The sequence below is a fragment of the Argiope bruennichi genome, chromosome 6 (assembly GCF_947563725.1).
Source record: "Argiope bruennichi chromosome 6, qqArgBrue1.1, whole genome shotgun sequence".
Classification (NCBI taxonomy): Eukaryota; Metazoa; Arthropoda; class Arachnida; order Araneae; family Araneidae; genus Argiope; species Argiope bruennichi.
The window spans coordinates 132,031,312-132,103,400 of NC_079156.1; the positions used below are offsets into that span (position 1 = coordinate 132,031,312).

General features: G+C 30.1%; 2 protein-coding genes across 2 annotated transcripts in view; one reads left to right on the forward strand and one right to left on the reverse strand.

The window, feature by feature from the left end:
* The first annotated feature begins 21,175 nt into the window (after positions 1-21,175).
* LOC129972324 (medium-chain specific acyl-CoA dehydrogenase, mitochondrial-like) lies at positions 21,176-43,224 on the forward strand. Its single transcript, XM_056086420.1, has 12 exons — positions 21,176-21,333; positions 21,463-21,562; positions 22,411-22,508; positions 24,477-24,546; positions 25,815-25,915; positions 28,274-28,354; positions 35,609-35,739; positions 36,898-37,147; positions 40,136-40,231; positions 42,113-42,289; positions 42,664-42,735; positions 42,982-43,224. The coding sequence occupies exons 1-12, from the start codon at positions 21,319-21,321 to the stop codon at positions 43,060-43,062; spliced, it is 1,272 nt and encodes a 423-aa protein (XP_055942395.1). The 5' UTR covers positions 21,176-21,318; the 3' UTR covers positions 43,063-43,224.
* An 8,927-nt stretch (positions 43,225-52,151) lies between these two features.
* Positions 52,152-72,089, reverse strand: part of LOC129972683 (protein obstructor-E-like) — a 24,089-nt gene continuing 4,151 nt past the window's right edge. Inside the window, exons 2-4 of the mRNA XM_056086905.1 lie at positions 56,513-56,743; positions 54,658-55,009; positions 52,152-53,407 (exon numbers count right to left, since the gene is read on the reverse strand). Of these exons, the coding sequence (XP_055942880.1) occupies positions 53,302-53,407; positions 54,658-55,009; positions 56,513-56,743 (689 nt within the window). The 3' untranslated portion in view covers positions 52,152-53,301. The remainder of the gene's footprint in view (positions 53,408-54,657; positions 55,010-56,512; positions 56,744-72,089) is intronic.

The window sequence follows — 72,089 nt, forward strand, 5'->3', positions numbered from 1 at the left end:
CTTTATAAATGGAAAATATTCAACTAATTCATGTACAGAAGATTTTCAAAAACAAAGATTCAACAGAAGATATAGATTTCGAAGATTCAACAATTGTGAAGGTGGATATAAAAAAAAATTGGCGGCAAACTTCAGAACACTTTTACGATCCTGAAAACAATACAATTTAGACTCCTTTCAGTGAATCAATAAAACATGAAAAAGAAAAGAAGTCGAACACATTTCCAGCAGAAAAGCCTAATAAGGAAAATAAAGACGCATTCTCAGTATTTAATAGTATTCGAAAACATTTTAAAAGATCTTATACTTCTCAGAACAATTCTCAAAAACGTAATAACAACACTGTCAGAAAAAGAAGAAATATTTACAATGATCAAAATAACAGCATCGAATTACAAACCTTCAGTTCTAGCGACAGAGATAAATTCTTAACTTATTTTATATCGCCTACTGAAAATTCAGTGAAATTTTCTGATACCAAATATGTAATACGAAAAAAAGAATTCGGTAGATGAAGACTCTACAACTTCGCTAAAATATTACATTGATAACATTACACAAGTACAGCAATCAGCATTATCGCAAAAAGATTATTCGCTGCAAAACTTTCGTCCTGTATCTGCAAAAACAATCAATCAATCCATAGAGCATATAAGTAAGAGAAATAGCCTAGAAGATATGAATTTTTTTCAAGATGAAAACATCAATCATTTAGTGGAAAATAATTCTTTCATAAACCAGTTACTTCAATTCATTCAAACTCACTTTATTATTATAGTATCAATTCTTTCAGTAAGTATCACAACGGTTATTATTTTGGGACTAGTTGCATTTTACTCTGGTAAAATGCATGCTAGAAGAAAAAAGAATGCACCTTCTCCAGAAAATATTCAAAGTTTCGATCTTCTCATTGGAAATGGACATAACGACGTGGGGGTCGAACTTGTCGCCCTGAGCGAGTTGTTTACCTTGCTGGAACGACGATGGATGTCTCAGCTGGAAGTGTTTTGGTACACTTAATAGTGGAACTTGCTTCTTGCTTGGCCGGTGGTATACTGGAACACTCAGGAGGAATAATAAAAGCAGGTTTCAGACGGTCTATAGAAATAGTATGGGAAGTTCCCTTGATCTCGAGATCGAAAGTTTTCTGTCGTCTGACAAGAACTTTGTAGGGTCCATCATATGGTGCTTGTAGGGGTTTGCGTACACCGTGATGTCTCACAAATACATGTGAACACTCGTTGAGGTGAGGATGTACAAAGATAGTTCTTTGTCCATGACAGGAAGTTGTAACTGGTCTCATCATTGCAAAATGACGTTTTAAGTCCTCCACGAGCTGCTTGGGTGATGTGTCTCCAGGTGTTGGATCGAAAAATTCTCCTGGTAGTCGCAGAGACTTGCCATATACCAGCTCAGCTGTCGTCGCTTGTAGATCCTCTTTGAAGACGGACTGGAATCCGAGTAACAATGTGGGCAGTGCTGCAGACCACTGATCTGTGTTGTAGGCTTTCAAAGCTGCCTTTAATGGGCGGTGGAACTCTTCGATCAAGCCATTGGCCTGAGGATAAGGAGAAGATCTTATCCTTTTAATTCCTAGCAGTTGAGAGAGAGCACAGAATAAGTCACTCTCAAACTGTCTGCCTTGGTCAGTAGTAATTCTTACAGGACAACCAAATCTGGCTATCCAGTGCTTAAAAAAATTTTGTGCTACTGTCTGTGCTGTCATGTCTGGAATTGGTACGGCTTCTGGCCATCTCGTGAACCTATCTATCATTGTTAAACAGTAATAGTTTCCTTGAGAAGGAGGTAGAGGGCCTACAAGGTCCAGGTGCACATGTTCGAACCTCTGTGATTGGTCTACAAATTTTCCTACTGAGGTTTTAGTATGGCGAATTACCTTCGATTTTTGACACGGGATGCAATACTTAGCCCAATTGTTGCAATCTTTTCGAATGGAAGGCCAAATAAAACGCGATCGGATTAATTTTGAAGTGCTTCGAATGCTAGGATCAGATAAATTATGCAGTGATGCAAAAATTTGTTGACGAAATGATTCAGGAATATAAGGTCGAGCTGTACCTATTGATACATCACAATAAATGGGAGTTTTGCAATTTGGAAAAGCAATTCTTTTAAATTGTAATGTTTCAGAATTACTGAGTAAATTTTTTAATTCCGAATCAATTTGTTGCGCTTGTGCAATTTCGTTATAATCTATGGGATTTGGCATGTTTATAGCGTTTATCTTAGAAAGTGCATCTGCTAATATATTCGCAGAGCCTTTTATGTGGTGAATATCGGTGGTAAACTGAGATATAAAATCTAATTGTCTAGCCTGTCTCCGAGAGCATTTGTCCAAGCGTTGTTGGAAAGCGTAAGTTAAAGGCTTATGATCTGTACATAAAGAAAAATTTCTAGCTTCAAGCATATGCCTAAAGTGTTTGATGGCAGCATAAGCTGCTAATAACTCTCTGTCGTAAGCACTATAGTTTCTTTCTGCTGGGGAGAGTTTCCGAGAAAAGAATGCGAGTGGTTGCAATTCTTCATCTACTAATTGAGACAATGTCCCTCCAATTGCAAAGTCTGAAGCTTCGACTCGTAAAATTAATGTGGCATCTGGTTTCGGATGTGCCAATAAAACAGCATTTGCAATTAATTGTTTACAATTTTGTAATTCTTCTTCCGCTTTATCTGACCAGTCCAATTTCGTTTTATCATTCTTTTTCGCTCCTTTTAAATATGACGTTAAAAATACCTGATGTTTTGCTATATTCGGTAAAAATCTACAGAAAAAATTTAAAAAAACCTAAAACTCTTTGAAGATCTTTTACTGTTTTTGGTTGTGGATACTTAAGAATCGGTTCAACTTTATGGGGTAAAGGTTTAGTCCCCGAACTAGTAATTAAATGACCAAAGAAAGGAATTTCTGAGACTCCAAATATGCATTTTGAAACATTTATGGTTAGTCCATATGTGTTTAATCGCTCCAGTACGATTCGTAAATGAGCTTTATGCTCTTCTTGGCTGGAACTAAATATTAAAATATCATCCAAATAAACATAGCAAAATTTAATATCTCCCAGGATTTCATTCATGAATCGCTGAAAAGTTTGTGCTGCCCCACATAGTCCAAAATTTAAGAATGGGAATTCAAACAGTCCAAATGGTGTACAAACTGCGGTTTTCTGTATATGGTCCGGATGGACTGGTATTTGAAAATAAGCACGGACTATATCAAGTTTTGAAAAAGTATTTTTCCCGTGGAGTACATTGGTTAAATCCTGGATATGGGGTATGGGATAACGGTCTGGTACAGTACAGGCATTCAATCTCCTAGAGTCACCCACAGGACGGATGCTGCCTGAGCTTTTGGAAACAACATGAAGAGGAGATGACCAAGGTGATTTTGATGGCCGGCATATGCCTTGATCCATCATGAACTGAAACTCTTTTTTGACGGCGTCATACACTTCTGGATTTAGCCTTCTAGGTTTACTATGGAAAGGCGGACCGGTTGTTTCAATAAAATGCACCGTATTATGTTTAACAGCTTTTAACCCAAATGTTAATTTTGTTAATTCTGGGAATTCTTCCAAAATTTTATGGTATATTGATTCACCAGAAATAAGTTTTAGAGATTCATAATCTGTTAATTTTGAAATTATTCCGGGTTGGGTAAATTTAGTTACATTATCATTAAGTTTGAGCCCTTTATTAATAGGTCTCAAAAAGTTTGTAAAAAATCGGCCCCTATTATTGGAACAGGCACATTAGCAATTAAAAATTTCCATGGGAAATTTCGCCTGAGACCTAAGTCCACATTTAATAACTTAGATCCATAAGTATAAATTTTGGAGTTGTTAGCTGCAAAAAGTTGCAGAGAATCAGGCTTTAGATTTTTTTTATTTTTGTTGAGCGGTATGCACGAAACATCAGAGCCAGAATCGATCAAAAATTTGAAATGTGATCTCTTATCAAAAACATGCAAACGATACGATTGCGCGGCTGCCGCCGATGTAGGTTGATCAACAGCCGCTATTGCGAGTTTTCCGGATCTGCGTTAGTTGAGTACGAACACGGCGATACGCACTTCAGTGCCTTTTCTCCGAAACGCGCATGATAGTAACAGAATTTTCTCCCACGATCACCGGAACGCCCACGCGAATAACTGCGCTGTTTGTTTTTCCGATGGAAAGTGCCTCTGCTTCTGTCGCGGGAAAGCCGTTGCACCTGCTTACTTAAAGCGGCGATTTCGCTTCGGAGTGCAGTAAACTCATCCAGAGTGGAAGCTTTCCGCATGGCATTACTTTCCGCGTCTCGGCTGACGGCAAAGACGCTGTTATCTGCTGAGGAAATACGGACCTCGGCAACTTTGTCGGCCATGTTGGCCAAATTGTCCATGGGTTCAGAGCTTATTGATAAAATTGCCTGCATTTCCGACGGCAGTCTTTGGAGACATAAAGTTTTCAGAAAATCGTCTTTTATGCCTGTGCCACCACCGTGTTCGCGCATCCTTCGGAGTAACTGCGATGGTTTATCGGCGCCTAAATGTAGTTCAGAAAGCAGTCGACGGATCTGTTCATTTTCAGAAGCGGAAAATTCAGCTATAAGTCGAGTCTTTAACGCATCATATTTGTTGGTGCCGGGGGGGTGCGAGTAAAATATCAGCAACCGCTGATAAAGTTTCCGGATCAATAGTTGCAATCAAATGATTGTATTTTGTAAGGTCATTCGTTATTTTTGCTAGAGCGAAATTGCTTTCCACTTGGATGAACCACAATTTTATATTGTTCCTCCACAGCGGTGGTATTTTCACCGAAAGATGGGACACCTGCGACTCTATCGGAGCTTCAGCATTGATACTTTCGTTTTCAGTATTAAGCATCTTTTGTTTCTCGTTGTCTAAAACTAATAATTTTTACAATATTTACGAGTATCAGAAAAAGTTATGATTATTTATATACACGTATTTTTAAAAAAAATTTGGGAGTTAAGAATCATAATAATAAACATGTTAGCCAAAACGAAAGTAATAAGAAATTAATACTTCGAATACAAAAAATAACACGAAAAATAATACTGAATATAAATAATACGATTTCTTCGCCAAAATAATGGGGAAATGAAATATTGACCAATCACAGAGAAATGAACAGAAAATTCGAGCACATACCTGGTCCTTGGCGCATTACTTCTTGGCACAATAATCCAAAATAATCCATTACGAAAAGTAATTGAAGAGCTCAATCACCAAAATCTGATTTGAGCATATTTTAGAAATTTTGAGGCTGGACTTCGCAAATTTTAGAATAATAAAAACGAAAGTACCAGGTCACCAGTTTGGTGCGTGGTTTAACACACATTGCCAAATTTACTTTAAATTAAAGTATTAAAACATTTCTAATTAATGAAAACTGCCAGCCATGTAAATAACAAAAATAAATTTTAATTACAAATTAAATTAACAAATATAGAACATGATACATTGGCCGTAATTCCATCGACCAGCACGAGGCAAAAGTTCGGAGCAAGCCGGCGAAGGCAGGGAGTGAGTCACTCGTATTCGTTGGAGAGCAAAGTTCATCTCCGTAGGTATGATTGATGCTTATCGCCAACTGGCGAAACAAACAGTCATTTATCGCCTGTTTGGCCGCTGCAAATCAAACCAACCAACCTCTGTATTAGTTACACCTGTTAGGAATTTGACGGATCCAAGAAACAGAAATGGAACGTGAAATGAACTTGACAGCAATTCTGAAAGTCTGTTAAAGTAACTTCTGTTTTGCAGTCGTTTGATTGTCTGCTATCTATAAAATCAACGCCAATTGAACGATGCGAGGACTTACAGAAATATTCAAGAAATCGAACTAAATCACTTTCTAAGAATGATAATCTTAGAAATTCGAAAGAAAAAGGCAATAAATTAATTCCTTCAAAAATGTCCATTTGAAGAAAACGAAGAAACGGAAATAACTACAGATCTCCAAAACATCATTGGGAATGTTAAATTTTCATTCGATATGCCTCCACCTGTTGAGAATAAGTTTATGTGCTTGAATAGGCTGTTGGAGTACAGGCCATCAGGTTTTCATATTTCTCCAGAGGATAAGCCGACATCAATAATATCAAACTACAAAATGAGGCTTTTAAAATTCAGAAAATGAATTAGATAAGATTTTTGTAATTCCTTACATTAACTTTGCAATAAGGAGCAATACTTTTTCAAATGTTTGCGGGTGACTTATTATTTAGCATGTCTAACGCAACAAGACAATTAATTTTAGCAAATAATTCATATGAGATTCCGAAAAACATTAAATATAATATTTTATTCTGACTATCATTATGTTTTACAACTAGAAATTGTCTAAATACACATAACTTTCGACAATTTAAAATCTACCTTTTGATTTGCAATCTGCACCGGAAAATAGGCAGTTATTAAATCATTTCGTCACGAAATAAAAATCAGGTTTTCGACTTAATGATTTAAGAACCGCTCGATTTTTAACTCTGCATTTAAAAATCATCATGTTTATCAATTAAAGAATGATAATAAAAATCGGCCATCCACTTTAATTAAATTACAAGAATTATGAATCAGCATACTGTCAATACTAATTTTAAAGTGCAATAAAGGAGAAATAAAGATTAAATATCTGAATAACACTATTCTGCCATTAAATTAGGGAAAATATCCCTTTACATTTTTAATTTCAATGCTTTTATTTTTTAAATTGGTTTTTTTTTTAAGATTTCTGCACACAAATACTTAGGTAAGAATTTCATTCTTTTTCGTATCCATTAACATTTAACACTGCTGAAATTTTTTATGCAGTACATAATTTTTCCCCAGTTATCTGTACTAATAACAATAGGTATGTGGCTGGGTACGTATGGTGTTGGGGTTTTACAATACTGGCCATTTAATTTAGTTATCAAATTCTACACAGTTTAGGAGGGTAAAAGTATGCACCCCAGAAAGTTCGGTTTTTTTAAAAATTTTAATTAGAAATTAAACAATATTTTGATGTTTTTGCATGATAATGTCCTAAAACATATTAGCAAAAGAAGTATACTATTTTAAAATTTAATATTTTAAATTAAACTAATTTAATTGCCGTGTACTTCTATATACAGAACAGGTGTCAAACTATCTCTATAACGCGACTTGAATGTCTCGCACTGTTGTATGCTTAAACCTTTGCAGTCGGAAAGATATTCGATGCATAATTATTCAATTAATACATGGACTTGTTTTATTACACCAAAAAATAAATACATGCAACTGCTTTAAATTGAGTTTCCCTGAAAAATGAATCTACATTATTTAACCATTCTGTAATTAGTTTTAACAATTAAAATTCTTAAAAAAATATATATAAAATGTCAAAATGAGGCATCGTCTTGAATCGTGGCTGAGAGAAATCATTCAACTGCAAAGGGTTAACCACCTAATTGTTTTATTTTCTTTACTATCTAAAAAGATGACACCTATTTTCTTATTTTTATTCAAATGGAGACCCATTGAATACTTGACTTATCTATGCACTAGAAGTAATTTAATATTGAATTATAATCGTTATGAGTGGTTTATTTTTTGCTTACAACTGTCAAAATTCGATAAATCGATGCACGTATTGCAATGAGACAAAACAGTTAAGCGCTTAAAAATACTTTGTTGGAGAAATTATGAAAATCAAGTTACGTTTAAAAATTTTTTTTAAAAACTAAACACAACTACTATTCCGGGAGAAAAGACTTAATAGAGAATATGAAAAAAATAATTATTAACAAGAAACGTAATATACGCTACACCAGAGTATATTTTTATTAGAGCATTTACAATGCCTGAACACTATATGAAACAGAATGACAAAGAATCACACTTTTCACATACGAAGATTAGTATAAAAAAATTCTTTACCAGAAAATAAATATATATTTCTCACAAAAAATAGTGAGCGCTATAAACGGCTTAATGAAATTAAAATTTTCACGAGCATTAATCAATTAACATCTGTTTTCATGCTAGAACTTTACTTAAAAACACTGGATTTTTCATGGAAATCCAATTTCCCATAAAATGTAAAGTTATAATAAAATCTTTTATTAGTTCTGAGTTAAAATAACACTAGCATTCTTTATTTACAAGAATTTTTTACATATATCTCACACCTATTAATATAAAAAATTACATTAATACAATTACTAAATCCATAGATTCAAATTATATAAATTTCTAAAATACATTGAATATAATCGAGAATTGTCGATTACATTCCTATTCTCGCTTATATTGATAATTTAAGTTGAAAATTCCATCTCAAAATAATCCCAAATTATAAAAAAAGGGATCTTTTTAACAATTTTTTTAAATCAAAATTAACAAAGATTTAAAAATTTTTGAACCAAGATTGTAGAAGATGTTTTGTATTAAAATTCATAATTCACATCGATTCTGGAATTATAAATACTCGGGAAGTTTAATTTGAATTTTAAAACTTTTAAAATGAAAACGCCTTAACCTTTTCGAAACTATTATTAAAAAATATATAGATTTGAGTATACTTAGATGTTCCGTAGTTCTTGAAAGGATTAAGTTACAGTTGTAATAAAAATTGGATAATAATTCAAGTACTTTGCAAACGGTTGTTGCATTTTGTTCTAAAGATTGCGAGTTCAACGTTCAGAAGGTTGATCTTCATGCTTTCGACCGTGTTTGTCAAAATAATCTTTCCTAAGGTATTTTTTGCCACATACGGCACATACAAAAATAATTTTTTCGTCGTATTGTTTTTTGTGCGAAGTTAGAGAAATTTTCTGTATAAAAGCCTTTTCACATGTTTTGCCCACATGTGGTCTTTCTCCAGTATGTGTACGGAAATGTACCACAAGTGTTTGTATCGTAGGAAATCCTCTACCACATCTTCCACAGATATGCGACTTCTTCCCCGAATGTACTACGGCATGGTTTGTAAACGAAATTTTGCATTGAAATGCTTTACTGCATTGCAGACAAACGAAAGTTCTTTCCTTTGTATGAGTATTTAAATGCTCGACAAGAATTTTGTATCGGGAATTGTACTTGCATTGATAGAATTTTTCTCTTGCATGAATTTTTAGATGGCCACGGAGAGTAGTTTCCAGCCGAAATCTGACACCACAAGTCACACAAACATAGGGTTTCTCTGAAGACTGGGTGTGAACACGCTTTGGGTCAATTCGGTTTTCACATTCCGTACTCATTTCTTCACGGAGACCAAAAATGTTGCTTGCATTTTCCAAGAAACTTGTGAAATGTTTCGCAGCATAGTTATGATCACTGTCACATGGACCAGGTTTGTTGTATGTTTTATCTAAGACATTTTGTAAATATTTGCCATCATAATCCGGATCTTTCTGGCAAACAAGATTTTCGGAATTATTCTGAAATACATTTTGGTTATCTATACTATCCATGACTTCTGGAGAAGCGTTAAAATTTAAATTGGATGGTACGATTTCCCGCGAAATCTCCAAAGCAGCGGGATAGCTTGGAATTTCTGGGACATTCGTTGAGGATGAAGAAACTTCGTTATCAGTAGCTGGTAAAGCATGATTTAATGACGAATCTTCGAAAACATATTTAGTGTCCAATAGTAATATATTAAGATCATTAAAACCAAGAGATGCATTTACATTTCCTAAGATGCCCTCCATATCGAGAGGATACTTTAGTTCAGAATCATCTTCGAATAAGTCTCCACTTGAGTCCATAAAAATAATTTCATCCTCCGATGAGGATTCGTTGATACTTCCGGCATTCATAAAAGGATCGCCCTTGATCGTTTCATTTTCATCATCTAATTGTTGCATCAAATATTCCGAGTGCCGAAATTGTTCTTCTCCATCAGTTTCTTCAATTGCCCTGTCAGAATTTGCAAAATTTTTGTGTTCAGGATTTGCAGATTCCATTCTAAAACAGTAAATACTATGATGGTTAATGTAGTTTAACTTACAAAATGTCAATAATCTAAAAGTGTTAAAAATTCTTTAAAAAGTTACTGAATTGATACAAAGCGTTAAGAAGAATTAAATCTATTGCTGGTATCCCTGACAAAAAAAAATTTGACTCATTTCAAGTCAAATCCATATGTCTAAAATCAAACGCTATGTATCGATATTGAAGTATTCGTTGACTCTTTAAATCAATAAATCCCACTTTGCGGCAAGATAATGGAACATTTCGAAGTCATCATGGCTACTATCAAGGAAATCCTGAAACGTTATGTAATAAATATATTCTCTTTTTAATTTAATATTTCTCATAAACATGGATAACATCTGGTGGTGATTGTAAAAATAAAATCAAAAACTGTTTTTAATTTTTTAATGAATTTGTAATTGTTTGCATTTTATGTATAAGTACTAATTTAAGGAGACATGATAAAAAGTAAATGAATCAGATTTATATTCCAAATAAAATTTCATTGTTTACTTCTTGCACTCGGGTGGTGACTCTCACTCACCATTCAAGAAGGTGCATCATTTTGACGCTTTATCTATTTATTTAATTTTGATTGTTAAATATACCTGCAGAGTAGTAAGCAGATGCAAATTAGCTAAACTCCCGTTTAACTAATTTATATTTATATATACAATATAGTATATTTATTTAATATATATATTTAATATATATATTTATTATATATATAATATTATATAAAATATATATTTATTTATATATTTGTTTTATATATTATATATATTATTTATAATTATTATATTATATTATATTTATATATAATATATATTTATTATTATATTATATATATTAAATATATATATTTATATATTATATATATTTATTTTTCGGATCAATAAACAAGTCTTTGTATTAAGTGAATAGTTATGCATCGAATTACTTTTCCGAGTGCAAAGGGCTAATATTCGTGATTGTCTTGAGAACATATTTTTCAGCATCAAATTATGGTAGGCATAAAATCCGTATTTTTGTACACCAAATTTGTCCACTGCGTATGTGAACTGTTCCTAATAGAGTCGATTCCCCTGACATCATGTTGATCTTAAAATACAATACTCTCTGGATAATCCACATTCTTTCCACTGTACTGTAACTTCATTTTCATTTTCCTCGTGTAAGTTACACAAATATTGAGTTAATAGAGGTTTAATAGACCAAAACGTTTAATTGAAAAGATTATAATTTCTAAATAGATTAGTAAACTCAATTCAGGTTATATCATATAGTTTCATTCAGAAATTTCTGAATCGAATAATATGGAAAATGGTTCTAATATATTCTGCCCTAATTCTATTAATATTACAAGAGAATGTATTAATACAAAAAAATATTTGCACATCAACCCTTTATAGGGACTGCCATTGAATAATGCATTTATAACTACTAAATTTTGTACAGATATATTTTCTAATTAAAAAAATGACCTTGGTGTAGTTTCTTCGAAAATTTTCGTTAAAAATTAAACCAAATTTTGATACTACCGTTCGGTAACTTGTTGAAATATTATCACAAAACTGAACAATAGAAATATCATTATATAAGTGACTTTTGCCTCAATCTAGAAATGGGAAAATTATTTTTTCGCACATCTAAAAGTTTATCTGTTTTTCATTTTTCTTTAATTTGAGGATTTTTAAAATTATTTTTATACATAATTTGCAAAAATATTTCTCAATGTTAAAAGGAAATTTAAACAGCTTTTATTTATTCTGCAAATATTTAATTGCAGGGGGGGGGGGGGGTTTCCATTGTTCACTGCTAAAAAATGTTCTACTTATTTTCTTTTAGATTCTTTAGTACTTGTAACGAGTTCTGACATTCTCATTTTATTTCATCACACTTTTTAGGGTCTCAATAAATAGAATCCTTTACAATATTAAGTAATACATTCGGTATACTGAATGATTGTGCAGATGCTCTGTAATTCTTATATCATCAGTTTTAAAACCATCTAACATTCTATTAGACATGGTTATAAGATATAAGCAAAATATGCCACACAGTTGTTTTTGAAAACTCTGAACTATATTTTTGGTTAATTTTCTAAAATAATACGGTTTAAAGTCTATCATAGTTTCAAGTTTAAAAATATTGTGTTGAGGGAGTCTGTCAATTTTTGGACTTATAAAATCAAGGAAATTGAGTTGAATTGATATTTCGAGCGAACCGACTGTTTGCTGCTGTTGTTTATAATGGCACTTACCATGGAAAAGCTCGCTGACGACGTCAGCGATTTTAAGCCAAAGGAGCGTCTCTTGTTTTAGTAGCACCAACTAGGGCCAAGAGTACGTTCTTAGCTACTCACGCATCACATTCGCTTGCACAGCCCCTTTTTACAGGGGGGGGCACATTTACACATCTCACAGATAGAACAGATAAAGAACAACCATGCCTGAACCGGAACTCGAACCCAGGACACCCAGATCACGGGGAAGACGCCTATGCCAGGACGCCGGCGACTGTTTGCTAAAGGCAATTAACAAGTACAGTCCCACAAGATATGCAGAGTCTAATATTTACAAATTCGAATAGAACACGTCAATACGAGTGTTTTGATGTATAACAAGTGAGGTCCTCTAATATAGCGTCATAGTCTAATTACAAGAAGAAAGTTAATTACGAATCCGACAATTTGTATTCCAAATGAGATGCATACGACAATTGCATAACTTGGAAGCTTTCCTAGGTGACTATGCAAATTTGTGGCAACCAATGATAGGAAATGCGCATCTGCAAGTGAATTTGCAAATTCCCACAACTTGGCTAGAAAACAGGTTTGATGAGAATGAATTGAAAGCAATCAACCATTGACCAATTTGAATGGTTTAAGGAAATTTGATTTTGCAGGCACTATGATTAGTAAGGTTAAATGTACAGAAATTGATTTTAATCGGATCTGGTTCTGTGATGAGATGCACTTCCACCTCCAAGGATATGTTAACAAACAGAACTGGAGGTTCTGGACCACCGAAGATCCTCATCATCCAATACTTCGACAACTGCACCTTCTTAAGTTATCAATTTGGAGTGCGTTATCGGTGAAAATCATCATTTCGCCATTTTTTTTTGTCGAAAATGTCCAGAGAAACTTATTTTGAAGTGTTGAATAACATTATCGTTCCATTCTTGCATGGCATAGATAAAATAAACGATTATTGGTTTATGCAAGACGGTGCTAGACCTCACCTCATTCAGCGAATCCATCTCCTAGCGGAACATTTTCGCGATAGATTGATCGAGTTGTATAACATTAATAAAGCAAGTAATAGTTTAGAATTGCCACCTTGCTCCCCGGATCTTAACCCTTGCTTATTTTTATGGGGATATTTGAAAGACCCAGTGTATTTGGACGACTCAACATTGGACGACTTGAGAGCAACAATTGAAACTGAAGTCAAGGAAATTGGAACAGATGTTTTGCAGAAAACAATTACGAATTTCTTCGATTCCAGACTTCGCCATGTTATTTGTTCGAACGGCCAATATTTCGAAAATCTATTTTATTGAAATTTCTCAATAAACATTGATTTTCACTTTGTTTCTTTCTCATTTCTTGAATTTTTCATAATACAAGCATCAAACCTTAATTAGACTATGAAGTTATATTTTGGGAATCCACATGTTATACATCAAAATACTCATCTTGGCGTGTTCTATCCGAATATGTAATAAGTTAAAAATGCATACCTTGTGGGACACCCTGTATATGTACACACAGTGTTTCAGAAACAGTCAAAAACTTGCGGATTTATTACCCCCCTCCTTTTTTTTTGAAAAAATTTCTCCACAAAGGCTGCACTGATTTCCATTTGACCATGTAAAAAATATGCCTGTACTCCCATTTTATGATGAAGATTTGGTTATTTAATAAACTAACCTGAAAGTGATGAAGAGAAGGATTTAGGCTTGCCAAAGAAAATTAATAATTATTTTAACTTCCGTTAATGGCTTTATTTGTTATCTGTATATCGCGATGAATATCCATATTTTAAATCTCAATGGTTTTAACCCTTTGCAATCGGAAGTCTCCTCTTATTCAACATTAAAGACGGTGTACCGTTTCGATGTTTTCTTTATTTTAATTTTGAATGTTAAAAACACTTATAGAATGATAAGAGAATGTAAATTAATTTTTCGTAGCAAGAAACTAGTCCTTATATTAGTTGAATAATTATGCATCGAATTATGTAGTTTTCCGAGCGCAAAGTGCAAAACCTTTCACAGAGTTATGCAAGTTTTTCGGTCTTTACGTACTTACAATAACTCATGCAACTTGGGATATTACTTCATGGCGGAAACTCTAGATCATCCAAATCCTTGAACGGCTAATTTGTCTATTGATTCATGTGTATGTAAATCGATATTATTAAAAAATTATATAAAAAATATGAATTAATTTTTATATAGAATCTAAGTTCAAAAATTTATATCTAAATTTATGAATAAACCCGACCAAGGTTATACAGCTTATCCGTTTTTCAGTTCATGTGTATGAAATTTCGAAGATTATAAAAAGAAATCAGAGGAATAAATTAGAGGTTTTGATTGTGTTCTTAATACCAAAATCGAACTTTTCTTAAAATTTTTATCTTTAGTGGTTAATAAAATAGCTCTAGTGTTGCTTCAAACGGGACGTTAATATAACCAAACCAAACCAAACCTCTAGTGGTTAATGAAAGACGTATTTTTGTTTTTAATCAAACAGTGGACACTATGTTTAACGATTCATGCCTAAACAATGTTCACACCAGACTAACTATTGCGGCGCAATAGAAAGTCACGTCTACTATATTAGAAAGATCACGTGTCTCCAATGTGATAACGGGGAAATCATTGTCTCATCGAGACACCATTTGCCATTATCCATATCATGTTATTTAAACTATTCACAGTAAGATAATACCGAGATATCAGCAGAAAGACAACTATTGTGTGTAATAATTGGCTTCCTGGGAACGAACCTTAAGTGATCACTAGCGATGATCACTTTCATTTGGATACTGAATCAAGTAACATTTTCGATGCTATCATCCGTATGACAGTATCCAAAATGCTTAAAAAATTATACAATTCTATAAGCATGCAAGGACAGCAAAAAATAGTTTATACAACGTTATTAGTATTACCTATTCATTTAAATCAGAAACAGAAATATCGATACAACATACAAAATTGAAAAACATTTATATATAATTGTTGTGGGAATGATGGGTTTTAATGCATCAGTCCACTTGGATTTGCTTATAGTTTTATTTCTTGATTAACAAAAGTGATTATGATAATTTTTACAAGTGGGAATTCAATGATAAAGAAGGAATTTATATTATTTGAAGATGGATAGTTGAGGTTGTTCAAATCATCTTTCACTGCTACTCGTGGTACATTCCAGTTTCGGCCTTTTCAGAGGATCATACTTTTCGAGCTCCGGTCCAACCCTACTCGGCTGACTGCCAGATATTATCTGATGAATGTCTGGAATTGGTTGGTTGGTTAGTTGGTTTTACTGGCTTAAGAGCCATATTTAGCTATGCTGCGCCAAACAAATGGTAGATAAACAGGATCATGATATCAGCCTGGAGATAATTTACCACATTATTTATACTTCATTAAAAGGTTATCGAGACTACTGGTATATCAAGCAGTCGTTGGATAAACTTTTCATATGAATAATGTTTATCAAAGGATATAACGAGGTGTGAGACTGATCTTCTAAAGGGTCAATAAGAGTTTCATGTGCTAATGGTGGTTTCTCTTTTGACACCTTTTTATCGTTATTGTGCGAATGCTTTAGTGTTCCTTCTGTAGTTTGTTTTAATTATCTTCCAATTTGCATAAACGTTGAACTTGACTCATATTCTTCTTTGGAAAGTTCTGTTTATTTTTCAATGAATGCAGATCGTCCTCTTGATTGGTCCTAATAAAATCTCTTTGCCGAACCACTGGGAAATTGGTCGTTAAAATCGGAGGATTTTCTATATATTTAGATGTGGAAGCCTCGCTATTTGATTAGTACAGTCGGTTGATCGTTACATCTGTGATCACTAAAAGCGGCAAATATTATAAATATGGTTATCTTAACTTAAAAGTGAAATTTAGAAAGCGCCATATAGTGCCAGTCAGCAAGCGAGGAAGCTCTGTAGGAAACCATTCCAGCTGATTTCTACTTTCTAGTACATGAAGTGTACGAAGAGAAAGTATTGTCATTGTCAAACTTTTCGAACTCAAGATTTTAACGAATCTTCCCATTTCAGACCTCCCTAAGTTCCAGAATCATATTTTTGTAATTAAATATAAATTGGGTATAAATTTATTTATTTTAATGTCTAATTTCGAATTAACACGTGACCGTGAATTGACCCCCATTGATCTCTTTATGATAAATATCTGAAACTGAATAATCTATAAAGCGGACTAAAAGGGATGGTATTAAAAGAGAAATAACTTGCCCACTCTCTGTCGCTGTATACAATGATATCGTTGTTGGATTGATAGTTTCGTTCAAAGAAACCAAATAGGAAGAAGATCTGAAGAATAGGGACACTTATTTTCTCATTTATCTTTGCATCTTAAATAGTTTCATATTGTAGTAAAAGAAACAGAAGTTTAGCTACCATTCTGTACAGCATTAGATCGTCTGCTAATAGATAGATATTCCGTAAATAAAAGGCCATTCTGATAGCTACCGAACAAAAAAGTGTATGACTCTGGATAATGTGTGCTAATCCATTGTAGTGATGCATAATCCACGATTTTTTAAATAACAAATAACTTTGCTATTGTTATTTTTAAATATTTGGTCCAAAAATCTGTTATTTCAATCATATTATTAATTTGAAATTATTATTTAATATTAAATATAAAATTTATTAATTGTAATTAATACTTAATTTACTAATTTAAGGAACGTGTGATTGAATTAATTTATCTATTTCAGCTCACTTCTTAAATTTGATTTTTTTCAAAACTATTTATTTAATTTCTGTATTGGAGTAAACCATTTTCTGAAAAATTTGAATTAAATATAAATGTTATTTCTTTAAATTGTTTACTTTAGTTCTATATTCTACCAATAGATGGCGCCAGCAGTAAATGGAATATATGCAAAGTCAAATCACAAGCAATTAAGAACGATTTGTATGGAACAGTGCATCAACACATACGAATACCAGTAAGACCGGTTACTCTCATGAAATGGGACGGCGACTTCAAATTTTCCAGTGAAGTAACCGCTCCGATAAATTTCAGTGATATGCACTTCAGTGATACGATGATTCCAATAACAGGACCGTTCACTTTTCAATCCGTTCACAGATTTCTCCTTTTCTGTTATGTTCGAGAGCTTCCATTGGACAGATCGTATCGATTGTTACTTTCCAATGAAGCAGAGGCGGCGGTGGCAGGGGGGGCAAGGGGGGGCAATTGCTCCCCTGTCGGCAGCCTCTTGCCCCTCCGTCGGCGAGAAATTCAGAGTTTCGTCGGCAAAAGTGTTCACCATTTCACAATGGTTGTAGCGAGTTGAGCATTATCGAATATGATTATTTAAAATTCACCTTAAAGTTAATATATTGTAAACAATCGAAATATTAAAGTGGTTTGGCTATATTTGGCAAAATCAAGTGGGGGTAGGTCAATAATCGATAAGGAGGTTGGCCAATAATATGCCATATTTTGAGAACAATTTTTGATAGACCAAACTAAGAACTGAATGCAATGGATGTCGAAGACGTTGAGTTCGCAGATTTTCAGACATCTCATTCAAATGTCTGTCATTAAGCTTATAATTTGCACTACTTTTGGCAATATAACCAACAAGATGACATGTGTATAAAACATAAGACATGTCGCATTTTGTCAAAAAATTTTGATCGGTTGACTAAGAATTCAATGCGAAGGGATGTTGACGAGTCCAAATTCACAGTCATTTCATTTAAATGTCGTAATGTTCATTCAGCATATAATTTATACTATGTTTAGCAGCATAGTCAATAATCTGGCAAATGAACACGACGTCACATTTTTTCCGACTAATCTTTATCATAGGGCTAAAATTTTATCATAGATTATGAAAAAAAAAAAAAAAATGTTTTCATCGGGCACTTCGATTACCTGCCAGTGAAATTATTAGAGAAATTGAAGCTTTTATATTATTCATGAATAGGACGATAGTTGTTTTCCATAATTCATAATTCAAATTCAAGTTCTAAAATTAATCATCGTCTTATTCATATAATTGTTACTTCCTCGGCAACGAATTGATAAATTTATTTTATTCATTTCACTAGGAGAATTTCCTGACTAAAATCTAGTTAATGGTTAAACTAAATTTAAAAGAAAAAAAAGTGTTTTCTTTTAACACTCTTGTGAGTTTGCATGCTAAGAAGAGCTGTTTTGCTGTATCCAAATTATGTGAATTCATTATAAATCACTGGAATAAGTAAATTGTATAGTTGTAAATTAAATCCATTTAACAATAAAATATTTGTTTTCTTTTGCAATCTAATTTATCATGTTACAATTATTACGCTAAAGAAATATTACCGACTGCAGTTGACGACAAAAAGAATATTTTTGGTATGGCAGCTTTTTCGCTACACTAAAAAATGTATCCAAGTATGCACTAATTTTTCAAAAATAAATTATTACCTACATGCTTAACACTCTGCATTCAATATTATGACTATGTAATCGGAGAACGTATCATTTATATATACTTTTCTTTCACTTACTATTATCGGCAAAAAGTATATAATTGCAGATGCTCCTAAATTTTTAATAGACTTTGAATAAAGATATCTTGATAAAAAGATGATTAAAATAGTTATTCTTAGAATATTCGTAAATAATACATTAACCCCTTGATATATGAATTTACTTAATTTCCTGATTAGATGGCAGATCTTATTTGGGACAATTATCGTTATCTTAATCCCCAGAAAAATATAAGGGCATATGAGGTAATGATGCGTTTTCAAGTGTTTTAAATATCTTAATACTTTCACTTAATTGTAGATTTAAAATTAAAAATTAAATAATTCCATACGCGAGTTAGACTCGCCATTGTATATATAGGGGTTAAAAAAAGCCTATGCATGCAATTGGGGGCATAAAACTCGCCTTTTGGTAGGAATATTAGCTTGTAATAACTTCGAATTAAGAAAGTACTTAATAGTACATAGAATAGTCAGTAAGTGCATAAATAAAAATGAAGATAGGTGAATTCATGCTCAAGATCTAATTTTTTTTTTCAAATAAAATGCATTGGTATGCTAGGCTTTAAATGCATTTAAAGCCTAAATATATATAGAAAAATAAATACAAGGGGGATCTAACGTTTAAGCAGTCCATTTTTCATAAGAATATTTTTCATATCTTACATAAAATAGTAAGTTTGTACATATATTTACAAAATATTTTCTCCGGTCTTCTTAAAAAACAACATGTTGTATTTTTTCTGCATTCTATATTGTTCGTGTCCGAACTATAGTAAATTTTTGTTAAGTACGCGCAGTTATTTTCCTCGGATTCGAAACACATCTTAATTCTTGCTGGTTGTTGCAATCCTCACTTAACAAATATTTTAGGTAGGGGACTAAGTAGAAAAATCGGTTTTTGGAGAAAACATCGAATAATCTTTATTTATTATTCTGGATTTCTAAAACAGTTACTTTTATAAAACTTCTTGTTTCAACATTCATTTTATATAGCTTCTGATATAAAATAGTAAGAGTATGCATTTGCTCACTTAGCATGACACGTCATTCTAGTACAATCTGTGTTTCTATCTATATACTACAATCTAGAATGGAATATGACTATATTTTTTCTAAAATTAGATCGCAGAGAAATTAAATCTCAAGAGTCTGGGAAGAAACTGAGTCCTGTTTTTTTACAAATACTTTTATAAAGTTTTGAAATGAAAAAAAGGATCAGCATTTGAATAAAAAAAAAATTAAATAATACTTGATTTTCTTTAATTAAATGTAAAATTAATTATTATGAGTTATTTTGAAGCCAAATTAGAGATATTGTGCTTGCCCCCCTGTTGGATTTGTCTTGCCCCCCCGTCGGCAAATCTCTACCGCCACCTCTGCAGTGAAGTCACCGCTCCGGTAAATTTCAGTGATATCGTATCGATTGTTACTTTCTATCGTGATCCAAAACCTGTAAGATGACATGTCTGCAGAAGGTGAAGTGCCCTTGTGATTTGCAACATACTTCTCATCTTTCCATGGTAAATAATCAGCATTAACTGAAATTCGTTTCATTTTCTAAATGGTTCCGGGAGAAGCATGCTTTCCTTGTGCCTTAGGGCGGGTCGGAGAGTTAGATGGTTGACTTTCCTTCCCTAGAATTTAAATGTAAACATAAAATTTGGATAAATAAAATATATTTCCTTATGTGCTATTGTTTAATTGATAAGACATACACACACACAAAGAGAGGATTTCAAAGGAAAAATAAATAGCACACGAAAGGGTTTAAGCTCTGATATAATTCTGGAAATATCAGAACCGACCCCATCACTTTTATAAAAGCAGTTTCGTTGTCTAAAATTCCTACAAGTCTCTTTTGGCCTTCAATTATATTTCTACTTTTATTTTTCTGGTGGTATTAGTCATCACATGTGTTAGAAAAGATATATTTGATTCTACTACCTTTAAATTTACCTTCTGTAAAGTCTAAGTATGTATCAGGATGGTTGTATGGTACTTTTTCAAGAACTGTAACAAGCACGCAGACTATCACTGCGAGTAACGTGTAGCATCCAAAGTACAAACTGACAGTCAAAGGATAATGCTTGTTTTAAAAGGTAATTACAGCATCACAGGTAATATACTTCATGAATATATCTACCTCTTTAAGTTGGAAGAGATCGAGCATAATTCAACTATACCTGGACCGATAATACCTGACTAATGTCTCTTTTTTTAACGTAAGTGTTAAAGACTACAGTATGTAAACCTACCATCGTGATTATATTTTGGACTCATTATGTGTATTTGGAAAACAATGTTAAGTCTGTCTCGTTATGGATTGAATTGGCTCTCTGTGATGATCCCTGGGATCAGTTCCTTATTAACACGACCAAATTTTAGAAAACGAAACAAAAAGGGAAGTTAGTTAAATTGCATTCAGATGAATGGCAACACTGTTTGTAAATAACAATTTCAGCTCAGCTGACAACACAGTTCATCAGTTCTGCTCCGGGCTGTCTGCTTTATCTATCAATCTGAGGACAAGCAAAATCCAAACTATTAATTTTAAAGTTTGAAAAGCTGTTATTTTTAACCATGAACATATCTAAAGTGAGTATACATATCCAGTTAATAATTCCGATCATTTGAAAGGAAATGCGTGTTATGTGCATTTTGATTAGGTAATCGCTTCCACTTAATAGGAGTTTTCCTTATCTAATTTTGTGATATTTTTCTTAGGTTTTGAGACCAAATGGTTTACTGAAAGTTCCTTTAAGATTGCTATCTTCTGCTGCGGAACCTCAGGCTGCTACCAAAAATAATGGAGGATTTTGCTTTGGTAGGATATTTGAAAATTTTACCTTAACGAAGATAATTTTCAAAATTCCTGAACATTTCTATTTTTTATTCCAAGATCTTCAAAATTTTATATATTCACTTTCTGTGTATTTTGAGTCAGTTTTATAAACTATATTTAGATTGGATTATATAACACTGAATACTTTGTTCATTAATTTATTTCTTAAATATTTATTTAAAGGGGATAAATTTCGTGTCATTAACGGTACTAAACAAGATAAGAGATTTATTTTCATGTTTTAAGATTGTATGCATATGGATGAAATATGAATTTTTATAAAAATGTTTGAATTATTATCAATTTTTTTTTTTTTTTTGATGCTACAAAGTTGATTTTAAAACTTTACAAAGAGATATATATGAGGCAGAGTTGATGCATGATATGTGATATTAATTTAATCAAACTTTGAAATCCAAATCATTTTAATCAGTATTAATTTTAATTCCATACTTCATATGTTTATGTAATGTTGTAATAAAATTTGTGCTAGAGCTAACAAAAATCAAGTTTGCTAACTTTTCAAAAAAGGCTGAAAACTGAAAAATATTTACTCATTGTCAATGAATATTTATAATTCTAGTGATAAACAAAGAATTGTAATAAGTGCATTGTTCTGACTTGTTGCAAAAATCAGATTCTGCATGCTAAGCTATAACAATCTGAAAATCCCCATTTTTAAACAAGCATTCATCTGTTTTCCAGGTAGAGAAATGTTAGCGAGTTATAGAGAAATCTATTTCTAATATTAATAACTTGTATAGAAGTGTATATCATTTTTTATTTAATCTTTATATATATTTATTTCATTTCATGATATTTTCATGCAGAACTCAGTCCTGAACAAAAGGAAATCCAGCAGATGGCTCGAAAATTTGCAAGAGAAGAAATCTTGCCAAAGGCTGCTGAGTTAGATAAAAAGGGTGAGGTATGGAATATTCAATTTATTCTTCATTTTTATATTGTATCTAAAGGACCTAAAGTTTTTCATTCTATAAATCATGACTTTTTTCAATTGTGGGCTGACCATAATTGGGAGTGGATAAATTGGAAATTTGAATTTTTGAAAACAGAAAAACTCGCATACCATTTTGTATTTTAAGATACTCTAGCATTTGCTTGTATTATACACATTGTAAAAGATTTTATTAAAATTCTCTTATTAACTGTTTTTAATTCAATATCTATTTAGTTAGCATTAATTAATATTTCATTTATTTATATTCTAATTTTTGAGTAGGAGCAAAACTGTTCACTGTTGCAACTTGATATTTTATAATCTTATATAATGTTTAGAATGGGCCCTTTATAAAAATTTCTTATCAGAATCACTGATTATAAAAGTTTTTAATGCATTCTTTATAATGTTGTTGACTAATTTTAAACTATATTCTAATTTAGAAGGAGTGGGGAAATACTTTCCTGAGTTATGCATTAGCAATGTCTATGTGTAGAGAACTTTATTCCACAGTGTTATGTGTGTTTATTTTTAGCTGTGATAACAAGTAAACAAAGTTCTTAATGAGGTCTTTGACCTCTCATACATGTTAGATGTCATTAAAATTAAAAAGAGTTGCATTTATTTCCAATATTTAATAATTTTGGATGTAATACATAATATATATTCTGTCAGGACCCACTGTCAGTGTACAGTGTTATATTATAGTAGTAAACGGTTTATTATTAAGAATAGGGTTTTATCAAAATTCATTTGAATTGAAATGTACTGATATCTAATGAGTCTTTAAGAACACTTAAAATAAAATACATTTGGTAAGTTTACATATAATTGAATAGTTTTAGATGTTGGAATAAATACAATGAATACAAAAGCCTCCATATGTTTTCTCGGTATAAAACCTTTTATTTTTTTTAAATCTATTTTTGATATTTAAATAGTTGAAATAAAATATGAGCAAATTTTATAAAAGAAAAATGTTAATAATGTAAAGAATTATTGTAAACATCTTATAAAAAAAAATGCGAACTTACATGGAATTTTTTAAAAATTAAATGTAAAATTATTAAGAGTAATAAAATTTACTTTGTTAAACATTTACTGATCTGGATAAATTATATGGGTAACATTGTATCTCATTTAATTCTGTAACACTATACATCATCTAAAATAACTTATTACAAAAAAAAAAAAAAAAAATGACTTCTCAATGTGAATTTAAGTTATCCATTTCAGCTTGATAAAAATTAAACTAAATAAGCTTTATTATTAAAGTATTATTCATTATAAAGTAAACACCACTCAGGAATAAAAATAATTTAACTATGAATACAATATTTCAAGTTGAAGAGTTTTTTTATTGGATATTAGATAAGATAAAACAGGCTTTGCTAGTGATCCATTGCAAACAAATGGATCACTAGGAAAATGGAACAAATTTTACTTTTAACATGTAAAAATAGAGGTTTGCTGATAGAAATCTAACTAATGGTGCAAATTATTTAAAACTCGTAGATTCCTGGAAAATGATTGATAAGATTTTAAATAAATTGAAGCTAATACTGCCATCACTTTAAAATGAAATTCACTGTAACACTATTCTGCCTCTTTTCCTGTAGGTAAATGTAAAATCACTCTATAATTATAGTTTCCTGACATTTTAATAATTTTTCTTCTCAGTAATAGTGCTATGAAATTTTTTTTCTTCTAAGAAAAATGATCGCTAAAAGCTTAAGAATCCTTAAAATAAATTTTTACATTTTTAAAGAGTGCTTTCTGATCTTAAAAATTATTGCATAACTGTAGTAATTTTTTTCTCTAAATATATTTTATTTACACTTATCTATAAAATAAAGATTTGAAAAATAAGAAAAGAATTGATGCATTAGATATAAAATATTTGTTATCAGTCATTTACTAATAGTCAGTTTATTATAGTATCCTAAAGAAATCATTAGAAAAGCCTGGGAGCTTGGTTTGGTGAACAGCTCAGTCCCAACAAAGTATGGTAAGTATCTTGAATTTTTCTAATGTTTGTAATATAATTAATCCCTTTATTAGAAAATTATGACTATTTTTATTTTCATTGTTAACATGGTAAATTTAACAAAAAAGTATTTATACATTGTGGAAAAGGGAAAACATTAACCCTTAGTACTCCACTAGCACTATTATAGTGACATTGAGTTGCATACATATTTTCAGCTTAAAATACATATTATTCATTTTTTTATATATATATATGATCATGATGCAGTTACTTTGATTAGTAATCAAAATTACTAATTGTGATTTTAGAATGGCAATTAAATTGGAGTAATTAAGAAAGATAATTTTTAAAGTAGTAGTACAAATTAGATTTGTGAAACAATATTTCCTGGATTTCAGAAAATTTCCACTACCTTGCTGGATTTTTAATTGTAAAATTTCAAAAAAAAAAAAAAAAAAAAAAACCCTTAGTTGCATATTTTTTTCTTCTTGATGTGTATGTGTAGGAAATTTAGTAACTTTAGTTAAGATTATCTGGCCTGTAGAACAGCAACACATTCACATTCTCCTTTATTAGTAATAAAGACATTAAAATTAAATTTTAAAGTTTTCATATGAAATTTGTAATTTTGTTAGAATACATTCTCTTAAGTGATAATGAATATTCTACTCACTAGTTTATAATAAATAAATTTTTTAATTTTACAAAAGAAAAGGAACAAATCTATTTTCAAGGTAATAATAACAGATACATCAGATTAACTATGCCAAAGGAATGGAATTAGTGATGTGATAATAGAATTAAATTCTATAAACCTGTAAATGAAATAAATAAATAAAAAAAGAACTCTGCATCATATGAATTGATTTCCATGGGCCATCTAAAGTAGTGCTTTTTATACTTGTCAATCCTTTGCAGACAAATATTTTTACAGCTGCATTGCATATACATTTCTTAAGCATTTTTAAATATAGCAATAAATAATAAATAAATTCATCTGAAAAATATATTTATATGGCTACATTTTAATCAAATTGATTTTTTTAATATTTCCTTTTATGTACCTATGTTGCAGAATCTGAAAAGAAAGAAAGAAAAAAAAAAGATTCCTTAAAAATCATTTATAGCTCCAATGTCAGTTTCTAGATCTTATTAAATTTTATGCCTCATAGTTTAAGAAAATCTGGTCAAAATCATTGAGCTTCATTGTGTCTTTGAAAACTTGACTAATAAATCAATGCTTCAATAAAGTACCAAAAGTGTGAATTTGCTATTATTCTCATTAGGTGGGACTGGTCTAAATGTGTTTGATGGCTGCCTTGTAGCTGAAGAACTTGCCTATGCATGCACAGGTGTAGCAACAGCTATTGAAGCCAATGGATTAGCTGTAAGTAAATATACTGTATTTACATGTTCTGAAGATGCCATATTATTAATTTTACTTATTTTCAATGTCCTTTTCATGTGATAACTTCTAACTTACTTCAAATATAATACAGACTAAGCAAATAAAATATTAAACTTAAAGGTAGTTATCATGCATTTAAAAAATTTTTAATGAAATTTATAGTATGATTCTAATGTGTAATATTAATTGGTTTTTAAAAAAAATTATACATTATGAAAATATGAAGAACAGAAATGTTTCGAATGTAATAGTTAGAATGTATATAAGATTTGTTATAAATTATTGAATGTACAGAATGAATTTTTAATAATAATGTTATATAAGGCAATAGCAGTTTAGTATTTAATTTCAAATTTGCCAATTCTTATATGTAGATTTTTGTTTTTGAACCAGAAATTTAGACTGGATTATGCTTACATAAACATTTTGTAACATAAAATAATTTCTAAATTAGTTAAATCATCTTCAAAAGATTTATAACAAAAATTAAGGCATTAGTTTTAAGAGTCATGACAATAATACAAATCACAACAAAAAAATAAATACAATAAACTCTGTCTAAACCGATATATATAGGATTGGACACTGGTCAGATTATAGAAACAGTTTAGACTAGATAAAACCTAATAGATACTCTGATCTATATAGTGATACATTTTTCTGGGTGAGGAGAAGAAACTAAGGTGTTGAGAAGGAGTATGTTAGACAGAAAAATCATGCTCTAAAAATGGGAAGGTTTCAAGTGTGATTTGTCATCAAACATGTTCCGAAAAGTGCATCAGACTAGTGGCAGTGGCAGATTAGAAAGAGTTTCTTGTACAATGTGAAAAATCTACTTCTTTTCTTTATACAGGGTGGTTTTAAAATAACTTCTTAAAGTTATTGTCATGCCTGAGTTATGCCTAACCTCCTGTTAAGGAGGTCAGGCATATGAGAAATAATTCATTTTACAATGGAACATGGAGTTATAATTGTAACTAGGGGCTCTTTATGAATTGAGTACAAGAAATCAATACACTTGATAATGTAAAATGGCGTGCTTTTGGATGGATATAATTTCATAACAGATGAACAGTACAGTTGTAAATAATGCCATAAGTTTATACATATACACTGAAAAGTGTTATGCTATAAAAAAAAAAAAAAAAAAAAAAAACTTTGGAATGCTTAATTAAGTTTTCAAATGATTTATTATACATGATGTGTATATTATTGATGCAACTGTGCTGTGCTATTTAAAAATTTGTTGTTCATTAATTCTGTTTTGTTCACTGTATGTGGTGCATTTGTTTCTGTTGCTTGATTCACTGACATAAAATTGTAACCTTCATGTTCTGTTATGAAAATTGTTTCTCCATTCCTAACCTACCATAAAATTATGTTCCATGATTTTAAAATCATATTTTATACTCATTGTGAAATCATTCTGTAGTATAGGATGTTCTGAGGAAAGAAAAATTCGGTTTAGGCATTTGAATTGAGAATTTTATTCTTGGGAAAACTATTCTGAACTGATTCATTACTTTAATTTCTTCTGTGTATTTCTTCGAAAGTGAATGTTTTCTGTAGGTTTTTAAAGGTCTTTTCATTTTTACTTTTCTTCTGAATTTGAGTTGCTTTTGAACATTAAATATATATAAAACAAATTATTATTTAATGTATATGTTACCATTAAAGTGTATAATTCAGTTATTTCATAGAATAACTAGGTATTTCACAAGTCAATTAATGTATATAAAAGAAAAATTTTATATTTTACCTAGTTATTTTATGTAATAACTAGTTATTCTATGAAATAACTAATGATAAACCATTCAAGTGAAAAATAAAGAATTTTAAAGTTATTTTATAAATTAATTGATCATAAATAGCTAAAATCTCTCAAAAATATATTTTATCCCTATTGCGATGTTTTATTGATAAATAATAAGGAAAGCAGATGTTATAATTTATTATTGCACATATTTCTAACATTAGTTAAAAATACACTGTCTAAATTTTACATCTAAAAGCAATGGAATGAAGAATACACACATGTCATTGCAAAGCAGCTATAAGCAGTTCAGAACTGACTAAAAGCAACTAGAACTGCTTAAAAAAACTTTCAAGTGCCTTATTTCATACTTTAATGATCAAGCAATCATTATTTTGTAAAATACCTAGATAAATTGCAGAATTCAATAATTATATACTTTGTCTGACTTGTCTAGTTATTTCATGAAATTCCTAGTTATTCTATGAAATAACGAATTTCACACTTCAATGGTAACATACCTATAATAAATTGACATTTATTTTAAGATTTGTGTCATCAAGTATACATTTTTTTTTCTGCAGCAAGCTCCACTTCTTTTGGCTGGAAATGAAGAACAGAAGAAAGAGTATTTGGGGCGAGTAGTAAAAGAAAATTTGATGTGTGTAAGTAATCTTTTATCTATTTCTATCAAATGCGACTATTTCAATAATTCATTTTTTTCGATATTCTAAATTTATGACCTTCTACAAACTTGTCTTCTTAGCCCCTTCTATATCAGAATCATGAAAATGTTTTCTTTCATACTTGTAAATAATTTCTCCTATTTTTTTTTGGGGGGGGGGGATTAAATGTGTTTGAAATTTAGAGATTGACTTTTTTTTTTTTTTTTTTTTTTTTCAAATTTGAAATCAGTTGTGGAAGAGAGCTCAATCTATAATTTATAACATTTTATAAATTATAAATGGATTATTCTAAAAGCTATCAATTCTTTTGGTCTTATGTTATTTTTTAAAAGGATTGCTTGAAACACTTACCAAAATAAGCACTTTAAATCAGTCTGAAATTTCTCTATCATCACTGTTAAATCAAGATGTTATATGTCAAAAACCAAACTGCAAAAATGCAAAATTCTGATGTAACAGCTGGAATCTCAATTGATAATAAGTAAAGTTAATTTTAAATTGAAGTACATAAGCAGACTCAATACTTAACACAGCTCTTTATTAAATATAAAATTTTTCTTTCATAATAGAAAATTCAAGTAATTAACATTTCAAAAATATGTTGGTTACTACATGTTTTATTGGACTAATAAAGTTGAATCATTGTTTCTCTGTAAAATTTTTAATTGCTTTAAAATATTTAAGTAAATGAAGAGCTTGTTAATTTAAATATAATTTTTAAACTGAATATAAAATGGAAAATATTTGCATAAGTTTATTTATTATCTTATCCAATCTGAATGGCTTCTATATCATATTTGCAATGTATGTGGCATCTTCTGTGATTTATAAACTGTTATTATCTGTTGAAAGTACTTCATGATCAATAAAGGGACTCTGAATAAAGAAATAAAAATCCATAGCAAACAGTCCTCTTAAAGCAATACTGACAAGAAAAGTTGCTCTTTTTAAATTAGGCCTAATATTTTTCAAAAGGTGCTGTTTAAAAATTGTGTAGAACCCATACTGTTTATGTCACTAATACTAATAAAAATATAAATTAAATTAATTTACATTTTAATCATTAAAAATTTTAATCAATATAAATGCATTTTAGCATTCTAGCCATCCTTAACCTCTGCCTTAGTTTTTGTAAATTTATTTGAATTTATGAAGTTTTAAATAACAGTACTGTTGATAAAATAATATATGAATGGTAAGCACATAAAACTTTTTGGGATTTTAGTATTTTTGTTTTATTTTTAATCTTGCTTTTTTAAATCTTATCATTGATCTTTTTAAAAATGCATTTCATATAATATTTAATTTTAAAAATCATATTAAAAAGTTAATAAATATTAAGTAGTAATAAGTGAAAAATAAATATTTTTTAATACATTTATATTATTTTTAACTTATAAAGAAGAGGAAAAAAAACTTTTTAAATCTGTATTTATTTCCTATCATTCAAGTAGATGATTCTGCAAATAACTTACATTATCTAATATTCTAATATAAAGTTTATGGAGATTAGATAATAGATTTAAAGATTTTTTTCCACTCCATTTTATTTTAATTCTATTGATTATTTCTCAATATGTGGTTATCTTATTCCTTATCTAAAGAACATAGTTCAATACAGGCTCATGATTTATCATTTTATATTTGTTTTATCTATAAAAAAATATATTATTTTTTGATGAACAATTGAATTGGAATTCTGTCATATAATTCAATATCTGAATGGAATGAAAAGAAATGACTAGCAATATAAATAATGTTAGTTATTTCTACTTTTAATTCAAAAATTAAAAAATATATATATTCTTTAAAATACTTTTTATTTTATTATTCTTATTTTTATATATTCGCATTTTACTCTACATTTATAAAAAAAAAAAAAAATTCTGTATAAAATAAGCTATACTTTTTTAATGGCACTGAATCTTTTTTTAACCCTTTAATTATAATTTAACTGAATATCACTTAACTTCACAATGTTAATTATCATATTCTATAATAATGTTTCTGTAACTTTTATGATACAAAATCATTCTAAACATACTACAGGAAAGGTTTTTGCATAGATTAATTATTTCTTATGTAGTAGGTATTCACTTTGAAAGAATTTTTCGTAACCTGTAAAATTTTTAATTAAAAATCAGACAAAATTTCAATATTGTTACTTATTACACAAAACCATTTCTGTGCTACTTTAAAATTCAAAAAAGTTTTTGCAATAATATTAATTTTATTTCCATGGAATTTCTTTTTGTGTTCTTTAATTTTAATTTAATCCCAATATTCTTTCATTTTGATTTTTCTTAATTGATTACAGTGTTTTCCTTTTTATGTAGTTTTACTGAAAATAGGAGAATTGTGAACAATCAATCTAAATATTGCATTAGATCTGGTATTACTAAGAAAATTTTACATTTTTTTTTAGTTTATTATTAACAAATAATTTCTAAATTGGGTCTTGCATTAATTACAAAATACTACAACTTATGCAATCAAGTCTAAAACATTTTATATTCTTGATGTTTCTTTCATATTAGGAATTTTGATTTGAAATTAAGTCTTTCATGGACATTATAATGCAACACAAAAGTTATTTGGAATCTATCAATATCTGGAATCTCTTCCATGGACTCTAGTTTAATCTGTATTCCAGAAATTCCCAAAACATAAAGTGCCATCTAATTAATGAGCATAGAATGCAACTCAGTTAATTATTAATATTTTTGTAAACTCAAAAATCACTATATTTTGTTTAAAATATGCAAAATGTTTAATCTATGTTATTAATGTCATAATTACTTTTAATTATTTGTTTTACATTCCTTTTTTATTTGTTAGTCTAAATTCATAAACAAACAAACAAACAACAACAAAAAAAGAATAGGGGAATTTGAACCTCTAATCCAAAATCTTACAGTATGATAATATGTTAGAAAGCATTATCTATTAATCTGGTTCATTTTAAATTATCATGGACGTTTAACAATAGGTATGGTGGTTCAGAACCTCTGTTATCTTATCACAGTTCAATATTACGAGATTTATACCAAAATTGCACTTCTGTACCTTTGAAACAGAAAATTAAATGGAACTGCAAAAGTAGATTATAAAGATGTAAAATTTGAGAACTTAGTAGATGGTTACACAGTGTATGTACTTAATTATTCTACTCAAAATCAATCAATTGGATATTATTTTCTACTCCAAGATTTAGGGTCTTTGTAGAATAATATAAAAATTTCAGCTTGTAAATCTGACAATCACTTGATTAGTGCCTAATTCCAGTTAAAAAAGAGGTGTGTATTTGTCAAATGCATGTTATATTCAATATTGTTAACAAAGAGTCTGCATGTTGATATAGTATGTAGATTTGGAGAATGGAATTTGATTCAGGTTCCTATTTTTAATTTTGAGTCATTTAATCATGTCTCAAAATTACCTATTCCATTTCTCGAAGCAGCATTAAGCCTCATACCATTTCAACACAGAATGGATATTAACTGTCGAAAGGCAGATGATATTTTTTACTTCTTTTGTACAAATTTGCTGAATATTTTTTATCTCTATTTTTATGCAATAAATGTATGGGTCCAAATATTTTTTTTTCTCAAAACGAGTTCTTTTTAAAAGTCAGTAAAGACTTTGTTACTGAATATAATAATCAAACTGCGATTTCTGTGTTGTCTGAGCAACAAAATGAATGATCAAATTATGCATAAAATAAACTAAATGAAAAGATCATCCGATTATATTTTCTGTTACTTTTTATTTGAACTTTTTTTGGCAACAGTTTTAGAATTCAAATTTTGAATGAATAATGTTGTATTGAATGAATGCCATGGCAAGAGGAGCAAAAGAAAGCACCATGCTTTGCAATTATCATTACCATCAATTTGAGTTTCAAAATAGATGGGAATTTATTTAATAACTTCAATTCAGATTGAATTGTATGTATGTCTATGTTTCAATAGAAACGATTCAACATAGCAGTTGTAAATTCATTAGAAACTGTATTCAATTACTATGTCGATATTTAAAATGATTTAATACTTATAATTTAAGTGGGAAATGAAACAGCTGGGGATAAAATGCAATGATTGGCGTAATGTTCATCTAACTAAAATTTTCTTGAAGTGATCATTAAATTTTTTGCAGTTATATTTAATTTAAAACTTTACAAAATCTGTGGACATAGAGAATTTCAAGCAATTAATCTATGCTAATAAAAAGATGTTTATGTTGGAGCTCTATGGTCAAACCATTTGGCCTACAACTACCATACTTCGGACATGCATACCTTGGAGAATGAAAATGTGCACTTCGGAGCGATTTTCTTGAAATCTTTATTAGAATTTCATCTAATTAAAAATTATTTGAATTTGTCGTTTCTTTGCCATCATTTCCAAGATATTATCTCACAAAAATTAATTTTACACCATTTCAAAATTTTAAAAATTGTCTTTTTTGGGACGTTTGTTTAATAATCGATAATTTTTACTGAATTTCGACAATTTCTTACGATATTTTTTTTTTTGCCTAATTTTTACCAGTAGATTTTATAGTTGCCCTGAAATTAAAACTGTTCCCATTGTTTCATCAAATATTTAATTGCTTAATTTAAATTCATTTTTGAAATCTATAGAAGGATTCTGTTTAATATGAGGGAAGTTTACAAGACGAATAAAAAGTGAAGTATACAATATCGCAAAATTTAGAGGATATATGAGCCCGATATTTAGGGTTCTTTTTACACAATAAACTGATCATTCGTAAGGCAATTAAAATAACAAGTTTTTAATATCTAACAATTGGGTGGAAAAGGTGTTATTCCTAAATTTTTTATTTGAAATTAAATATAACCAACCAATATTCCCAGCGAGCCAGTTGATCGACGACTAGTATAACTATAAATGGAACTATTGAAAGATCATCTGTGCTGCTGTGAGAGTGGAATATGATGAATAAACTTTAGAAAATTATGAAACTTGAAGAAAAAAAAGTTGTCATTTTCAAGAATGGCAAAAATTATAAAATGTCTCTATAAGCGTAATGAAAATATAGTGTTTTTTAGTAACTGAAATTTCTTACCTTGCGATATGCGTGAGATTGTTGATCCCCAGAACATTACAATATTATAGGGTTGTCGATGGTTGTCATTTATTTTGACTCTATTAGTACTTAAAAATTGTGATTATAAGCTACACGAAGGAAGAGTAAAATTAATATGATTGAATTGACTATTAAATGTTTGAATGTGTCTGATTCAAGATTTAAACTACTTAAAAAAAACTTTTTTATGAAATTAGTGGACTTTTTTAATTGATATTAAAATGCCACCTTTGCATATAAATTAAAATTCATTTACTACAAAGCTGAAACGTGATTAGATGTAGCAATATAAGTAATGTAATTGAATTAACCAACTTGCTTATTTTATGAAATATACAGAAAATATAGAAACTCGCAGCCCACATAAATCGCGTGTTGGATGAAAGCTCATATTGAACAAGTTTTAATCAACGAGGTCAAAAAAATGCTTTTTATTATATTATTTTCATGTTAACTAACTATTTATGCAAAAATGATTCAAAACTCACTACAGTGTAGGAATCTAAAAGAATGTATCGCTTAGCTATATTTTTTACTGTAATTATTCAAAATAAGGACTTTTTCATAATTTTAATTAATTTTTAGTTTATTAAAAATTAATTATTATTTAAAAATAATTAAGTTAATAAATTATTAAGTTAATTATTTAAAAATTAATTTCAAAGCTTCTCACAATAACTTTGGAACATATTATGCATTTGAACTATTTTTAAATTATTTAAAATTATGAAAAAATTATTCAATCAATGGATTTTTATCAATTATTTGTTATTTAAATATTAGTGATATGTTTTATTGTGGAGTTGGCTTTACAATAATATGACCTTAATTTTAATTTTAAAAAATGTTTAATTAATATTTCAAAAATATTCTCTTGTTTCAGATTTAAAAGAAGTATATCTCACTTTGTATTATTTTGATAAAAATTTTATGAATTTGTTAAATTCATGCATAAATGACAACAAAATGGCATTAAGAAAACACAGACGATAAAATAATGATTTTTGTTATAACTTTAGCACATTTGAACTTATTTTTTGTTCTAAGTTGTTGTGTCCATTGTTTAATTGCAAACAAGACATTATTTTCGGCAAGACTGAAAAATTTTTGCAGCAATCACTTGTCACTATCTATTGTTTGTAAAACCATCTTCTATTTCCCTCCAGTTCATCTGTGACGCTTGAATAAACATAATCTGACACAGTTCAATACTCATTGTTTACGATGTATCTGAACAAAGCCGCCTTTATTGCTCTCTCGTTTGGTGGGTCACGCTACTATCGATTATTTAAGCTTCTTTTATCGTTGCAATTCATTTTTGTATTTACAGATTGTCATGAAATTTTATCACTTTTTGACATATGACATTCCGGTATCAGATTTTATGAGCTGAATAATAGCCATAAACTTTCATCTGTGTAGTAAGCGCCTTGTGAATACTCTTTGATGTTTCGATTTTAAAAATTCTAAAACTAGATATTTCTTCAGAGATAATAACTACAAAATATCACGAATATTTGTTCTTGCATGCAAATTCTACATAAAGTAATGTAATTATTTTTTTAACAAAATTTTGATAAATTTTAATAGTTTAGACTTAATTGAGTTAAAGAAAATATGTTTCTGTGAATGCAGACACGATAATTCGAACATTCTTCGAATTAAATGTTGTATGTTATTGTGATATTTGCATTAAAAGTATTGGTAAATATCAGATTTGAAAACAGAAAGAGGTATGTTTTTATATACATACTAAATTTCATTCGCATTTTTGCACGATATTTTCTTTCCAAAATCGTCTCCGTTATTGTTTGCTTTAAGATCAAAAGGGACTTCGGGCATCCATAAAAAAATAGCTTTATGTTGAAAAAAAAAATAAAGCACTTAAGAATTGCCCAAAGCATGACGTTCATTGTGGGAAACAGTGAACCTGTTTATACGATAGCCAGTTCTTGTCTCCTGATTGGACATTAACAAAAAGTAAAGTTTTTATCTTTTATACCTAACAAAGAGTTAAATATCATATACTAGTACAATATACGTATACAAAGAGTTAAATATCATCTTTCGTGTATTATAAGCGCAGAAAATAATTTTAATTCGTTTGTCTGCTGTCTATTCCAGGCGTACTGTGTTACCGAGCCTGGAGCTGGATCTGATGTTGCAGGCATCAAAACCAGAGCAGAGAAAAAAGGAGATAAGTACATCATCAATGGGCAGAAGATGTGGATCACTAATGGAGGTGTCGCAAACTGGTTAGCTGATATGTTCTCTCTTATTTGATGATATTCGCATTATTTGTGTGTTACATTCGGAAATTTGTTTTAATTTAGAATGTCAAAGTGCTATTTTTGAAATTACTGCTTCATATGACAAAACACTAATACTGCAGGAATTCCATATATATTTATTCTCAGCTCCAGAGTTTTCGGCTTTCTGAATTACCGCCTTATCTATCTAAAATATAACAAATGATATATGAAAAATACTTTTGATTGCTGTTTGCCAAATGGCATACAGACTGTTTATTCTCCTCATTAAGTATACACAATTATTATCTTCTCATGAGGAAATACTAGATGAAAAAAAAAATCTTTGCAAATATCCTATTGGCGGAGATTTTTGAATCACAGTGGCAGATAGACATAATTCCAAAAACGCATTTTTGGAATGCTCTGAAAGTACTCGAATAAATCTAAAGGATGTAGATTTATCAAAAGTCACTAACAATTTTTTTTTTTGATGATTCCAATACTTTATATTTGTGAATATGTGAGGATATGGAATGATTCCTCCATTTAAAATGTTCAGAGCTTCAAGAAACGCTGCGGAAATTTTAACAAGAGTAGATTTATTTTATACAAAAAGAACAAAACAAGAAAGAATTAAAAGAACAAGTTGAAGTAGTTCTTTCGAGTTAAGAAAGAAATATCAAGTTCTTGCTGACCATATTGAATAGTGGGTAATGATACAGCGGTCTCCACAAATATATACCTAAAAGTAAAAATGGCTTTTTTAGATTTTTGAAAGTTTAAAACGTGGAGATTAATCAAAATCTTGTGACAGAATTTCTTAACTATACTGATATTTTCTCTGTCTACTTTCGTGTACGAAAAATCAATATCACGGTTGAAGATTATGCATTTAGTTATTGAAAATGCATTGTCAAAGTTGCATTCAAACTATGCATCTTACTAAATTGCTTTAAATACGTGTTGTGAATTTCTCGTAAAGAAGCATAGAAATATATTGAATGCTAGTGTGACTTTGACAATTAAGAGTTCATAAATTTTTGATTACATATAGTCTTTTTTTTTCCCCGACTGCGTTTTATTTAAAAGCATTAATCTTCTTTTGTTTGAATTGTACTTTACAAATGTCTTTCTTGCATCGATTCTTGTTTCAATTTTCAGGTATTTCGTCTTGGCGCGCACCAACCCGGACCCCAAGGTCTCTGCGGGTAAGGCATTCACGGGATTTGTTGTGGATGCAGACACCAAAGGTATTACAAAGGGACGCAAGGAATGGAACATGGGACAAAGAGCATCCAACACTTGCGGCGTCACCTTCGAGGATGTTGAGGTGCCGGCAAAGAACGTGCTGGGGGCTGAAGGCGTAGGCTTCAAGATAGCCATGGGAGCCTTTGATAAGACAAGACCTCCGGTAAGCTTCAATATTTTATGTATTTAAGTCAATTGTAATTTTTAAATTTGAATTAAGTAGCGCTTAAATTTGCAAATTCTTACAGCAGGCAGAGGACTTATTAACCTCTTCGTCATCCGTAACGCGTCTAGCGCGTTCAAATGTCTCGGAGTTAAGAAAAAATCTGAAAATTATAGATAATGACTTAAGTACAGTGCTGATGGTACCAGGTAATCTTAAAACTCTGAAGGACATGATGTCAAAAATTGTCAGTTTTTTACCAACTAGAGTGTTTAATAATCGATAATTTTTGAGAGTTTGTAGATAAGGAAGAAGAGCAGTAATTGACCACTTTGTGGCCAATTACCTCGAGGAGAATGTCAGTTTGACAAATCGGTCAATGCAAGGATGGACAATGCTCAAGATAGCAGTCGCCCACAACAAATCCTGTCGATACTGCTACGTTCAGTAGTGACGGGGTGGTCGGTTGTACGCAAGAAGCGCGTTCAAATGAAACTTCTGCGGGGCGGCCGGAGCGCGCTACAATCATTTTTCTACATTTTAAAACTTTTAAACGTTTAAAACGCTTTGTAAATATTTACTTGTTTGATTTTGTTTTTATTTTTGTTTGTTCTAATGCTGCGAAAAACAGAAGAAAAACTAATTTTCGCATATAAAAGAGTACGGTGAAAGGGTTAATGCTCTGGTTTCCCAGAATACAAAATAATAGCGCATTATTTCATTACATCCTCCTGTGTTCAAAAAATTCCGAAACTTATTTTATTACTAAAGAATGAATAGAGATAAAAGCTATTAATGATATTTCCTTCGAAGTAATTACCCTATGCATTTTTGCTGTCGGTCATACAAAGATGTAAATGCGGATTACAAGTCTTCTTCAGTGCCCCTCCTATATTTGAATTGATCGACTATATTTGCTAAACTTCTTCAAAATTGAAGACCCTTGCATCTTTGAACAAAATCTTCTGAAGCCGAAGAGAAAGTAGCATGGAATTGTTAATTGTGGAATTATTGGAATGTTATGTTTTGAGTTGTAATTTGACGTTAATAGGTAACTGTGAATCGGCATTCTATCTTATTGAAATAGTTAAAACTCTATCTTGCCCGTCACTGGAAGTTCGGAATGCCTACAATCACAAGCTTTGCGCATGCGCTAAACGTAATTAAATTGGGTGAAACGTTCTGATTGGCCGATCACATGATATTTTTTGCTTATTATGCTGAAATGTAATAATTCATTTATATTTGAAAATTATTTTAAATTTTCTTAAACTTTTTGAACATACCTACGGATAAAATAAGGCGGGGGGGGGGGAGCATACATCGGATCTGCATTCTTCTTTAAAGTCAGAGTTCCTAACTGTTTGCATTCAGAAAAGTTATTAGATGTGTAATTATTAAGTGATTATAAGGATGTTTTAATATGGAACTTAAACATTATATATATTTTAGATACAGACTTCTTAAAATTATGTTTTTAAACTATTGAAAATTAGACCGAATCTAGAATGGCTCCTGAAGGAATCATATGTACCATTGAACTTAATGCGGCTACTTAAGCTAAGGATGACATTTGGCTGATATAATCGACTGATTGAAATATAGAAGGAGATGAAATTTTAATCTTTATACTGCTATTGATAAAATCCCATTGATGATTACTCTATTCCATGGACATCCCATAGGTAGTTCTAAATTTTAAAATTCCGTGCTTCAAGATTAGCACAGTTGTAACTAAAAGATGAAGGGCACAATCTTTGTGGCTAAACAAAGACCAAACAAAGCCTAGTTTGTTTGGTCTTTGTTTTAAATTATGTTGATGATCAGTTCTGGGTATGAAACTAATACATGTTTAAACTGAAATCATTAAAGCATTTACACTTAATAAACCTGTTAGGTGTAATAAAAATTTAATGAAAATGATATTATGTCTGATATTGTCCTCATTAAATAAACAGATTGAAAAAAAATATCCATATTCAACCTGTGTTAATCTGAACTTTAGAATTTTAATTTGCAACCAAATTTTATGTTAGCATTGTATTTATTCATCATTAGTCATTGAAGAAGATAAAAACTTTTACCATGGACTTTCTAAATGAATATTTAATACTAACTTATGAAATAAGCTTTTTCTTTTATTAAGTAATGGAAACTTTTACTCTTTTTAAGGAGGAGAAGGGGGACATCATGTTGGAAACTTTTCAGTTAGAAATGAAAGGACATATTTGAAGTAGACTTTAGATTAAAATAAAACATATTAAATTTTATAAAAGAACTTATATATCTTATTTTATTGTTAAAAACATGCTAGCATAAATAAAAATTACTTGGAAATTTATTGTTGAAATGTAATACATATATAAAACTTATGTTCTTTTAAAAATATTTTCTAAATTATTTGTGATGTGTTAATGAACAAATTGGATTGTTAATGCTTCCAAAAAGACACGAGTAATGACACTTAGTATAAAATTTTTGCAACTGCATTTTATTTGTATAAGGAAATTCTACCTAGGAGAGCTGAGACAGAGAATCATTGAACTCAAAAAGCTGGCAGAAATGAAAATCGAGAAAAAAGCAAACTTGCTTATAACTATCAATAGCTTCCAAATTAAAATTCTGAAATTTAAATGCATAACATTTTTTTTTTGATGACAACAAAATTGATATCTAATATGTAATTCTTGTAAGTTTTATTCATCTTTTTTTATTTTAAAAGAAAAATAACGATAATACTAAATATTTTAGATATAGGGAAGTATCAATTATTATACTGATCATATAAACACAAGCAAGAGATCTGCATTATTATTATGTGCAATTAATCAAAGAAAGAAAGAACTCTTTGAAAGGATTGTATTCTCTGAACAATTAGCCTCTATATTTTCAAATATCCACTAAAAATGTTGAACTGATGGAAATAGTCCTTCATTTTGTAGAAAACTTTCAATATTATTTTTACAAAGTAAATTACTTCACTTTTAGGTTGCAGCTTCTGCAGTTGGATTGGCCCAGAGAGCCTTTGATGAAGCTACAAAATACAGTTTGGAGAGGAAGACCTTTGGAATCAAAATTGCTGATGTGAGTTTTCATGAAATTACACATTTGTTACACGATTTATATATTGCAAGGCTGTATATGTTCCTCAATGCAAATGCTTTGCTTACAGAAGTTGGTATATTTTTAAGGGATATATTTTTAAGGGACTAATCATGCTTCCAGAACGAAATAGTCTAAATGCAACACAAAGCTATTCATTTTATCATGCAAATGTATTTTTATACATTTATAAAGACTGGAATTGGATGCCTCATAAGCATCCAGTTCTTATTTCTATGAATGCATGATTAAGAGTGCCTGATCAGAATAACCTTCCAAAAGTGTGAAATTATTTTTTAAATATTAGTTGTGTTCTTAAATGTTAATTGGGGGGAGAAAAAGCAGGTATTAATTTTTTATATTTCTGCCTTCCCATATGAACCATAAGACACATTGACAGTGCATTCATGGGGTAAGTATTAAAAAAAAAAGAAGAGTTTTAGATTTAAAAAAAAAAGATGCTATACAGATCTACATTGTAGTCACAAGGCTATTTTTCATTGTGTGTGTAAGTCTCCAGAATTTTACGATTTGCAATTGCTTTATTCAGGATTAAATAAAAGACCGTTAACACTATTGTCTGCTGTACTCAGAACTATATGGCCACCTCTTTATCTTAGACATCATCTGATCACAATTTTAAATTTTATTCTCAATTAATTTTATTCTTGTTAAATGAATCAAAAAAATCGAACATTTTTGTTTTTATTTTGCATGATGTGACAAACAATGATGGGGTTTTTTTTTATTGTTGTTTGTTTGTTTTTGTCAATAAAAGGATATAGTCTAAAAAATGCTGATATTAAATAAATGATAAATCAAAAACCTAGTAACTTCTCTTGATTTTAATTGAATCATTTAGAACTGCAGAGGATTGACCCTAAATTTTTACTTCATTGAACTATGCATCACATTGAAATAGAAAATACTTTTTAACATGGCTCTGCAATCTTTCAATATCAGAATAGATCAAGCATTTTTACTGCTCTGAATAGTGTCGCTCGTCAAATTATTCATTTTCAGTATATATATCTATATATATACTGTGAGACATGATGCTATCCTGTTTTTGTGTGCTATCTCACACTTCTTTTATTACTAGGATCGGTGTTCAAACAATTACTATGTGCTAGTGATATATTGATGTATGGCATATAAAATTTTGTTTAAGAACCGCAGTTAAATGGACTAGCCAGTTATATACATGTATCTTATGTTTTTTATAATGTGGCTGATTGAATTTCATGCTCGCTATGTATATATAATAAAGCGATTTTATAATAAATCTAACTTTGAAGTTGTATCTTTTGAAAAGTAGCTCTTGTGAGTATACCTGCCTTATTTTCTTACTTTATAAATATTTTTACAAAATAAAGTACATCAAGATGCCTACAAATGTATTATGAATATCATTAATATTTATTTGTTAATGAACATAAGTTTCTTTTCATATGTTTATAAATTTGAACAGGGTACATCAAATAGATTTTTTTTATTATTATTTCCATTATATATATGTATCACCAGTTCATTTTGTCTTATTAAATGTGATTTATATTAAATTGTATTAAAATGTGATTTATTTCTTCAAACATGTCAACACAGCAAAGCCAGTTATTTTAGAATTTCTAGCATTACGCATTTTATTGTGCATACACTACATGCATTGTATTTGAGAGAATGTCATGAAAAAAAAAAATTTGTCATCAAAATTCATGTCATATGCTTTATTCTGTGTTTCATTCCTTCACATAATTATTGACAGTGCAAATATGTTGTCTGGTAATTTCTGTAAAAAAAGAACAGTACTTTTGTTTCTGTGATAAATGTTATGTAAAAGGTTGTTTACATTGTTATTTGTAGCACCAAGCTGTGCAGTTTATGCTGGCTGAAATGGCTATTGGAATCGAAACAGCCCGACTGGCTTGGATGAGGTCTGCTTGGCAAAGGGACAATGGTCAACGTAACACTTATTTTGCATCGATTGCCAAGGCTCTGGCTGGAGATGTTGCTAATAAATGTGCTACAGATGCTGTTCAGGTAAGTGAAATTTTTTCGTAAAATAATCTTTTTGAATTTTTATAAACTTTTATGTAAATTCATTGATTTTAATTCACATTTATTAAATTTAATTTATCTTGAATGATTTTTTTAAAACCTTTTGGAGGAATGATAAATACAGCACCGAGATTCAATGCTTGGATGTTGCTCCATTCAATTGTATAGACGTAAACGAAAAAAAAAAAAATTATTTTATACTTATTTAATAGAAACTTTTATTGAAATGTACTTCATATTTGCTATTTAAAGAATTATTTTTGAATTTACCTCTTTTTTTTTTTTTGTGTGTGTGTGTGTGTGTGTGTGTTTTGTCATACTTTTACAAAATGTAACAATCTTCCGTTTTATTTTAGATATTTGGTGGCAATGGTTTCAACAGTGAATATCCTGTTGAGAAACTAATGAGAGATGCCAAGATATTTCAGGTTGGTTTTCTTTTAGTTTCCCATGTAATTATCATTTTCTTTAAAACAGCAAAATATTCAGTTCAAATTTCAGTTAATCAAAAGTAATACTATGTAATTTAAAAGAAATTGTATTGCAAATTTTAACTAAATTTGGATTCAATTTGTTGATCTTTTCTGGTTTCTTTATTTACTAATTGTTTGAAAAAGAATATATTTTGTACGAAATTTTAAGTTCGGTTTTGGAATAAATATTTCCTGTTTCAGATCTATGAAGGCACAGCCCAGATCCAAAGGATCATCATTGCAAGAGAGCACTTCAATGCATTCAAAGAATTTAATGCATAAAGACTTCTTTAATCTGTTGTATTGAAAACTGTAAAATTTCTTACTTAATGCCATTTCTTCTTGTGTGAAAATGATTTTATATATCATACTGTATATTGAAAAAAAAAAATGTTGATATTGAAATATCTTTAATTTGTGCCTTAATAAAGTTTCTAATGAAAATGTTTCATTTATCTATTGAAATGCATTGTTTGTTAGAGAGAGAGAGCTTCCATCACAGAATTTACACAGGCATTAAATCAGAATTTACACTTGCATCATGCAGATATATTAATCTATACTTATAATACAGCTCAGTGTGTGTGTGTGTGTATGTATGTGTTGGCACTTTACAGACCAGACCGTTCGACCTACAGCTACCAAATTTGGCACGTATATACCTTGGAGGCCGAAAATATGCATCTCGGAGCTATTTTTTTTTGATTAGAATTTTAATTAATTAAAAAGTAAGAGAAATTTTGGCGTTTTTCAGCTATAACTTCCGAAGATATTGCAGCACAAAATTGATTTTTACATCAAATTGAAGTTCAAAAAATAATTGTTTCAATGATACTAATGTTTTAACCAACAAATTATATTTCTATTTTTAATGATTTTTTTTAACAAATAATTTAATTATATTTTTCAAAAATTTGTTTTACACAAAATAAAAGTAAAATTTAAGCTGCAAGGACACGATGCACGTTAATGGGAAAAAATTAACTTTATCAAGGTGTTGCCATTATATTGACAAAAGCTAAAATTAAAAAATAAATCAACTGTTATTGCAAATTAAACAATCAAGGGTGTGATTTTTAGCACGTGTCTGTAAGAAATGAAATAAATATGAAACATGATATTTTTTGAAAAGCAAGTAAGGAAACGTTTTCTTTGATTTTTTTACAATGTGTATATTATTAATTCAGATAAACAGTTTTATTTAAAGCAAATATGGTTTTATATGTGCAAGATATCTACTCTAATCGGAGCAGAACAGCTAATTTGTAAAACTTTAATACTAAGCATACATCTGTTAACAAATGGTCTAAATAAAATAAATAATTATATTTTATATAAATTTACATGCTGATGAATTACGAATTTTAAATTTTTGCATATATCCTCTGGCCTGTGATTCATATTTAACAAAATATTCTTAAAATGCTGGTATTTTAAATAAAAAGACTTGCACTCCAATAAACTAAATCAAACGTTAAAGCTAAACCGATTTTTGAAAATTTCAATATCACTATACTTTAAAAACGGGTGATTTTAGTTCACTTCATCGATCGTCTCAAAAAAACTAACCATCTCCCAGAGTTTCTCAAGAGTGATTGACCTAGATAATGAGCATGATTGTTCTAATATTCAAAACTTAATAAATCGGTCAGATTTGAATGCAGATGATAAAAACGTTTATTTATTTATTTAAAAGTTGGAGCGTCAAGAATATTTTGCAGAATATGATTCCCTATTACCAAAGAACTGTTTAAAATTTAAATTTCATAATTTTTTGAATTTTATAAACTGAACAAAGTGAAATATTATTATTGGCAGCGTTTATATTCTTTTAAAAATAAAAATTAAAACTGAAATTTTTCATTGAATCCGTGAAAGTTTTGTTGAATAATACTTTGAGATATTATAAACTAGCCGCCTTTGGCGACCAGCCTTTTCGCCAATCTTAATGTTCGTTTAAATTTTAATAATTAAATAGGTTGAACCGGAGTTTAACCCCCTTCTTCGCCAAGTTGCGATAACGCTCCAAAGCTGGCAATCTTTATTATGCACTATAATTGAACATCTGCTCCTTTGCTTTTGAACATTTCGCAAGGTCGTTGTTGACGATTTTTAAAAATTGCTCCAAGCAGGAGGTTAAACTCCTGTCGTACCATTAAATATTTTACGCAATTCCAACTTTAATAGATTCTTCGGCAAAATATTTTGAAACTTCAAATTTTGATAGTCATATAATTCACTCATAATATTATAAGGGCCTTCAGTCATAGCCTGATATGTATCTCTCTAATTTTCTGTTACCCCTCGTAGAAATTATGCTTTAAATTAAAGTGTAAATGATTAATCTGCAATTAATATAATAATCTTTTTTACTGAAACAAAGCATTTTTTTAATACTATGATTACTGATAATAGAGTCACTGAGCGTTTAGACTTTATGGGCACTAAAGAATATCTTAATTTATGTAATATCTCAAGAATTTGTCAACAAAAATTTCTCAGATTCATCATGAACAGATCGATTCATTAACAATGTTTAATTTTAAATGCATCAAACACTAAAAAAATAAAATGAATCGTTTAAAATAATCGGTCGAAAACAGGTTTAAAAAAATACTTAAAAAACGATGTACTTAAAACTATAAGCATATACAAAAAAAGTATATAACTAACATAAATACAATTTAATTACAAAAGCATCCAATTAACCTAAAAATAATTTAAATCATTGAAAATAGGTTTAAAAAAAACTACTTAAAAAACGATGCACTTAAAACTATAAGCATATACAAAAAATATATAACTAACATAAATACAATTTACTTAAAAAAGCATGCAACTAACCTAAAAATAATTTAAATCATCCGTTGGTTGCCATGTCAACAGTCAGAAAACAATGCGCATGCGTGAATTTTCTTCGCCAGTTACGTTAACGCAAGTGCGTGAATTTTTCTACGCCAGTTGGGGTAACGCTATGCAGATTATACATTTTTAATTTCCTTTATTCTGTGTTATTTTAATTCAAAAGTACTTCAGAATGAATGTGAAACATGGATTAATTAACAATGTTTAATTTTAAATGCATAAAACATTAAGAAAATAAACAGAATCGTTTGAAATAATCCGCCGAAAAATGTTAACCCTAGCCTCAATTCTGTTGGGAGAAAAAAACAACTGAAAGTTGGCGGTGGGGAAAATGGAAGATTTTTTTGGCGGAAAAGTTGGCGGTGGGGAAAATGGAAGATTTTTTTGGCGGGAAAGTTAGTTTTTAACTAATAATTAAAATTCTAATTAAAATTTCAAAAAAAGGGACCCCAGGTGCACATTCCCGACCTCTAAGGTATACATGTACCAAATTTGATAGCTGTATGTCAAATGACCTGACCTGTAGAGCGCCAACACAACACACATTGAGCTTTATTATAAGTATAGATTATGAAAATTATTCTGTAGTGCACATAAGGCTTCAATACCGGACGACTCTACTTACGTTCTCTTATTTTTTAAAAGACATGCTGGGATTTACTAAAATACGTCTTTATATTGTATTTTCATTATTTCCACTTTTATTTAAAATTGAATTTTAAGGGCATTATAGAAAATTAGAGCTGTACAGTACAATGAACAGAACGGCTTAAGGTCTACATAATAGCATAATTGAATAATATGACTATCAAAATTTGTAGCTTAAAAATATTTTGCTGGAAAACCTATTACGAGAACAAGTTACATAAAATATTAATTGAACATTTTAGCTAACATTAATACTGGCGAACCGGCTGGTCGCCAAAGGAGGCTAGTAATTAATATTTCTGAAAATTACACAGGCTCATAGTGTCTTATAAGCGCTGTCTTCTTCGCAATACAGTCGGTTACAGCGCAAGTGCATACTGCCATAATGACAGCGCTTCGTCTATTCTTTCAATGGACCCAACAAAATTCACAATTGATTCCTTTGCACGTTGCATTCATCTTTTTCTGTTATTTCGATAGTATCCAAATTGGTGTTACTTCGCCAAAAGGTAGTTTCAAACGAAATCGAATTAATTTGAAACTTTTTGTACTTCGAATGGGAAATAAGTCTGACTATAAATCCTAAAGCTAAGTAATGTGTTTGTCGTATATAGAAAATGCTTATACAAGTAATACCTTTAATTTCACGCCGAACAGAAAGATGTATAATTTTTTTGGCACCATATGGATACATAGTTCATCAATAATGGTGATTTCTTGTTATCTTTTAGCAAGGTCATCCTGGACGATTTTTTCTGGTACCACTATATTGATTTGCACACTCTTTTTCTGAATCATCTACATTCGAAAAGTGTTTACGAAAAAAAAAACAAGATATCGATTAAATTATGTAATATTCTGATACAAGAAGATACGGAATACAGTTAAAAAATAGAAATACAGAATAAATTGAATACGGTTAAAAAAAATGATATCTTCTATCCAGAGCCGGCCTTCTCTTCAAAGGGGCTAGGGTGCATGAAGTCATTTGGGGCCCTAATATTTTGTAAAGCAAAAAACAAATCTGAGCATATATTATTAGTGCATATTTATTAAAGGCTTGAATTTTTTAATTTTTTTTTTTTGACTTATACTTCAATTACTTTTGCAAAATTACAATTTTCTGCAATTTTTTTTTTCGATGCTTAATACAGCAAGTGCATTTAAGCATTCTGAACACATGCTTGACCAAAGATAATTCTTTATTAATTTTAATTTGGATGAGCGAATCTGAAAGAGCGCTCAGCACTTACTGTAGTAACTGGCAACGTAAAGAAAAGCTTTAACACAATTAATACATTTTGAAATAACTCATTATAATTATTAATTAAAATGCATTGCAATATGTCTTGAGCGTCATTTACATCTCTTTCATTCAAAATCAAATCCCGTAACAAACAAATTTCTTGGTTTAGGTTTTCATCTACATCTGTGTTATAAAACTTTGCGAAGTTCTTAGAACATTTCTCTAATTCATATTTTTCTAAAGTTTTTATATCAGTATTAATTTGAAATTAGAAATACTATTTGGTATACTTTTAAACTCATCTCCTATTTGTGCAATAACAGTACCAGTTACAGTGTATTATAGCTACCTATAAATCGTGTAGTTTCGTCAATTCTTCTTCTTTTGGAAGACAGTATACAACAAAAGCAAAACAGAGTCTTGCGTTTTTGAATAAATTAACCATCTGCGAAATTGGGTTTCATCATTTGGCATTTATTTAAAGTAATACGTAGTGGAAAATGATCTACCTTAGCATTTTTAGCAAAAACTCCCTTGTGTTGTATAAATCTGCTTTAACACAAAGCATTCTGTTATAATATTTGACCATAAACCAGGATCATTTATACTCTCTTAATCCTATTTGTTACTTTCATTTCCGTCATTATTTTCTGATTCGGTCATATTTGTATAAACACACGGTTTTTCAACAAATTTCACCGTTTCAACATTTTCATTGCGTAGCTGGAGTAGAAATTTCTTCCCCAGTTTAAGTTTGAATTGCAGTTTCTGAAGTTGAAGCAATTTCTTTTCCTGAATTACTTCGAAGCCAAGAAAACGGATCTACTTGTGATTTCCTGTGAAGTTTAGCTTTTCTTCTTTTTTCTTTTCTGAAAATTTTCTTTTTTGACAACCAGGGCGATATTTCATTGGCATGGACATGGTTATATCTAACAGTATTAAGCAGTTTACAGAATGAATTATCAAATTAATATATGCTATACTATACGTTATTATCTAGAAAGTGAGATCAGTGACTCGTAAATCTACTTATCTTATATTAATAATATTTGCACACTGCACTAGACTATAATATATACTGTAAACATACATTTCCAAATCTGCCGACTGCTCCATTTAAACTTCTTCCTTAATTCATATTCCAGTCGTGGCCGGTGAAGAAGTAATGCAGTATACATTACTAGGAGTTGATCGTTTACTTTATCTTCGTTTTATTTTTTGTTTCAACAACTCAATATAAACAAATATGCATAGATGCACACATAAAATATATTATATTAGATGTAGGAAAAAAAGTAGGTAGTTGATGATTTACAAATCCATTTGAACACAGCCTCATTCTCGACTTCTGAGAGCCGCATGCGCCCAGAAGTCGCGCCGCTCTGTTTTAACATGTCTGAATGGAATCTCCTTACTCATAAATGCCCCCCTTTATAGGTATCACTGCTATCGTAGTCCAATAACAGCGTAAGTCGAAGCTCAGCCATCCACGTGGAAACAAATGTATACTTTCAATATGTGTAAACGCTATTATTGTTCAGATCACAGCGGGGCCCCTCAATCGCGGGGCTCCGGTGCCTAGCATCCACCGCACCCACCAAATGGCAGGCCCTGCTTTTATCTGTAGGAATGTTTGAAAGTGTTGCGTCCACATTTAAAGAAAAGAAGCTTTTTCTCTGTCATTTAATATGAAGAGGTATCCTATCCAACTATTTACAGTACTGTGGAGAAGAGACAACTAACCTCCTTACAGGATCTCGAAAATGAATGATTTGTTCAAACTCTGCCAAACATTGGTCATACATATTTTTTAATTATTATTGTTTTACAAAATTATTACCATTTTCTTGATTATCTGGGTTTCCTAGGTATAACCACCTTTTATCCTATTTGTCAGAGGGAAAAATCCAGTGGATTTTCCAAAAGATTTCTGTAGATTTCTATTTAGTAACTTGCTTGTTGTTGGTTACAGTTGATGAGAAATCTCTCCAAAGTTCCATGTCCGTTTTTTGCAGCTTGTAGAATGTTTGACATACGGCATCCTTGGAACTTATTTGCTGTTTTGTTAATTCGGAGAGAATGCAGTAGGATGCTCCTTTAAGTTCCGTTTGCAATACTTTGCAGCAGCTGACCTACCGCCTTTGAAATTTGATCTCAAGTCATTTCTTTTTTGAAGCGTTTGAACCAATTTTAAATTGTCCAGTCCGTGATCTTCGATTGATAAATTCTGCGGGCAGCTTAAGTAATTTTAATGAATAATTCGAAACAATACCGCAAAATATATTCACTCATCATTCAAAGACAGAAAGCATTTAGACGATTATAACATTTTATTAAACATTTTAAATTCTACAATAATGGTAAGCGATTGCCTTATTTTCATTTGTAAATTTCGTATTATCTTTGGAGTTGCATAGTTGCTATTTTTATTTTATCAAAAAGAAAAAAACATTTTTGATTTAATTTTTTTGTGAACGTTTGCCTTCTAAACGTGGAGATTCGTCAAAATCTCGAGTTCAAATTTTTTGATGATTACTATACTTTATACTCTATACCAGAAAATAAAAATATAACTATTGTTTTAAAGAACGATTTTTTTCGGGGAAGGGGGACTTAACGTTATTGTCATTGCTCGATGCTATCTAATGAACTATTAATTAAAGACAATTCATGTGATTTCTTACCAATTTCTTGGATTTATTATTTCTTCTCAATATGGGACACATTTGGCTAAATTTTTTTTCACTAATTTACTGTTGCATTTGTTTTCACTGAATATTCAATTCCTCGGTGGGTGTCAGTCAATTAATTTCACAAATTTTCTGCGTAATAGGAAAATAATCCAGTCATTCTCTTAAATAACTTCACTCATCCCTTTGTAAAAGCAGTTAATATGTCGTTCAAGAGAAAGACATAAATGACATGTAATCGAAATTTTAATAAATAACTTTGATTGTTGCAAATTTATTACCACTAATAAAATAAGAAATATTTTCTATAGAATTCATTGTGTCTTTAAAAAAATTTATTCCCCGGTGTTCTTTTTTATAATGGCATCAACTGGCACCTGACAGTTTGATTCCTATCAAGTTATTAATCACTATCTCTAGTAATAATAAATGTGTATATCTGTGTATTTGGCACTTCATAGATCAGATCATAAGATCTAAAGCTATAAAATTTCACACATATATACTTTAGAAGGTGGAAATGTGCCCCTCAAAGCATTTATTTTATTTTAATTAACAAAAAATGGAACAAAATTTCAGCGTTTTTCCTGAATATATCCCCAAAATGTTGTCGCAGAAAGTTTATTTTTATACCGTTTCAAAAATTGCTTTTTTTACTGAATTGATGTGCAATTTTTTACAGATACATTTTTAAAGCAATATGATATCAGGGAAATCAACTATATTCAGACGGTTCACATATGCAAGGAACAAAACTGGTGTAAAACTAATATGGATTCCGTGTCTGCCAAGATTTGTTGCTTAAAAATATTTTCTTAATACAATCACGAATATTAAATTATGCGGTGAGCACAACCTGGATTTCCAGCGAAACAGTTGATCGTTAAAAAATGCTAGTTGTAAATAATTCCGATATCTCAGAAGTTTTTTCTCTTAATATCGATGAAAAAAGTAATGACTGGTGTAGAAAATATACGAATAATAAAAAGGGAAACTGTTTTTTCCGGATCCAGTTCCACATTTTTTATTTAATTAATGCTACAAGAGCTCTGTAAAACTGATTTAACCCGTACTTTCACTCGCTCCAAGTGGAAAGATAAAAATCTGTCAAGCTAAGCGAATTCTTTTAAAAGATACCTAAACCGACACGTGTAAAGAAATACCTAACAGAATCTCATAATATATGATCGCCGAGGAAAAATATTTCTATCTCTTTTTCGGGCTGTAGATTGACGTATTTTCGCTTTTTGCTTTTACATAAATTATACCTCCCGCGATGGAATAAAAAACGAAGTTTTAAAAATTCAAAGTGTCTTCGGCACGAAATCGCTTACAAAATATGTTTTTACATTATTTATATATCTAGAAAAAATTCTTTAATTTTCTTATTTTTTTTCTATTTATTTTTTGTTTTCTTAATTTAAATTTTCTATATTGGTAAATTTTATTATTTACTAATTATTTTTGAATGATTCTGTTACCCTGTAATATTTTATAGGCACTACTGCTTGTGTCCTTCAGGCTTCCTTTTATGCTTGTCCTTTTATTTTCTTCTTTTTATTTATTTATTTTTTCTTTACCGTCCTTTGCACCAAATACATATACGTATGAAATTTTTTGAATAGATAGCTCACTAACAGTTATTTAAATTCTAATTTTTTTAAAAAAAATGTTTTAATTATGAGCTCTTCACCGTTATAATGCTACTTTTGTCACACATCTAATCATCATCAGAATACATCATATAAACAAAATGCTTTATCATTACAATGGATACGAATGAATGATGGAGACTGTGATGAAATGCTGTATAAATGAGAAATGTGTATTAAAGGTGCTTTTCTGTATCTTTAAATCCTCGTTCTAAATATGTATTTGTTTGATATAGTGTTATTCATAGATTAATTAAAAGAACAAACCAGTTACAAAAATGCAAACTTTTATTTATGAGGTAAATGATAAATACAAAACTATACAAAGATAGAAATGTTGTTTATTAACATAGTCAAGTCATTTGTCCGACAGTTTAGTTCAATTTCAATTTATACATTTTAATTTATTAACTTGCATTTTCGTTCAAGCACTTTGCACTTTGGCTCGTCTCATCTGTAACCCGTGTAATACGCGGAATGCAACTTAGCTAAATACAGAGGATTTTTTTTAAAAAAAAAGATTAAGATTAAGTAAAGATTTTTTTAAACACCAAGTGGTATTCGAAAAACCTTTTGTTCCTAAGATTTCTTGTGTCACACTTTTTTTATTCTTAAAATTTGCTAAATTAATTTTAATAATTCAATGCAGAAGTGCATTCTTTTCCGCAAAATTTTAATCAAAGTGTATATGCTATGGTAAATGTAATAAACTGGTGATTAAGTAAATTGTCTTCATTATTCATTACACATATAAGCTTACTGGTGATTATTCATAAACACCAATAAGTTTAGTGGTGATTATTCATAATCATCAGTAATTATACATAATTACCGTATTAATCATATTTAAGGTAAATTATATAAATGGAAATTAACTCAGAGGCTTTCCGCGATTATTTTAATTTGAGGATGCTGTCACCAACACCATATAAAAATTATGAAATTTGCAAAAGCTTGGCTATGCCTAGTACCTTCAGTGAATAAGATTGGAAAAACATACGTTTTAAAACAGGCCTTCTTAAACAAAGACCAATTAGGATCAAGAAAAATCCCTCAAGCATCCTTCTTTACTTAACTATTATTCATTAAAATTAACTTGAAGATTTCGTGGAAAATTAGTAGAATAATTTTTTAATTTAAATTAGATAATGTCCCATTTTTCTTATTCGATTTCTAACTTAAGGTCTGAACAAGAGTTTCAGGAGGTGAAATGGGGTAACGAAAAATCTTTTTGGCTAGTGCTAATCGCACCAGAGAGAAGAAATGGAGCCCTGAATTGAAAGGATTTTAAGACTATGCATTGTGGAAACATCTTTAACCATATCATTAGTTTGTGCGGACGGAAAGCTGTATGCATCAGTAAGTACACAATGAGGCTGTATAGGAAAATGTCCTTTCAGATGGATCAGGCGAGAACATCTTAATTATTAATAGTCTCGTCTTCTGCCGTCACTCGACGGTTCGCTCCAGGTCGCCTTGGAGGAGGAACTTCGTCTTCTACCTCTTCTGGTTCAGGCTTTACCTCACTAAAAAACAGAAAAAGTATAGTTAGCCAAAAAATTATCTTTTAAAAGGAGTATATCAGAATGATCTAATTGTTGAATTCTAGTTTTTAGAACATCTTGTCTAATGACAGTATCATTAAACAACATAAATTTAATTCATGCTACTAAGTCTATTCCTACTTGATCTAGCATAGTTATAGCCAACCTATACTCTGCTTAGAATTCCTAAATGTCATATTGTAGATTTTAAAATGATATAACAATTAAAATAATAGAATAATCAGTATATGCCAATTTGAACCAGTTGCGAATCTTTCAGAATGTTTCTTTCATCGTATTAATATTAAACAATATTTAAATAAGATTTTCCTGACTTTTTTTATAATATTAGCCAAATTTTTCTTTGAAAATACAAGGTAGGGTACATCTAAAAAGATTTGTTTATATATAATCTAGCATATCTAGCAAGTACGCGCAGCAACGGAAAATTGTGGCATCATTCGTTGATAAAAGAAACCTTATATTTTTTAAGTAACAAATAAGTCTGACGTAGCTCCAGTTTGTAGGTGAAACTGATGAAATCAGAGGAAACTGCTTTTGAATTTCCATTGATTTCCACTTCCATTATTTCCTGATAGCATACATATAATATAGTAAAGTACAAAAATACTGAAATGTCGCAAGAATCTCCATCGTTGTGACAAATATATGTGAGATACCGATATTTTCAAAAGGTTTGACTATGTACTGCCGCTGTGAAAGGTTCCTAATTTCAGATAATAAGAAATTAGAACAATTCTCATAAAAATGGACTTAGCAATATGCAAATCTAAAATACTTCCAAGAAAGAATCGTATTGTCAGATATAACTCACCCGGTTACCTTTCCAGTCATGTATTCCTATATGTTCCTGAATTTTCTTAATTCTTTCTAATACCCAAACAATTTTTAACACTTCATTTTCCTATTAGCACACATATATTATACAATATAGTATGATATTAAACAATTTTTGAAATATTGTATAATATTGTTAAATATTGAATAATATAATATAATATCACATAATATTGTACAATATTGTGCTACCAGGATTTGAATCGCATTGCCTAAATTACATGAAACACACTGAAAGTATATTTTTGCAAAGTTTAAATATTGCAGAAAGGATGAAATTTAGGTTGTACATGTATTACTTTCTCCCCTAAACAAGGAAAAAAAACACGAAAGGATTTAATTTATGAAAAACACGAGCATGTCGCTATACTCACCATCCCGGAACATTACCGTTCCAGTCGCATCTGACAGTTTCTTGGTCGAATGCCAGACCTGCCGGGCACCTCTGCAGCCTGGGATAGCCTCCTTCGCATTGCCAGTATCGCACGCACGATCCCTGGATGGCCTTCAAGCCGTTGGGTGCGTCCTTGCAGAGTGGATGTTGTTGGCAGCCGGACACCTTCTCGGGCCAGTCGCAAGCGTGCTCTTGCTCGTTGTAGAGGAGGGAGAAGGGGCACATCTGGACACTGCCAGTGCCGTTCCAGCAAACCCAGTAACGGGTGCAGCTCTTCTCATGAGGAAAAATACCGAACAAATAGTTACAGGGTGTGCTGCCTTTAGCGGGTTCTGCAAAAAAAAAAAAAAAAAAAAAAAAAAAAAAAAGATTTTTATTTAAATGCTTTTTTAGTGCCAGGTGATATCTTTTGATTCATTTTACAATAGATATTTCAAAGTCACGGTAAACATTAATATTGATTCCTTATTATTATTTTACGAATCTTTCTTTTAACATGAATCAAGTTGATACTGCTGGTTCCGCATAAATGTATACAGCAGTGATCAGTTAAAATGTACTATCTTTGATTTTTATCATATTTTTATACGAGATTGGAGCAATCTCTTAAAATATGATGCAATAGCAAAACCGATGGTGCAACCATGCTTCTTTTTGAAATTGATCAAAATCACTTTCTTTTTAACTATAATATCTGATCAGCTTAAAATTATTAGACTTTATTCTCCCGCAAATGTAAGTGATACTCTTTTTCGGCCCAATTTATTTTTATCAAAAATACAGAGTGAAGAGATTACTTAAAAAAATAATTATTGATTATCTAGATTTCGAGGAAATTCTAACCATATATATTAAGTCCGCTTTAATTTTCTCTCAAATCGTACCTGACTGCAGCTTTACTCTTCTAACTAATATTGTAGCATCGCAGGAAGTTTCGAGAGTGGAATGGATGTATACTATGACTCTCCGTAAAACCAAACTTTTAAGCTTTCAGGTGAAAATTTGAATTTATTCAGAGAATCTTGCAGCTGAATTCACTTTTAAATGCTGATTTTTGAATAAAAGAGAATTTTGAAATCGGAAGGAAATTTTCCTTTCATCCTGTTTGGTAGTAACTGGATATAACTAGAAATTTCTGAAAAACAAGCTTCACTCGGTAGTTTTTTTTTTTGTTTTGTTTGTTTGTTTGAAAAATCTTGTTTTTCCGGAGAAAATACGTAGATACGAATCACATACTGATTACATATGAATACTTTTCAATCTTACCTACATATGAACTGGTCATTTAAATAAAGAATGCATAAATGCACTTAGTTTAACATGTTAGTCGAAGCAATCTGCTATATAAAAGTATACATTTTACAGTTTATTTACTATTACTAATATTTTTGAAATTATTGATGAAATTAAAAATGATAAAACTATGTCCGAGGTGTCTCTATATGACCCTGTCAGCATGAGAGTATGTAGAAAAAGGGTTCTAATAGTTAGTTATAAAAAAAAAATCTTTTTTTTTTTGTGTGTGTGTGTATAAAATCGCGTTTTTTTCCCCCAGGAAAGACATCTGTATAGATAAAATGAAAAAGCAAAACCTTATCTAAATGTAAAATTTGATCCAAATCTTTAGAGACGTTTCCGAGATTCACGAAATAAATAAGTTTATATATGTACAGGAATTGCTCAAGTATAGTACAAGAATTGTACAAGAATAAGAATTGTACAAGTTATATGATATAATAAGAAACTCCGGCAGTTTATCTGTAAAGTGGCTGGCTGTATTATACAAAATAAAAATAAAAATTCTAAAAGCACTTGTGATTAACAATTTCACTTACGCCCCATGATCCTTTTGTTTTCTGGGCCGGGGCATCCCACTTTGTGTGGGTAGTCGCATTTGTCCACGAGCCCCCTTCCACTGCCAGAGAAAGCCAGTCCATTGGGGCATTCCTGCATGTAGGGCACGCCATCAACGCACTCGTAGTAATAATCGCAGTAGTCCTCGTGGGGGAAGAAGCCATTTTCCGTCCTGCAGATGTCTTTGTTCTTTCCCTGCTGGGCAAAAGCCGCTGCAAAAAAATTGTTCACATTAGAATTCAAAATAATATTAATAATGAACGTTTAATAATAAATGCTCAACAGAAATTTTTATTCTTGAAATATATTATTATACCTGTATGAAGTAAAATTTTGATATTTCATAAAGGCTTGAAAGTATAAAGTTAAAATAACAGCAAAATATTTCTGTAGGACTATATGAACATTGAAACAAGGCATTATCATAGAAATGGAGACAGGAAATTAGATCTTAATTAAAAGATACAGCTGACTTTTTGTGTGATATCCGTCCTCAATTTTGTCTGAGAGGTCTCCATATTGTCGACAGCTATTACATATCTCAACTGTCGAGAGTTTATTATTCCTCTTATTACTTTCTTGCATACGAAGTAAAGAGAAAGTACTGCGATTGTCAAAAAATTTGAACTCGAGATTTTGATGAATATTCATGTTTCAGACCTCTCTTAGTTCGAAAAACATAATTTTGAAAAAGTCTGTCTAACATCTGTTTGTGTAAATGTCTACATCTGTGACAAATAACCCAAAAAAGCTTTAAGTTAAACGGATGAAGTCTGGTATGTGGTCGTTACATCAAATCGGTAGATTTCTGTCAAATTTTGAGCAAAATTCGTTCAGAGAAAGTATGCTATTCGGCTGTTCGATTACAATTAACACGATACCCACAAAAAGAAGAGAGATAGAAGAAAAAAACTTCAGTTCATAGATTTAACTACTATAGTGTAGAAAGTTATCAATTTTGAGCCAAATCCAACAAGGAGTCAAACATTCAGATCGTACCAGAATCATATATAAGCTGTAACTCAAAAGCGCAATGAATTAAATATATCAAATTTGGTATGGGATTGTGTGACTACAAGTGCAGTTCTGTGTCAAATTTTTGCTTCAATCAGTTGGTAAAAATGCGTCTTAAGGAGAAATTCGATTTTCGCATAGTATTAACCGCATGCCACGGATTAATCGTCACCAAATAATAGGCAGATTCAGTAAAAACGATAAATTCCCGTCAAAGTTAAATTTTTACAATTATTACACGCCAATACCATGTAAGGCATTCTCTGCCTTACCCATGGTCCATATTTGTTAGTGGCGGGGGGAGAGGTAAAATGATTACACCTTTAGGCGAGGGTGGGGGAAATCACTCCAGCTGGTATACATAGGAAAAAGCTCATAATCTAAGGAAACCTTGCCCCAATAATAATGGTAATTGGTGGCCCATGCATCCTCCGGTTTATTCATTGACGCAGTAAATGTAAGTGGTGTCCGAATTATGATATTATTTTTTTACTTTTCATGATTTTCATATTTTAGCACTATGGTCCTATTTCCATGATGTTCCCTAAGACTGCGCCCTTGGCGTCTACAGCCTCTCCACACACACTAGTTATCAAGCCACTGCCTTCCAACGACTGAACATTTGCCTATAACGCAAGATGACCTATCCACATTTATTCAGTTGGCATGATTAATTGTCACATATATATTTGTTTTCAGATAACGTGTGTTAAGCTAATGCATTATTTCAGGCACGCAGAACAGTTAACTTACGCATATCCCAAAAGGTTGAGCTAGATCCTTGAGTGAATAATACTCAAAAAAGTACAAAATGCTGTTCAATATTGCTACAATACTTTCAAGATATTCTAAACATTCAATATATGGAAGAAAATCATATAAAATATCTTAGAATATTCTTGCACTAATTGCTAATGATATGCTAATGACACCACCTATTAGATTGCAAATTGAGGACAGTTAAAACCAAAACACAGTAGGAGTTCGCAAATAAACTGAACCAAAAAAATTGTACATGTATTTCTCTTATATTCAGCACTAAAAGTTAAGAAATGTGTTAGATTTTCATTCGAAACTCGGAAATTTAGTAGTAACTCTGGAAAAATTCTTTGTAAATAGTTACCAAATGTATGCTACAATTAACAATATTTTTAGGCCTTACCACATTTAACATTCCAATTTCAATATTACATTTAGCTCAAGATAAAGAATACTGCTGAAACCATCCCAAAATTAGGAATTATGAAACTTTTATTATAAGATTTAATTCGATATGTTTCATTTTTATTTAATATTTCTAATTTTAAAAAGTTCTCGAAAATGCAGTAGCCACCTGGGGCTTAGTGCAGTCAGATCTACTACACACGACAGGTTAAAATGCTAACTTTAAAAAAATAAAAAATTAAAACCTCTAAGAATATTGACTATTTACATATATGATGTTTTAACTCGAGTTGTAAGAAAAAGAAAAATTGAATCAAGCACAAACTGAACATTAAATAATTGATTAAACGAAATATTTTTTTGGAAATTCTTAGCATGGAAAACAATCTAACAACAGAAGAAGAACATTCGTCTACGTAAAATTAATTTTAAATAAAAATTAAATTTCAGAAGCAGGCGAATTTAGAAAAAGTATTTCCAAATGTATGGTACTTATAAATCTACAATTTAAAATGTCTATTCTCCTGCATTTAAATTTCTAATTCATCTGCCAATGAAAGAGATAAGTTACCGAAATTTCTCAGGAAAAAGTCAGTGCTATTACCACAGCTGAGAACTGGTTTAGGCCGATCGCGAAACACCTGTTTCTTATTTCTATTAGAGAAACGGATTAAAAAAATATGTTCTCTCCTCAACATTGAATGTCAATTAATTTCCTTAACTTTCCCATGTGTCCTTGAAGAGAAGGGGAGAGAGTTTGCGCAATACTGCCTCACACGTGCTAACTGTATTCGAAGGCCGAACGCTCCAGGGGCAGGGAACGGGTCTGAGGGGAACGGAACTGCCTCCAGGAGATACTTGCGCAATCCGAAGGTAGAAAAATGTAGTACCTCACAGTGTGCAATATAAATGGTGAACTCATGAATACAAAATTTCAAACGAGCTTTTATCTATTTGAAAATCAAAGGACATTTATTCCCAATGTACAGTCTTTTTTACTACTCAATTTTACTAATTTTGCTCATATTCAATTAAACGAAAAAAATCCTATTAATCATAATTTAAAAGGGAAGTGATTTTATTTTACAATTTTGCTGACCATATCTGCTTTAAGCTTGTATTCAGTTCCCCTCAATTAATCTTTCCCATATATTTCCTTTTGTATTCAACCAAATCTTCCATCATGCTATCTAACCCTTAAAACTTTTCTATAAGACTTCTTGTGTGTGTGTGTGTGTGTGTGTGTGTGTGTGTGTGTGTGTGTGTGTGTGTGTGTGTGTGTGTGTGTGTGTGTGTGTGTGTGTGTGCGTGTGTGTGTGTGTGTGTATGTGTGTATGTGTATGTGTGTATGTGTGTGTCCGTGCTATAATTATTATATCTAGTAATAATTGTTTATAAGTATTATAAAGATAGACGAATCAAACATAAAATGTTATCTTGCTACGATGTTTCGAATTCCTTTTAATTTTGTTATTATTATTAAAATTAAGTATTTTCCGATAAATTTTGCTATTTGATGATGAAACAAATTTAAGTATTCAGACAAATTGGCGAACTGAATTTTTCTTTTTAGTATAATAGTAACTATTCTGTGATAGAAAATGGCTTATGACAGAATACTGCTAAAGTAATTCATAAAATCACCAGTCCATCTACTTTCAAACCAGTCTTCAAAAGGAATACAGAACTTTGAAAGTCATCTAGGTAACAATAAACACTCTAATGAAAAAATAACTCCATTTCAATTCACTTTCTTACTCAGTCAGTAATTCTAGCGGTAGAAATCTGGTTTTCGGACTGACGCCAAATGGCTATTATCTCTAAGAAGTTGCAAATGATGTAAGATGTACGTTAATTCAAATAATCATTGATTTACTTGTTTGGGTTAATACGATAGCAATGAATTCCACCGAACAATCCTCGGAGATGGGGGCTATGCCGGAAAATAGATTTCAAATACTTTGGCGTTGCAAGAATTGAGTCTTCTTCAAAAAAATTTATAATGAAAAATATAAAATGAAATGGAAAATATTTTACGAAGGTTTGAAAGTATTATTTACAAAAAAATGTTTAAAAATCAAATTTAATTCTATAAATTCGCAGAAGCGAAATGTTTTCATTAAAGAGAAAGACAATCAGTATTTCGCAGACATTTTTTTTTTTTTTTTGCGTTTCTGTAACAATAGTTTAGAAAATCTACTTTACAAATAAAGCTTTATTATGCAGATGCTTAAACTGTTACATCATACAATCGTCTTAAAGAATTTAATTTTTTTTTCTAAAATAAAATCGAAATATTCCGTGTCCCTTTTTAAATAAAGATGATATCTTCAGACATGTCACGAAATTGAATTTCAAGGTCTGAAAGGAAAAACATTCAGGTATTTATAAATGAAAGTAATCAGACATTATTAAGATATTATCCTCCAGGTAGACACTTTCTCTTGTTATCTGACCTTCGATTGGTTGGCAAGGTCGCCATTTCCGTGAGAAGACTCGTTCAATCAGATTTTACTTTTGCTTTCTGGGTCTGTTTTGAAGGCGGATATTTTGGATTTAAATTTTGCAATCAAATCAATGATCTTTCCGCTAGCCATGTACTGACATAACTTTAAATGAAAATTTGAGTCATCCAAGAATTGATGGTTTAATAAAGCATTGTCTCCAACGGCTTACCATCTCCGATATAATAATTCTTTCAAATATCATGCCCTATTATTAACTGCCCTAAATGGTCTAATTGAATCATCCAAGCCTTAATTGCCCTATTATTGATTGATGAGTTTATTTTTAAAATGTAAAAAATATTTTATATTAACTTTTAACTGTATTAGTAGGCTGTAACTTTAACTGTAGGCTTTTAACTGTATTAGTAATAATTGTAAAAAAAGGCCTTATTTTCATCAATTTAATCTGATATTTATAAGCTAAATGCTATAATATGTAAATTGCGTGTTGTTTCATAGTACATATGACTCAAATACGCTCTGCAGACAATTTTAGACTTACCAAGTATGACTTATAATTACGTTTTCCTTGGAATATGCTCTCTAAATAAAAGGCCTTATAAATTTTTTATTAATCATATAATTAAAAATAATCGAAATGTAATCGGTTTTTTTTCTGATTACCTTCAAAAAAATATTATCATACAAATACAAATTTTACATTACTTTAAAATTTTAAAACCTGGCTCTTCAGTGATACCAATTTTATTTCTGTACATTCATTTTCTAATTGGAATAAATGTTTAAAAACAATTTAATTATATTTTACAACAATATTTTTTATGGTTTTGCTCGTTACTATAAATACACGCATTGTAATGCTATTAAGAAATGTTTTGTGTGTAGGTTAGCGGTGCAATAACTAAAATAATAAAATAATACTAAGAGAGATGAATGAACCTTAAACCATTATCAAATATAGGTAGCACAGAATGTCGCACTATATTTGACAATATTGTGCAATATTATATTATTCAGTATTATCATATCAAAGTAGCACATAATTTCCACAATATTTTACGATATTGTGCGATATTTTATTATTTAATATTCTACAGTGCAAATATTCTATATTGCAAATATTACTTAATATCACACAATATTGTACAATATATTTGTGTGCTAATACAATTTTTTAGAATAGAATGTCGGCAAATTCGAATAAAAAAAATTCGATATATTTCAGCCATTTCTAATAAATAAAGAATAAAATGAACTCTTAAAAGTTAAGATATAAAATATGTTTTATAAATTGATAAGCTATTATGAAACAACATGTAGAAATAATCATGTGATTTTCCTTTTCTTTTGTCATACCAGTATAACAAGTATCATGAGAATGTCAGAATCAAGCTTGACTAGTACTTCAAATTAAGTGAGAGACTAAAGATTCATTCATTTTTCTAATAAAACCATAAGACAGCAGTCGTGGTTAAGCTTCAAGCTTGATTTTGTATATTTGCTTGACTTTCAAACAGATATTAGATTTAAAAAAATAATAATAATTTATGGGTTATGCGATTAAAAAAATTTCTTGAAATTGTCGAAGTTCAATTTTCCTCTCTAAATGAGATAAATTGATGAAAACTTTGATTTAAAAAATATTTTTGTCTTAGTCATTGACTTCAAGTATAACACTAACGCTTTGGCAATCAATATGTAAATGAATTGTTGAAAATATTTCTATTAATAGTATAAACCTGATGTAAACCTTAAAATAGTAAAACCCGATGTCAAAACTCGGAAGAATTGTTAAACGATGCCATTCTGTGACAAATTATATTCTTTAGAAACAATATTGATAAAAAAAAGCTTTTCCAAAAAAAAAAAAAAAAAAAAAAAAAAAAAAAAAAGAATACTTACAACTTTAAAATAAACGCCACAAAATATATAATTATTTATATTTAAATAAAAGGATGTCATTTTTGCTTTTGTACTTTTAAATGTAATAAATTATTGAAATAGTGGCATGATTTTATAGTTTATAATGGAGAAAACATATTAATTTAATAATTTCTATCGAAATTTTTTTCACGATTATCGTCAATGGGATCTTTTTAAATAAATTTCTGTAAAAGAAAGATTTTTTTTTGATGTTATAATTTTGTTTTTTACATATTAACGGCATAATTATGGCATCTTTTTAAAATTATTGATACACTTAAGTGTTAAGAGGATACGTTTATAATCATACGACTAACTATATTAAACGAATAATATATTTTACAAAGTATTTCTGTAAAAGCTGTTCTTTTAAAATCTTGGAATAAAGGCCGGAAAGCAAACATGTAGGCTGTTTACACGTGCTTTCATTCTACTAATAACCCATTATGCTCAATTTAGGTCGAGCCATCATTGCAGTGGAATTTCGAAACTCCTGTACGTGAAAAGTTGCTTTTCGCGGAATTAAAGTAAAGGGGAAGGAAAGATAAATAAGAAAGGTGGATGCTCCTCCTTTTTATGGAGGGCAAAATCAATTGGGGCCAAGTTTTCTAAAAATACCGGATTCGCAATAAGATATTGCAAATTCTCTTCTGTGATCGTATCACAATAGAGCATGTTGAAAAAATGATTGGTAACGATATAGGATAGAATATCTAAGCATTTTTTACTCACAAAAAAGATGCTCTGAATCTAACTTTTTTTATGCAAATCTACATTCTTAGAAGTTTCTACGTTCTCTTTGTTTATCTCATAGAAAGTTATTTTGACTATTATGTGCCTTTAAATTTCCTTAAAAAACTTTAAAGCCCGAATAATCAGAAAAAAACTGTATTAAATTTAATTAAACACAAGTGCTTTTATTAGTGTTAGGATGACTACTGCTACTGACTTTTTTTAAAAATAAATGTAAAAACCCATTGAAGCAGTGGAAAAACTAGCAAGCCAGTTAATATCTTCTAGAAGATGTCAGCTAAAGATATCAAAGTTACATAAACCCTTCCTCCAATGAAAAGCCATGACTAAAAAGATAATTTTATATAATTTTTAAAATATATAAAATTTTATTTTCATACAATCTTTTGATTGCAATCACAAGCTTTTAACTTCATAATACATAAGCAAATTTAGTTTTAACCTCTAATATCAGTTGAAATCTTTATGTATAAAATTAAAAGAAATTGTCTAGGAAAAGCAATTTTTATCATAGAAGAGAAATATCTTCAACATTTTATTTAACATTTTACACATATTAAACATTTTATTTGTAGTCGTGCTGTTTAAAAACAGTACTTTGGAATATTTTAGAAGCTGTATCTCCATCATGCTTAAGTTTAGGATTGTATATTATGAAGGAAAAGTTTAGTTCAAAACTTTTTAACTGAATGAAGGATATCAACATAACATGTATTTAAAAATAACTCTTACATAATATCATTTAGAACTCATTAAATAAATCCTCAATGGAAAAAAATTGATTAGAAATTGAATAGAAAAAGTAAATTCACGATTTAAAGTTATCATTATTTGACTCGCTTTTGTGATAAATCAATCTGAAACAATTCTGAGTCATCTGCGAATAATCTTTTACCAAACGGAGAAAATCGTTTGCTTATCATCTGCACTTTTGTTCTTGAATTTGTTTATTTCGATTGTAGATGCACAAAAAAATATTTTGAGTAAATGAATATGTAAGTCAATAAAAACTATTGTAAGTTTTATATATAAGCCAAATCATCTATCAACAGATTTTAACTATGAATTCAGGCATTTTTATTTCTATTTAAATAATTTGGCTTTCACTACAACAAATAGCTAAACGCTTGAGAACTAATTATTCTTCTCAATTTATTTATTTTTTACTTATTCCGTTTATAGCTCTGTATTTAATTATTTTTTTCGAGACATTACCTCGTATTACAAGATAGTCTTTCTGGAAAAAATTGCGACCTGAATAATTCAGTATCAGAAAGACCTTGAAGATCCCCTGCTATTCACAATGTCATTCCGTTGGAGTGATTAGTGTTACACAAAACGAATGCTAAATGACTCTGAGTGTGAAATGCGTATTTTTAGATTACCATAATAAAGAAAAAATTCAAATTTCTCATCTGAAATTCACAGGGTAACTGAAAAAAAATCTATTACGTAATTTTTTATTGCAGTTAGTTCCGCCTGTTTGAGTTACGATTCTCTCTTATTATTCATCCTATGTTTCTGATAATGAAAAATAAGAATGAATTAATTTTACAATGGTAAACCGCAGAGTTCAACACGTTTCCTTCATAGAGAAATTAGGGTATTATCTCCTCGCCCTTTTTGCATATTTCTACAATATCGAACGTTTTGTATTCAGTGTCGCCTTATAGGAAAATAAACTGAATATATATTTCTGAAAAATATCCCTTCCTACATTCGAATTTTGTTTAATATCTACATTACTAAATTGCAAATCTATACTACTACTATACAAATCTACACCCCATAACGAAATGTCGTTTATCTAACAAGTTGCTTCTTTTATCAGATTCTATAAACATTTAACCCATTGATTTGCTCTAAAATTTAATACAGATTTACATTTTTGGAAATAAAATCATGTGTCAAACATTACCGCATCTTTAATTTCCCATGTTAAACATGTGCATAAACCAGCAAACATATGATTACGAAATATTGCCGAAAATCTTATATATATACGTATATAGAGCTAGAGATCAATCACATTTGTGTAGTTCGTTAAGTTTTCGAATCATATAATTAACATATATATATCAAGACAGACATTTCCTTCTTATATGCGTCGTACACGACAACGTTAAAAACGACACTAAAGCATTTTTTATTATTAACAGGCTTTTATTAATACACTTTTTCTTCTTCCATCTATCTAAATTCTGAAATTGATTTTATACTAATTTTCCGATGAAGTAGATATTTAAAACATTATACTTGGCTCAGATGACAATGTAAAATTAACTCACTTTCTTTCCATCTGTTTGCTACACATTTTGTAATCGATCTTTCCTTACCGATAAACGGCGCCACATCAAATTGATAATTCATCGAGAAGTTAGTTTAAAATCGATTGCGAATTTCACACACATGAGAATAAAAATCAGAAAATATTTATTTAAATAAAAAAAAATTAATAAATCAATATTGCCCAGAAAATTTGTATGGGGGTTATAAATCTGCATGGGCTTAAGAAAAATTATTTTATACTTTTTCGACAGTTTTAAAAGTGTAGTATATAAATTTTTATTTAAATAATTATTTTTAAGATAAAATCAAAATTAACGTGATTCAAAGAATAAAGAAAATTTCCTTCTTTTGTAAGCTATGTAACTGAATTGCAAATTCTGTGTCCTTGAAAAAAATCATTCAGATGTTTTCATTTATCCATAACAAACTTTTCTAGCAGAAACTATCGAAATATTCATTAGAATGCTTTAAATTAAGTTTAAAAAATTAGTCCCTGATTTAAACATTCTGAAAAACTTTCGTTTTAAACATATACAGTAAAACAGGTCAAAATGCAATTGTAATATTTTCATATTCTTTATTTGTCATTTATTTTTGGCATATCAAAAATAAATGAGAGACTATTTCCTATTATTATTAACAATTTCGAAAATATTATGGCAACACAGAAAGAGGTCACGTAAATTTATTTTTATAGTTCGCTTTCCTACTTTCCCATATTTTTCAATCAGATGACCTTACAAAATGTATATTGAATTAAAAAGAATACCCGAACACTTAGAAACAATTTTATCAACCCTTATCCTTTCTGATAATTATAAAAGAGTAGGTTTTTAAAGCGGTAAAAATAGTAATTAATTATTTCTAAAATGTAGGACAATTTAAAGTTGCAAGTTGTCATGCCCATTAATAAAGTTTCAGATAGTTAAGAAATAGTTAAGTTATAGTTAATACATACAAATAATAATCTCTTCTTTAAGCAGCAGATTTCTTTAGCACAATTTTATATTAAACAAAAAAGAAATGATAAAAACGCTTAGGCAGCTTATTATTGCAGAGTACTTAACTTCTGTTCAATAAAATTGTCTTAACCATCTTAAGGGACCTGTGACATTATCACTAATGAAAATTACCGAAATTTTAGATGTAAATAAAGGAGATTTTTTTCGCAAGTAAAATTTAATATCTGCTAGAAAATTTAGGACGTATAGAACGATTGATTTTTTTTAAATATAAAACAGTAGACAAATATTTCTTTCATAAATCATTCGTTATTTAATGGCAAATCATTCGAAAAATATAATGTATTATGATAGTTCTCAAGTTCATAACCACAATTGAGTAAGCTTAAAAAATTATTGCGGGTAAAATCATTCAAAAACGAGAAAAAAAAGCAAATTCATAATAATTACATTGAATTTGTTTTCATTTAAATATGCTAATAATAAAAATTTTGAAAGTGAATGTCGTATTACTTAAAAATCAAAAAATTATATGATATGATGATATATATGATAAATTACTTATAAAAATTAATGCAACTGCTCAGAAAAAATTAGACATATATTTAAAAGGTCCACAATGTTTGTAAATGTTGTTGCAAAAAATTTCGTATGTTTGGAATGAATAGAATGTGTTCTATGTGTACCGAAGTATGAAGAAAACATGTTTCTAAAAAAATGAAAAAATCTTTTTATCCTAGGAGCTTAAGTTAAATTCAATATTAAAGGACCATTTATAAACTTTCGAATTTTCAAAGTTATCGAAATTATATATTTTTGTAATCACTGCAATGTTTTTAGATTAAGATTTAAAAAATATTTTTTTTGAAATTATAAATGTTTCTAATTCCTTCAAATCAGGGGTGGACATTAAGTCGACCGGGATCGATCATTTTATCACCAAGACAAGAATGCCTTTACTAAAACTAAAGAAGTGCATACTAAAAGAAGCATATTTATGGAACACCGATTTAATATAAATTATATATTCTCTTTATGTCTTATAGAAAGTTTTTCTTCTTCAAAATGACAAAAATTTAAAATTACTTAATTCAGAACCTAAGAATAAATTTTTGAATATAATGGACGAAGTAAAGTATCTTAATTTAAAAGAAAAGTTGCATATCATTTAACATCATTGTTTGGCTCTACCTACATGTGCGAATCTGCATTTTCAAAGATGAATATATAATAATTAAGACAATATATCATCTCCGTCTCGCAGACGACCACTTAGAATCCAGTGAAAGATGAGCAGTTAGTAATTATGCACCGAGATATTCAAGATTGGCGGACAGTATGCAGACTCAGTCTTCTACTAACTATAACTACGAGAACTGACTTCAGATGAAAATATTTTTTAATGTATTTCGAATTGTTTTATAATAAATGCATCAACTGATATTATTATATGTGTGGCAATTATTATGTTTATACTTAGCTACCATTACAATGTTTGTAATTCTGCAGGTAAGTACATATTCCGTATTTGTTATTAAGTTATAATAAATATTGTAGACTTTTTATTTTAGCTCACCACAGCTACACCACTGTGTGACCGCAACACCTTGAAAAAGTTAGAAATATTCCCTACGCTGAAAAAGTTAGCGCACCCCCGCTTTAAACAACAGGTGTGGTGTGAAAATCGTAAGTGTGGGAAGCATGATGAAGTGAAATACTGTTCTGAGATGAATTCCTCCTATAATAAAGACCCACCACCCCAGTGCATCGGTGCCTGCGAGTCAGTGGGGCGAGCAACAGGTGAAAGTGCCTTCTGAGGCGTCACCTGAAGAAAATCTTCTTCCGTCGCCAAGAGAAGAGATCGTTGTCTTGAAGAAAACCCACATATTTCTCTTGACCCATTTTCACCGGCGCATTCTCCACGGGCGGCCTCCCTTCTAATGCGAGGCGTGTGCACAGCCCGGTCACGAAAAACAAAACAAAGCGTTCGTCATTGTCATAAACATCATCTTTCGATGGGTACTTCCGTTTCGGTACGCTTAGTAGTGGGAAATGCACTAAAAACCCGGCATGTGGCGAAAGAAATGTGTCTGACTTGTTGCATGCTGGGAAGTCCGGTGTTTGACCTCAGAGAAATATCAAAATTCAATGTTACTCTGGTTGTCCACTTAATTTTCAATACTCGTTGTTTTAAAGTAGGAGCTCTTAAATGAGTTGCACAGAAAAATGTCGGGGTCATAAAAATCATTATTAAAAAAGAACGTTCGGAAGGTCTTTATTCTCTGGAAATCCGTGCGAAAATTGTTAATATTAAAATTTTGATTCTAAATATTTTATTAAAATTCATTAAATAACTGTTTTAACTGAATATTACATCATTTTAACAAGATAATATATAGGTTGGCATACAATCTGCAAATTGTGTTATGCATATTGCATGGATCATTCAAAAGATTGTCTAAATCAGTGGGAAAAATCGTCTAAATCGGTGAAAAAATTGTTTAAATTGGTGAAAAAAAACGGTTCAAATAACTTTGCATGATAATCTTCATGAACTTAGAAGCACAACGTTTGGCACTTTGTTAACTCTCGGGTTTCTTAAATATATTGCAAGTATATTTTACAACAAAACTTTTCATTGTTGATTTTTTCGATTTATATTCACGCTCGTTGTAAATCATGATTTCATATGCAATCGTTTTTTTTCTCTTTTTGATATGAACAACAACTTTGTTTTATAATAACGAATAAAGAAGAACTCATATAGTTATAGGGCTCTACAAAGAATTGAACTTAAAATAACGGTTCCGATTATTTTTAGATCTCTGATGATTTTTATTTAGCAAGCAGAATTTCCTAATACTGAGGAGCAATGGCAGGGATTCTAAAACAGATGCAATATTTGAAGTCACAATTATTATATAAGTCTAGATACTTAGTAAGATAATATTCCTGTCCCTCTGTCCATTTTAATATTTCTTTAATAGAAAAGCGGCTTCCAGCTGGTCAAAAAAGAGAAAAGACCCAAGAAAGTCGCCAAAAATAATATGCTAACAGATATTTAGAACAGCAAACGATTGATTACCACCCAGAATATGAATTAAATACTCACGTTTCTGAAAATGTTCGTTCTTAATGAAAGTTATGACCAATAGTAAGCTATCGGGAAATAATTGATACAAAAAGAAAATAATATTGAGATTCGGATTAATATTCCTATATTCTAGAGCCATTTTCAACAGGAGGATTTGGCATTTAAAATGTCTGTACAAAAGCCTCAATTTAAAATCGTTCATTTGTCATTTTCTGCCTACGCATTTGAATAAATTTCACCATTGTTGTATGACATCAATCACAGGAAAAGAAAACATTTCACCCATCGCCGACAAATTACTCTCATCCAACAACTTTCTAATCCAATATGACAGCAACAATTGTGATCAACTTTACAGTAAAAAAAATTAAGGATCTTCCACGTGCTGGTATGTTAACTATGTTAGGAAATGCATTGAGCACAGGTCACCGCCTTTGACATTCGGGTTTGCTTACCTAGTTATGGGAACATCCACGTGTGCACACAAGCAGGGGTTGACTTCACCACTTTATTGTCCCACATCGGAAACGGGTTCTCACCTTTCTCCACCTTCGACACAATCTATAAACGACTTAATGACGAGAAAGCTTGTGTTTTCAATTAGTTGGAAGTGAAATTTTTATTTCATAGTCCTGGAGTTAGTTAAATTCTATTCTCATCTTTTTTAAGCGGCGCTTTATGTTGAGAAACACAAATAACATTTCTTGAAAAGTTTTCTCGTAAAAGTTTTTATTGTTTAAGCAATTTTGTAATCTTCTTTATAACAAGATGGAAGAAATCTCAAACCTCCTCTTATAACGGAAATTTGGACAAAAGAATGGTAAAAAATGCTTACCACTCGTTTCAATTCATTTTAACATAATATCACTGGTCTTTTTCGATCGCCAATAAAGCTACTATTTTTATCCTACCTGCATTAGCATTCAATTTACAAGCTACAGATGTGTTTTCAGAGTAGAATATAAAAATAAAATTATCTGTCATGTGATTGGAAGAGATAGTGATTGGTTCTAAACGAAGAATGAAAAATCCACATTTTCACAAATAGTTTGCTTTATTACGAAGTATAATGAAATTTCATTCAACAAAACGTTGTCATAGTGCGAGTTGGATTAATTAAATTATTAACTGATGTAGCTAACAGTTGATATTTTCAGAAAAATATCATTGACATAGAAACATGAAATCTATGTATAATATATGTAAGTTGTTTGGAAGAATGGTAGAAATGTTCCTCATTGGTGAATAAAACTGTTCTATGAATAAATCAACATTAAATCTCTACCTAGAAGTGATATTTTTTAAATGCATATTCAAAATGATCCAATTTTCGGGAATATTTGTTCCTATATTTCAAAGAATTTAAGCTAAAAATATAGCGGGGATAAGTCTTCTCAGATGAATCTCTGAGGATAGGGATGGATATCTATGGTAGAATGATACCTGAAATGTGTAGGGTAACATGTTCAGAGTGGTTGGGGCAATTTTGGTGAAAACTTATCAAGCATGAGTCTGACTATTGAACAAAAATAATTATGGTAAACGAGTTATAGCTCATACATCTCTATTTTGGATGATGCGGAATCATTGAAAGACTTTTAACGAATGGAACAATTAAAACGAAATTCTTATTCCATGGCTCCAAAACATAAAGATTCCTCCAAAATGGGCCTAAGAATGTAAAACGGATAATTGAAAAGTTGCTATACAGGATGTCTTTTTTAATCGTGACAAAATAGCTAATTCCAATGCCGTTAGATGGTTATGTTGTTGAAGTTTAGTGGCACAAAAGGCATTTTATGACTAAATTGCGCCAAACATTTGGTTAAAATATTTGAAATCGTAAATCAACTGTTAGAGATAAGCAAATAGTTCCAGTCATTAAAAGAGC

What these genes read in the sequence shown, in the direction of transcription:
- LOC129972324 (XM_056086420.1), top strand. An exon ending in TAATGGAGGATTTTGCTTTG is followed by an intron (nt 21,563 to 22,410) that starts GTAGGATATTTG and finishes ATTTTCATGCAG; the next exon opens with AACTCAGTCCTGAACAAAAG. An exon ending in TTGATAAGACAAGACCTCCG is followed by an intron (nt 37,148 to 40,135) that starts GTAAGCTTCAAT and finishes CTTCACTTTTAG; the next exon opens with GTTGCAGCTTCTGCAGTTGG.